The 71,567-nt window shown below is 31.1% G+C and overlaps 7 protein-coding genes across 10 annotated transcripts in view; 2 read left to right on the forward strand and 5 right to left on the reverse strand.

Annotated features, from left to right (window-relative positions):
• Nucleotides 1-10,874: 10,874 nt before the first annotated feature.
• On the forward strand, nt 10,875-26,194 carry LOC124833885 (myosin-11-like). 2 transcript variants are annotated; one of them, XM_047308449.2, is made up of 38 exons: nt 10,875-11,201; nt 11,700-11,828; nt 13,344-13,487; nt 13,576-13,721; nt 13,801-13,957; nt 14,095-14,153; nt 14,498-14,657; nt 14,732-14,881; nt 14,983-15,119; nt 15,213-15,359; nt 15,461-15,562; nt 15,874-15,931; nt 16,017-16,118; nt 16,586-16,623; nt 16,807-16,933; nt 17,018-17,188; nt 17,350-17,481; nt 17,617-17,726; nt 17,842-17,902; nt 18,086-18,263; nt 18,426-18,631; nt 18,712-18,831; nt 19,437-19,535; nt 19,625-19,846; nt 21,497-21,636; nt 21,969-22,080; nt 22,163-22,207; nt 22,298-22,552; nt 22,642-22,797; nt 22,877-23,077; nt 23,187-23,330; nt 24,123-24,193; nt 24,290-24,389; nt 24,486-24,542; nt 24,627-24,683; nt 24,759-24,839; nt 24,965-25,047; nt 25,680-26,194. In XM_047308449.2, exons 1-38 carry the CDS (start codon nt 11,199-11,201, stop codon nt 25,813-25,815), a joined length of 4,596 nt encoding a protein of 1,531 aa, XP_047164405.1. In that variant the 5' UTR covers nt 10,875-11,198; the 3' UTR covers nt 25,816-26,194. The 2 variants fall into 2 exon arrangements, with proteins under 2 accessions (XP_047164405.1, XP_087972516.1); XM_088116390.1 differs by lacking the exon at nt 10,875-11,201 and having other exon boundaries at nt 11,673-11,828.
• Nucleotides 26,195-27,869: 1,675 nt separating this feature from the next.
• On the reverse strand, nt 27,870-30,146 carry LOC124833882 (F-box associated ubiquitination effector family protein). The gene is made up of 2 exons (XM_047308444.2): nt 30,013-30,146; nt 27,870-29,476 (listed from the first exon to the last, which is right to left on the reverse strand). The coding sequence occupies exon 2, from the start codon at nt 29,453-29,455 to the stop codon at nt 28,247-28,249; it is 1,209 nt and encodes a 402-aa protein (XP_047164400.1). The 5' UTR covers nt 29,456-29,476; nt 30,013-30,146; the 3' UTR covers nt 27,870-28,246.
• Nucleotides 30,147-31,498: 1,352 nt separating this feature from the next.
• PGSIP6 (plant glycogenin-like starch initiation protein 6) lies at nt 31,499-36,314 on the reverse strand. The gene is made up of 10 exons (XM_047308443.2): nt 35,794-36,314; nt 35,541-35,661; nt 34,956-35,141; nt 34,644-34,807; nt 33,702-33,809; nt 33,428-33,565; nt 33,201-33,335; nt 32,617-32,887; nt 32,379-32,502; nt 31,499-31,882 (listed from the first exon to the last, which is right to left on the reverse strand). Exons 1-10 carry the CDS (start codon nt 36,043-36,045, stop codon nt 31,741-31,743), a joined length of 1,641 nt encoding a protein of 546 aa, XP_047164399.1. The 5' UTR covers nt 36,046-36,314; the 3' UTR covers nt 31,499-31,740.
• Nucleotides 36,315-37,221: 907 nt separating this feature from the next.
• LOC124833875 (Profilin family protein) lies at nt 37,222-40,082 on the reverse strand. Of its 3 annotated transcripts, XM_088115363.1 has the most exons (7): nt 40,012-40,054; nt 39,818-39,883; nt 39,600-39,669; nt 38,433-38,592; nt 38,114-38,223; nt 37,677-37,791; nt 37,222-37,589 (listed from the first exon to the last, which is right to left on the reverse strand). In XM_088115363.1, the coding sequence occupies exons 4-7, from the start codon at nt 38,525-38,527 to the stop codon at nt 37,505-37,507; spliced, it is 405 nt and encodes a 134-aa protein (XP_087971489.1). In that variant the 5' UTR covers nt 38,528-38,592; nt 39,600-39,669; nt 39,818-39,883; nt 40,012-40,054; the 3' UTR covers nt 37,222-37,504. The 3 variants fall into 3 exon arrangements, with proteins under 3 accessions (XP_087971489.1, XP_047164391.1, XP_087971490.1); XM_047308435.2 differs by lacking the exon at nt 38,433-38,592 and having other exon boundaries at nt 39,810-39,883; nt 40,012-40,082; XM_088115364.1 differs by lacking the exons at nt 38,433-38,592; nt 40,012-40,054 and having other exon boundaries at nt 39,767-39,824.
• Nucleotides 40,083-41,750: 1,668 nt separating this feature from the next.
• Nucleotides 41,751-44,702, reverse strand: LOC124833888 (hypothetical protein At1g04090-like). The gene is made up of 2 exons (XM_047308451.2): nt 44,343-44,702; nt 41,751-43,437 (listed from the first exon to the last, which is right to left on the reverse strand). The coding sequence occupies exons 1-2, from the start codon at nt 44,455-44,457 to the stop codon at nt 41,861-41,863; spliced, it is 1,692 nt and encodes a 563-aa protein (XP_047164407.2). The 5' UTR covers nt 44,458-44,702; the 3' UTR covers nt 41,751-41,860.
• A 2,529-nt stretch (nt 44,703-47,231) lies between these two features.
• On the reverse strand, nt 47,232-48,964 carry LOC124833877 (uncharacterized). The gene has a single exon (XM_047308437.2). The coding sequence runs from the start codon at nt 48,592-48,594 to the stop codon at nt 47,347-47,349; it is 1,248 nt and encodes a 415-aa protein (XP_047164393.1). The 5' UTR covers nt 48,595-48,964; the 3' UTR covers nt 47,232-47,346.
• Nucleotides 48,965-63,335: 14,371 nt separating this feature from the next.
• Nucleotides 63,336-71,567, forward strand: part of SUVR4 (SET-domain containing protein lysine methyltransferase family protein) — a 20,014-nt gene continuing 11,782 nt past the window's right edge. Inside the window, exons 1-6 of the mRNA XM_088114856.1 lie at nt 63,336-63,533; nt 63,900-64,242; nt 69,512-70,392; nt 70,562-70,827; nt 71,238-71,304; nt 71,403-71,453. Of these exons, the coding sequence (XP_087970982.1) occupies nt 63,351-63,533; nt 63,900-64,242; nt 69,512-70,392; nt 70,562-70,827; nt 71,238-71,304; nt 71,403-71,453 (1,791 nt within the window). The 5' untranslated portion in view covers nt 63,336-63,350. The remainder of the gene's footprint in view (nt 63,534-63,899; nt 64,243-69,511; nt 70,393-70,561; nt 70,828-71,237; nt 71,305-71,402; nt 71,454-71,567) is intronic.

The raw sequence follows: 71,567 nt of genomic DNA on the forward strand, positions 1-71,567 counted from the left end.
CTCAGCAACTCGATATCATTACAAAACCTAATTGTAAGAAACTTGCTTTCACCTACGACAACACCCAGGACAACTTGACAAGTCTACATAACATTAAGAAAAATAAATATAAGGAACTCAATCTCGCCCGCAATAACACTCAGGCCATTATGACAACCTGACATCATTAATGTTAATTTAAGTAAGTGATAAATTATTCAAATGAAACCCAACACTTTGACATTAGTTCGACAACCTATGTGACAGCTCGATATAACTTTCCTTTAGCCCGACAATCCTTTGATAGTCTGTCAACCCACCAACATGTGAACCTTCTAGCTTAGCAATTCGACAAACCGAGTTGTAATATTCAATTTACCTTTTAAGTGCATAGACCAATTTGACCTAGTCTGTTAAATAGATCAGGTTAATCGTTTTATCACCTCTACTAATACTGTATAATATTATATTATTTTTACAATAAAATCTTTTACTTTATTTTGCATACATACAGCAATAACTCATTGTTTGTGTTTGAAAAAAAATGTCTAATTCAACAATAGCTTCATGTATTCATTAAAATATATTCCTGTATTCATTAAGATATATCTGTGTATCTAATTAATTGACATATTTAGTGTAAGTATTTTAGATATATAATTATTTCACATCTTTTATTGATATTCATTTATTTAAAATTTGAATAAATAATTTTGTAAGTTTAAATGTTATTTATTTTTAATATTTTAGATTTGAAAGTATTGGTTTAATAAGGATAGAGATTTCATGAACATCAATATGATATTCACCTTTTCTTTACTATTTTCATGCATATGTCTCTTAAATTTAGTTACTTTTATAGTCTAATAATTATATTGAATCACTTAACTACTTTAATGGACCATTTTAAAAGTGATTTTGAAACTCATTATCAATGAAAGTTTCCCACCTCCGTTATTTGGGTAACTAAAAAGAATAAATATTATATATATTAAAAGAGATATGATAATTTGAGAATGTTGAATAACATATCAAGAAAAATAAATTTGGATTTGGATTGAGTTTTTTATAATATTTCTCAATTATGTTGAACCTCTAAAATACAAGATATATTAAAGTATTTTAAAACAATTAAATAGTGTTTATCAATACATTTTGAAAACTCGATTATATATATTTATATTATCTATATTTATACTACTATATAAAGAAAATTATTTTTTTAATGTTCAATTTTTGTTTTTAATTTTTTCTTTTAAGTTCACTTTTTTTTTATAATTTCAACTTTCAAGTGTTAAATTTTTTTAATTCAACCATTTTTTAATTTGAATATTTCTTTAAAATTTAACATTTTTTGTAAATTAGATAAATAAAAATTATCTACAAAATAAATAAAAAACATATATAATCAAAATGTAAAAAATACTTATATTTATTTTTATAATTAAAATTTTATTATTTTTTATTATTATAAGACTGTTCGAAATATCCGGGTAGATTTTTCTTTTGTAATTTTAGTACATTAATTTTGAGATCTAAATAAAATAAGCACAGTTGTCTTTCAATATTATTATAATCAATAATATTAGGTTTTCAATTCAACTGTTTGGGTCGTAAGAAATTGTTTGAACGGGAGACTTCAAAGTAACTAATTAATTAATAGTTGCTTTTGTTTTATCTTTTAAGCAATCTTGCATTAGAATTGGATATTGAATTCCACACTTTAATTAATTAAGATTAACAAGAAAGAAAACAACATAAATTGAGTGACCAGCCACTACTATAACAAAATCTAATATTATTTTTTAAATATTACCGTCAAATGTTCACATTATTAGAATTGAATAAGTTTTATTGTAATGCAAAATAACTAATATTTATCATTAAATAAATATTTATGTTAATATTTGATTAACATTGATTCTAATAAAGTTTGGTTATCCAATTCAAATGTGATGTAAGAAAGATTTTTTAAGAAAAAAATATAAAATTATTTTTAAATTTTTAATAAATAAATATGTGTTAATGTTAATTTTAACGCGACATAAAATATTAATTTTTTAATATCGGTTAAATGTTATGAATATTTGCACATTTGCAAAAATGATTAAAAACAACATATTATTTTTAATTCAAATATTTAAATTTCAATGTTATAAATTTTATCATTTTCTTTCTCTTTCTCTTCATTATCTTTCTCTACCTTCTTCTCTTTCTCTTCTTCTTTTATTATTTTTTTTACTTATTTATTTTTAATATACAAAAAAATCTCATCAAAGAAAAAAAAATCATTACTTAATCTAATAAAAATATCCGTTAATAATAAAAATAATAAATTAGTGATAAAATTTTTCGACAAAATTGTCTATCAAATACATTATTAATGTTTGTTAATAACACAAATTTTAATTTACTAATAAATTTAATTGACAAAATTTAATATTTGTTATTAACAAAAATATTTATCAGTAATTTAAAATTCCAAAATTAATTAATAAATTTTGAAATTTTCAAAAGATTTGTTTTCATCAATAAAAAAATCCATAAAAAAATACAAAATCAAATCATGTAGCACTCATTCAAATGAAAGAAGTTTTAAATTGCACTTGATTTTTTACCTGTCCATTCTACAAGTGCAATATAGATTGTTCTATTCAGATTACACACATTGTAATTATTTTAAGGAAACATAGTAATCAATAAAGAATCTGATATGGATAATAATAATTGGGGGACAAGGGTGATTTCCTCCACCTTAATCTATCTCCAAAGTGAGAAAATTTCGGCTGACATTTTCTGAAGTATTGATGTTATTTTTTTTATAGACCTGTTTAACATGATTAGGTTTTATTTTTCTTAGGACTATGTTCGACATAGTATGAATTGATTATAAATTTCGCCAGTCATCAACCGACACTAAGTTACTTCTTTTAGAAAATTAAACGATCCGGTATCTAGTAGGTCTTTATTTGGGTAATGTTTACTAGATCTTGAGATCATGCATGCATGAATAACGTAACAGATAATCAGTCAAAGAACGTTTTTAGAATGTTTGTACTAATCAAAACAAGCTCTTAATCAATGTCTTAAAAGTTGAAAAACTTGGTTACCAATTACTTTAATAATACATTTTGTTCAATTTAATAAATTCATTAAAATCATCACTAAAGATATTAAAAAGTATGCAATATTATTAAACACAAACACCCTCAATTGTACATTAAATATTCTACAATCTGAGTGTCCTTCAACATACCAAAAGGTTAATAATACTTTGTTTATAAGAAGATAAACGATCTTATCCACACGCATTATCATTAGGAGGCTTATAATAAGAACACTGTCAAAACCATATTTGTCAAAATGGCAAAAAAACAAGAAAAAAAACTATTAAATCACAGCCTGGAAGGTTCTAAATTTTTTCTATGAAAAAAGTTTAACAACATACTTTATTTATAGTTTTATTTGCAATTAATATATATCTGTCCTAATTCACACATCTTAGTTACTTTCGTGAAAGGCAACTATAGAGTTAAATAAAAACATCTATTTTGTAATAGGTTATAAGATTAAGAACTGAATTATAACATTCAAACCGAATCTTATGAAATTTTTTTGTTAACGTATGTTGATATGATCATAAAAAAATAATAAAGTAGAGATTTTATAAGACTTTTGTATCAATGTAAAGATTACGACAAAGTCTTAAAATCTATATTAAAATTATAGGTTTAATTATTTTTGGTTGAAATTTAAGTTAATATATGTTTAACTTTTTATTTTAATTACGTCTGAACTTTTACATAAATACTCAATCAGATTTTTTTTAATTATTAATTATGTTAACCACATCACATGTATCAATATGTGCTTTTTTAATTTTGTTTTTCAAAAAATTTCCATCAACATATCATATATTAATATTAAGTATCATTCTCTTGATTTCAATTTAAATATTATATTTGTTTTTTTGATTTTTTTTTCAAAATAAAATAATATTATGTCTCTTCTAAATTGAAACTAAGTTTATTATTTATATAAATATATTCTTATTAAAAATAAATTTTTAACATATTACATTATTATATATTATTAATTCATATTTTTTTAACTCATCTATTTTATAAGATTAAAACTAATTAAGTATAAATGTTTTTTTAAAAAAGAAATAAGTATTTAAAATATATTATTAATTCATTTTTTTTTATAAAAATAAATTAATTTATAACATTTATGCAATTAATAAATTTGGCCATCTTTTAATTGGAACAAGACTTATTATTGATATAAATGCTATACTAATATTTGTATAAAATTTGTTATAAAAACATAATTAACAAAATACGGGTTAATAATATACATTAAAAAGATTTTTAATAAAAAAATATCAATATGAAATTTACATAAATAATATATTTGGTTTTAATTTAGAGAGAAAATGTAAGAATCTGGAAAATATAGGGTTGTTAGACCTTATGATTGAGGCAGTCAGGCCCAAAGGGCTAAGGGCACAATGACCTTAGAAAGGGTTCTTCATTTTCCAACTCTGAGCTTATTATCCAGTTTCTCTTTCTCTCTCTAAACTTCTTCTTCTTCCTTCTCTGACTTCTCTCTACCCTTACACTCATTTGAACCATTGGATTTTCAACTAGGTGGTGTTCTTTCACTCACGGAGTTGAGGCTTCCTATCCATCCGATTAGTTTTCAATTTGGACAGGGTAAGTCAGTTTCCCCATTTTCTTGAACTTAGGGCATGCAACTTTACTAGTTGCATGCAGCTGGATAGTGTTTCCTTTTTTATTCTCTGTCTGTTCTAGCTCTAAGAGTTGTTTCCATCACCATTTAGGTGTTTGTAGGGCACTGTTTGGGTTCTCGCTGTGAAGGGTACAGTTAGGGCAATTTAGTGGACTGTACTGCTCAACCTCAAGGTAAGGGGAGCTAGTTATAATATTTAAATTGTTTTGGTTGAATCTGTTTTATAAATGGGGTACATGTTGACTGTTGAACTAATGTGTTGTTGGATTGTATTTTATATTTTAAGCATACTGGATGTTATGAACTAAGATATGTGGTTGATGTGGCTGTAGTGGTTTGTTTGGGAATCGTTTTGGATGAATGAAAAAGGCTGTAAAGCGAACATGTAGGAATGGGATGGGGCGAGATTTCGATTTAGTGTCAATTTGGTGAATAGTTTAACAGTTAGGCAGGAGTTTAGGTTAGTTCAAGGGAAGTGAGGTGTTGAAACTGAGCATTTGGGGTCTAGAGCACAATAGGACATTCTGGGGAACTTAAATGGGTTAAATGTAACTAGTTAAGCACATAATGAAGGTCTAAAACATGTCAAAAACAGTGGAATGGATCTTAGGCCATTAGGTTGTTGATGTAGAGGTTCTAGAGAGTAAAGTAAGTTTTGATGGCTTAAAAATCATTAGGGAAGTGTTAGGAATCACATAAACAGGTCCAATTTGGATATAATCACGATTTAGAAGTCTTAGAAGTTGGCCAAGAGGCCTGGAAATGGTAAGGGCTAGGGTGAGTGTGTGATTCTACAGAATTCACGTTCTGCAGATGATGCAGAGTCGCTATGCGAGCTGTCTCGCACAGCGAGACCTTGTAGAGGGTGTTCACTGTCTGGGTAATTTGCTGTGCGAGCTGGTTCGTTGTGTGAATTACCCGAGGGTGTTGCTCTCTGTTTGTGGACTTGCCTAGCGAGTCCTGTCGCTATGCGATTGGTGGTGGTCTGGGACCACTGCCCATTTAATTCGAATGGCGAGTGGGGCACATAACGAGAGTTTAGGGAGGGTTGGTCTCTGTCCGAACTTTTGCATAGCGACCTGGGTGCGCTATGCGAGAGACCCAAAGTCTGATGCTTATTCAGACTTAATTCGCAAGGCGACCTGGGTGGGTGCGCTATGCGAATAGCGCCAGTCTCGCCATGCGAGGGTGGTGCGTTGTGCGACAAGTGTTGAGTCTGGTTCTTTAATTACATCTCCTGTTGTGTTTGATTGATGTGTTTTGTGGTTGATTGGTGAAGTATTTCCTTGCATCGACAGTACTGCATTGTGATGTTCAAACAGGTATGTGAATGGTAGCAAAAAGTGTATGGTTATAAGTGGTGGTAAGGTGTTACAAGTTGTAAACCAAGTTCCATGTGTGTAGGATCTCCTGGTGAGATTCTTAGTGTTTAGAATAAGAGTAGGAGCTTAGTCTTGGGAGTCATCCTTAAACTCCAATGGTCTTTCTTCACATGTAGAGAGGATTGAACCATGTGGTGAGGAGTAGCAGGAGGTCTTAGTCTTGGGGACTTCTAGTATGCCTCAAGGCCTAGAACAGGCTAACCTCGTGAGTGTGGTAGGGTGGGGGAGCCCAAGTTTCATAAGCCACCATGAGTGCAAGACCCGCCATAGCTCGACTATCATTCTAAAGTCCGGACGAGTCAAGTCTAGAACGTAACATGTTAGGATGTGTGTTTATCTTGTTTGATCAAATTTAACTCTTGCATGCATATCTTGTTGTATTGTATGTTTCTTTTATATAATTAGCTTACCCTTGCATGTTTGTGTTGTTTGCGTATGTTTTTTCTTGCGATGATTATCCACTTGAATGAGAGCAGATGTCGAGGAGGAACCCTTGGAGGAGGAGAATGATGAATCCTAATATCATTAGGATATTTGCACTTTGGATTTTGAACTTTGAAAACTATTATCTGTAGAACTTATGTTATTTTGAAAGACTTTAGTGTCTCAAGTTAGCTTCATAGTATTTTAAGGATGACTGTAATTCTCTATACTTCGTTACACATTTTCAACTGCTTTTTATTATTATAATTGAGTGGCGTCTTTATTATATATGCATGCCATATATTATGGGATGTCACAAAAACAATATCATTATATTTAAGAAAATGGAAACTAACTTTTATATATATATATATATATATATATATATATATATATATATATATATATATATATATATATATATATGATAAATTGAAATGAATTAGCACAGACATAACATTGTCTTATAATTAAATCAAAATTATTAAAACCATGATCCGACTATACTAGATACCATCAAAGAAAATGATCAATTAAGAGGAGTTCACCTTTAAATTCATGTTCCTGTACATGAATCTTTTTCAACGAAGTCATCAATCAGTGACTTGTCAATCTAAAAAAAAACAAAACGGGTCGAGTTAAATATCTGAACCGGACCAACCCAGAGAACTTCGGTTCTCTAACTTGTCAACCCACCAAACCATAAGTGGGACGGGCAGTCCGCTAGTTCGTAAATGCATGAATTTTTTTGTTCACTCCCATTTCTCAATTGTATTGTTTATATCCAAATGAAAATGAAATAGAGTTTGAAATGAAATGGAAATCAGAGTATTGAAATCAATTGCCAGAATTGAAATTGAAATGAATTGGGAGACATTTAACAAATGACACGGATTAAAGGAGTGGAATGTAGTTCTTCTATAGTTTTGTAAATTCTAAAAATATATGGAAAATAATATACACAAAGCAGGAACCATAACAATGGAAAATAATATGCACTGATGACAGAATGATAAAATGTTTTTGCAACAAAAATATACTCAATATTCAATTTAATTAAACAACGCAAGCATATCTAAACGAAATTAAAATCGGGACTTCCCAATCAAAATGTAAGAACAGATCCAAATTTTATAAATCCCACATCTTTAAATAGATATAAATGCTTCTCATTCAAAGAAATAGAATATGTTTCTCAATCATCGTGTCATTAAAAGGCAACAACAAATTATTCACCATGTTTTTCTAATATTTAAAGAGACAAATTATTTATCATGACATAGTACAAAAATTCTCATAATTATAATCAGAATTTATTGCCAAAAAATAATTTTATTAGCAATTTTAAATTATTTACAAAAATTTTCTACGAAATTTTATTTATTAATAAAACAGTTGATAAAATATATCAATAATATATATTTTATTTATCAATTTCTTAAAATAATTAAAATTTTAAAATTTATTGATAAAATCTATTGATAAAATCTATCGATAATTTAAAATATATATTATTAAATTTTTTATTTATCGATAAATTTATTAATAAAAAATGACAAATTTTTCGATTAAATCTATCACTCTTTAATTATAGAGATGCACATTTCTTCTCCAAACAGATGATATGCCAACCACCATCATAGCATTCCTCTTCATTCTTTTTTTCTTAAGCCCTAAATAAAAAAACCTCTTAAACTTTTGTTGTGTCTCACAGGATCACTGTTCATCCTCGTTGTCGGAAAATCACCCCAGTTTGCAATTCTCTTATCTTTCCTCCACCAACATCCGAAATCGTCATGTCTGCCACCAATCAATCCCATTGACTTTGTCGAGTAACCACGAACCACTGTCGTGGCTGTGGCATGGCTATCATGTGATGAAATAGAGTCTCATCATAAATCATAAATAGGTCATTGTGATATAGAATCGTCGATCACCATCGTCGTTGACTTCTATAGTCATTAATTGGTTCAACATTGATTATTTATCGTCGGTAATACTTATTTATTTTCTATTTTTTGCAACAAAACAATAACATATAATCAACCTGTCAATGAAAATAAAAATTAGAAACAAATCATAAACATAATGAGGAAAATAAGCATCACCCTCTGTGATGGATAGCCACAATTGCAATACGTGCTATCAACGTTCTTAAATCCCAAAAAGAAAAAGAGACATGATTAGTTATTCAATAAACTTTAGAAAAAAAAAGAATAATTACATTTATTGAGAGATTGTTTCGCTTTGGAAACAAAGTGTTTGCGCGTGTTTGATGATAGTTTTTCAGCGACAAAGAACCTTAATTAGCCAACACTTTAAATGAATGCATGTAAAAAAGGTTTAAGAGGGTTGATGGTTAAGAGTAGATAAAAAAGGTATTGCGAATTGAATTTTTTTTTTGAAAAGAAGTTGATGTCAACTCATTGGACTGCAACTCTTTTCAAACTTGGTTCTCCAAATCATTATAATTTGTTTTCAAAGAGCTACATGAACAAACCCTCACACAAAAATAATGAAAACAAAAAACACACAACATGACCTTCAATAACAAAAATTAAACAGAAAAAATTATATTAGAGGAAACTGAGAACATAAAAAAACTAGAAAACAATCATAAAAAAACAATACAAATATAAAAAGAAAATCAAAAATGATTTCAGACATAGACAAAAAAAAGAGAATGAAAGAAACAAAATCTCCATTGATAAAACGAAGAGAGTGAGAGATGAACAGATCGAGAAAATGAGAGCAACAAATCAACAATAAAAATAATATACGAAAAATGATTGTCTTTATGAAAGAATGATAATGAGGTAGATATAAAGAGGAAGAGAGCGAGTAGACATACTAGAGTTTAGTCAAAGGTTAAAACAAAGAGAGTGAGAAGGGCTACTAGGGTTTGACATAAAAGAAAAAAAGAAGGTCTGAGAGGACAATGAACATTTTAAATTTGAATTTGAAAATGGACAAGTTGCAATGTTAGGCTTCCAAGTTAACCATTTTTGTTTACTTAAAGGAGTGATTTTTTTTTTTTACTTTGGAATTTGTTCATGAGAGCTTGTCATATGTCTTTTACTTACTATTTGTGTTCACTTTGGAACTGTTCATAGATAAATATATATCCATCAAATTTAAATATGTAGGGTATGTTCGTTTGCGTTCATTTACTATTTAAGTAGATTATTTAATAGGTTTATGATGATTAACCGTGTTTGTTTCTAGCGATTTGCGAGTGTAAATTAATGGAATCATGTCATCCTTCCATCTTGTGTGATTTGAATAAATTTGAGGATGATTGTGGTTGTTTTACAATAATGTCCCTTTACATAAAGATGAACAGGTACAATTTATAGGTTTTGAGAGGTGGGAACCTTTGTTTCGTAGCTTTGTGTATGTGTTGGCAGAGATAAGAGATAATGTGATATTTGACTTCAAAATGATGGACATCCATAATGGTGAAGACAATGGAAAGTTGGTTGTGAAAAATATTTCATGAACGATTGTGTAACAATAGAGTGTGGTTTTGAGACATTCTATGAAGATATGTATATATGTAGGTTATTCATTATATAACTTGATATGGTTTACAATATTTAATAGTCTTTGAGAGCAGTAGAGATTATGAATATTAAAATTTCTCAAAAAAAAAGACTAAAAACAAATAATAATTTTATTATATAATAATAATAATATATTATATGTATAGTAAAATTATAATAATATATATTATATATAATAATTTTAGTAATATTTAATAATAATATATATTACATATATAATAATAGTAATAGTATATTAATTTTTATCTTAAGAGAAAAATAATGATTTTATATTTTAATATATTAATTTTTTTATTTATCATATTAATCAAATTACTCACAATTTTCTCACGAATTTTACCTTAAATTCCTTAACTTTTATTTACAAATCTTTAAGAAAAAAATAACAAAAATTTTACCTCAAAATTTATTCACTCACCCTCTTTAAATCCATCTTAAAAAATAACACACTCTCAAACTTTTTCATTTTTATAAACCACCTCGACATTTAACGACTTATAAAATCGTTGCAAATAATTTTTATATCATATTGGAGTTAAAATATCTGTAATAAACATTAATTATTTCTTATTTTATAACACTAAATTTTTTTAAATATTAAAATCTAATAAAAATAAGAGTTTTACAAATAAAATTAGAAAATTAAATGATTTAGATTAAATAAAAACATGTGAAAATGAAGAAAAATTATCAGAAAATGAAGACTTTTTCCAATATTAATTGAAATTAAGGAAATTTGTTTGGTAATATCTTTACATTATAGGAATGGAAAGTATGGAGAAGAGAAGAGAAGAGAAGGGACCGAGTGCGCTAAAAGTGGGAGAGAGGGGAGTCGAATGCGCGAAAGCAGAGGGAAGAAGAAGAAAGTGGCGAAGTTACAGGAGGAGGTGTTGAACAATGGCGCGTCCTTTCCAAGAACCATTCGATCCTCATTCCACTTCTCACTTCGACTTCCACCTGCACCACCTTCACCTCACGCACCCTTCCATCTTCGCCTTCCTTCTCCTCACGCCTCAACCACGCCATCGCCATTCCCTTCTATACTTCTCTTTATGCTTCCTAAGCTCTCCAACACTCTCCGCTTTGCACCTCAATAATGGTACGTAACACTCCTTCATCTTAACCTACCTGCATTTCTATTTTCTGCACCATTCGATTACGCTCAATCCTTTCTCAATTTATAACTATCGCACAATTAATTCCTCGAAATTTTGTATCACTATAATAACTGTTTGCTATTTGCTCTTTATCATTCAATTGCTTGTTAGCTCGTTATGCTGATGCTGTTTGTGCGCAAAACAAAATGCTATGTTTCATTTGGATGCTTGTGTTGTAACACCGGTAGTTCGATTTGTGTTACATTTCCTATCCAACACGTATTCATATCCGATATTATACATTGTAACACTGTGAGGCTTGCATCGATTCGACGTCTTTGTGTATTCGAGGGACGGATAATGCGTTAACATTGCCTCGGACTGTTTAAAAGTTTACGTCTAATAACTTTATTGGATTTTTTTTACTCTATCATGGATTGCATGTGTTCTGTGCTGGTTTTTGAATTGATTAGATGTTGTTTTCTTATCTCCATTTGCAGGGGAATCCAGTGAATATTACTGTGGGTTCTCATGTCTGGGTTGAAGATCCAGATGTATCTTGGATTGATGGACAGGTATCAAATATCAAGGGAAAGGATGCTGAAATTCATACAACCAATGGAAAGAAGGTTTGTGCTTATTTTGCATTCTTGAATAAGTTCCATACGGTACTAAATAGCCAAACAGTTCACTTCGTTTTTTCTATCACCCGTAAGTTGTTATAAAAGAGCGAATAGCAGTGATGAGAATGGTTAACTTCTCTGTTGTGCTCAGTCTATGTTTATTGTACTGTCAGTCTGTAGTTGAATCTGTACTATAATTGCTTGCAGAAACAAAAAAGAAAGTGAAAGCACTGAACCTTAAGGAAGAGATCCAACAATAAATATTCTTTATTTGTTCTTGACATTCCCAGTTTTGGATTTTTTTTGTCAGCAAGCAAACTCCATGTTTTATACTTGGTACAAGGAGTATCAATCCTTTTACACGAGGGAAAAAGAAAGTAATCCATAAAATTTACAAGAGCTTGCAACAACCTGTAATAACATAGACCCTAGAAAGACAAAATATGCCTTTAGATTCTTCCTTACTGCCCAATGCCATCTCTTGTTTTAACAAAACCTCGAGCAACATAAGCATATATAAATCTAACCACAATACTTTATATAGGGATGACAAATGAACATGTCCTGAGGTATTGTCCGAACTCGTCCCAACTTTGATGGAAAATCTTTGCATTGACTTGGTACATATATGGGTATGAGTAGTACTCAATTTTTTAAATTAGATATGGGAACGGGGATAAGCATGTACATGGATATCTGTCTCATCCCTCTCCCCATACCAATACCAGTTCTAGTCCTCACCCATTCTTGTTTTAAAATACCAAAACGTATTTAATTTATTAGCTAAAATGAAAAACTTATATTAACTTATTTTTTGTCTTTGGTTTCATAACTTATTTGTAAGGCATACATTTAATCATTTTTTTTATTATTTGACATTTATTCAATTGTGGTTTAACATTTTTATTTGATACTTATATAATTATAATTTCTTTATCGATATTTGACATTGGAGAAAATAAAATGTGTAACCTTTTAACATTAAATACTTGATAAAATGATGTTTCTTTGTTGTTATTTTTATTTTTTCTAAAAAATTTATTTGATTAATATTTGGAACAATAAATAAACGGGTATGAGCGCGGGAACAAGTATACTCGTTTCTCGATTGGATGAGACAAATTTCATAACCATTAAGTATGAGGATGATGATGAATTTTTCTTCAAAGATGTAGTGTGGATAGTGAAACCCACATCCACCCAGTCTTGTTCCCATCCCTTATATCCTTTGAAGACATGATCCAGGATCTGTGGAATGTTGTTAATGTTTAACTTCCTGGAAATATTGTAAAAGCTGTTGCGCTTGTAAGCTAAATTATGGCCATGTCTCGTGTTTTCTTATCTTTTTTTCTACTTTGTTTGGGTTATCACCATTGGGGATTTGTTCTTAAGTTAGACAAATAATTGTTATTATACTCGTCGATTATTTTTTCTATTGCCTGTTTTTGATTGGTAAAAGGTGCAAAATATTGTGGTAAGGCAATGAATCATTGCCCATGTTTTAATTTTTATTTTTTCTAGGTGGTGACAAAGTTATCAAAAATATATCCCAAAGATATGGAAGCTCCTGCAGGTGGAGTGGATGATATGACTAAGCTTTCATATTTGCATGAGCCCGGAGTCCTGCGGAACTTAAAAACTAGATATGAATTGAATGAAATATATGTATGTCTCTCTTCCCTTTAATATGATAAAATCCAGCACTGTTTATTTGTCTAACAAGTTGTTACATATTTTACTAATGCCGTTGCAGACTTATACTGGTAATATACTGATTGCAATAAATCCATTCCAAAGGCTACCTCATATTTATGATTCCCACATGATGCAACAATACAAGGGAGCACCATTTGGAGAGTTAAGTCCTCATGTATTTGCCATTGCTGATGTTGCATATAGGTAATCTAAACTCTCCTATTTATCCATTTTCGGATTCTTTCTCTGACTAAATTTAGACTAATGATTTCATTAATACTAGGGCAATGATTCACGAAGGAAAAAGCAATTCAATTTTGGTCAGTGGGGAAAGTGGAGCTGGTAAAACTGAAACTACAAAAATGCTTATGAGATATCTTGCCTTCTTAGGTGGTAGGGCTGCCACTGAAGGTCGAACTGTTGAGCAACAAGTTCTTGAAGTATGATTGAACAAATTACCCTTTTTTTAAGTCTAACAAGTGTTCATTCTTTTATTTCAAACTATGATATTCACCCTTTCTTTTTTGTCTTAAACTTGACTCATCTAAGACTTCTGTGTTAACTAATCTGAGTGCAGTCAAATCCAGTTCTGGAAGCATTTGGCAATGCTAAAACTGTCAGGAATAACAATTCCAGGCAAGTCTTACGGCTGGGAAGTAAATAAGCCCTTGATTTACTTCTACGAGAAACCCTGATGTATAGATTATTTTTGTTGTGTTTGTGACATGTGGGCAATAACGGATTGTTTGTGTTTCACTCTCCTCCATAACCTGATCTGATATGGTTTCCATTTTGTCTCATTGCAATCCCCCAGTTCTATATTGTACTGCCAGAATATAATATAATAACAACAATTAACTTAATTTCTGTTTATCAATTTTTCTTTCCAAATTGAAGCATTGACTTCTACATGATGTGTATTTAAGTTCAATTTCTTATTGATAAATTAGTTTCAAATTCTCCATTTCTTAATTTTGCAGTCGTTTTGGTAAATTTGTTGAGATCCAATTTGACAAGAGTGGTAGAATCTCGGGAGCAGCCATTCGAACATACCTTCTGGAGAGATCTCGGGTCTGCCAGATTAATGATCCTGAACGCAACTACCACTGCTTTTATTTTCTTTGTGCTGCACCCCAGGAGGTTACTTGCTGCATAATCTACTTTTTGAGGGATTTTTTTTAATTATGTTAACTCATTGCAATGTTTGCTAACAGGAAATTGATAAATACAAATTAGGAAGTCCTACAACATTTCATTACCTTAACCAGTCAAAATGCTATGACCTGGCTGATATAAGTGATTCTCGTGAGTATCTTGCTACCAGGAGAGCTATGGATATTGTTGGAATAAGCCAAAAAGAACAGGTATTTCTTTTGCATGAACATGAAATTAGCTTCTTTTTGCCTAGAAAACAGAAAATTTATCCTCGCGGTTCTTACCTCTCTACTTGCCGTTTTTCTGTAAGGAAGCAATTTTCAGAGTTGTTGCTGCGATTCTTCATATAGGGAATATTGATTTTACAAAAGGCAAGGAAGTTGATTCATCAGTTCCAAAAGATGATAAAGCCAATTTCCATTTAAAAACTACTGCTGAGCTTCTTATGTATGAATGCCTCTGTATTGTTACTCCCCATACCCATATGATTTTGAACTGCCTTTAAGATGATTGTCATCATTGGATTTCCTACTTTATTAGGTGCGATGCTGGTTCCTTGGAAGATGCATTATGCAAGCGTGTCATGATCACCCCTGAGGAAGTTATAAAACGAAGCCTTGATCCAGAAAGTGCAGCAGTCAGCAGAGATGGCTTGGCAAAAACAATTTATTCTAGGCTCTTTGACTGGTAAGATGCTGAAAGTGGGAAATGAACGCACAAAATACAGAAAGGTAAAGGATCTAGAATTCTGGTTTTGATCTTGGGTTCATTTATGTGGTGGTTAACAGGTTGGTGAACAAGATTAATAATTCAATTGGACAGGACTCCAGTTCTAAATCTTTGATTGGGGTGCTTGATATCTATGGTTTTGAAAGCTTTAAATCTAACAGGTAATATGTAATTCAGAAGAAACATGCCCATCTATACAAGTACTTCACATCGTTGAAAAGAGAAATGCTAGCAACACTATTATTTATTAAGATTTATTGGAATTCACAATTTTTGGTGAGTTCTACTTTTCGTTAAAGGAGTCTCTCTCCACATTTTGAAGTGGGACCATCTAAGATTGTGATTTACCCAATAATAAGGACAGTGTTCGAAAGAGTGTTGCTAATGTTCCTCTTACTGAAAATATTAAAGCAACTACCTCTGCTTGTTTTCAATCCTTTGCAACTTATTTTCAGCTTATCATGCTCTGCAGTTTTGAGCAGTTCTGCATTAATTTCACAAATGAGAAGCTGCAGCAACATTTCAATCAGGCAACATCTCAGACCATGATAAGCACTTATGTTTTCTTATGACCATCTTTTCCCTGCTTAAAATACTTTTTATTATGAATTCCAGCACGTGTTTAAGATGGAGCAAGAAGAATACACGAAGGAGCGGATCAATTGGAGCTACATTGAATTTGTTGACAACCAAGATGTCTTGGACCTTATTGAAAAGGTCCCATTGTATTTCCTTTTTTTCTCTCACTCTATGATTTTTTAGTTAGAAAGTAGTCAACTTCTATGTTTCAAAACTTAATGAAATAGAAAACTCTTGCTACTATGCTTTTCATTCACTTATTGTCTTATTAAATTCCATTCCACAACCTATTCTATGGGACAATGCATTTCCTTTAAATAATGAAATTCTGCTAACTAAAGATTTACATCACTGGAAACATTTGTAAAGGAGGAGAAGCAAGAGAAGGGATGGGAGTGAGGGTGAACGTGAACACAAGAGCCCTATTGTGTATCACATACAATCTCTTTAATTTACAATTAACTGCTGTTACTGATTGGTCTTTCACTTGGTTGTAATTTGGGTTATTTTGCAATCTGTCTAAATTCAATCCCTTTTTCAGGTTATCATTCCAGTTGTCTTTTTCTTTTTGTACTAATCTCTTACATTGTTTTTCATTTTTACAGAAACCTGGAGGAATAATTGCACTCCTTGATGAGGCTTGGTAAAATATTGTTTCCTCCCTTGAATTTCTTCATTAAAGGATGGAGATTTATACCTTGCTAGTTAAATTTTATCCCTTTCCTTGTGGTGACATGAACCACCTTTTACCGTATTGTTTTACAACGTTTTTGATACAAAGATATTGATAACTCCTTCATTCTAACTTCCCTCTCTTTTCTTGCAGTATGTTTCCAAAGTCCACACATGAAACATTTTCAAACAAACTTTATCAGACATTTAAGAATCACAAACGCTTTGTTAAGCCAAAACTGTCTCGAACAAATTTCATTATTTCTCATTATGCTGGCGAGGTATTATTTGATCTCAGCGCCAACTTCAGCAAAAAAAAAATGAGAAATTGTTGTATATTCATTTCTACTGTCATAAATTTGCAGGTGCACTACCAGTCTGATCAGTTTTTAGACAAAAACAAAGATTACGTGGTTGCTGAGCATCAAGATTTATTGAGTGCTTCCAATTGTCCATTTGTAGCAGGCCTTTTTCCTCCACTTCCAGAGGAGACATCCAAATCCTCTAAATTTTCTTCAATTGGTTCTCGATTTAAGGTGTCATTCTTTTCTTGGTCTTCATTGTTAGATGTATGGATTTAGTCTACAAAAATAAAAAAGCATCATGCATCAACATGCACCCATGTCAGGGCTTACAAATTGAACTGTAATATTTTAATCATGAAGCTAACCATGCTTTCTTATCCTGAATGGTGCAGCTGCAACTACAGCAATTAATGGAAACACTAAGCTCTACACAGCCTCATTACGTTAGATGTGTGAAACCAAACAACCTCCTCAAGCCTGCAATTTTTGAGAATTCCAATGTCATGCAGCAACTTCGCTGTGGTGTGAGTATGGTTTGAAAATATAACTTGATATTCCTCCTTTACTTCAATCTGTGTGATGGCTAGTACAAAAGTATGGTCCTGGTATAGTCACATTTTCAACCTTTCTTCGGTGCTCTCTAATGCTTGCCCATACAGGGTGTTTTAGAGGCAATCAGAATCAGTTGTGCTGGCTACCCTACGCGCCGAGCTTTCTTTGAATTTATAAACCGATTTTCCCTTCTTGCTCCAGAGATCACAGAAATACAGTAAGAACTCTTCTTCTGTAACCATTGTACAAAAGGAGAAGGAATTTTGGTCTTTACAACCAACATTTTGGTTCCAAATTGAGTGCTAAACTGCTGTTTTTTCACCTATGGGCAGTCATGATGAGAAGACTGTTTGCCTGAAGATTCTGGAAAAAGCAGGGCTTAAAGGATATCAGGTACTTCAAAATGTTACACCTTATTATTTCACTCTTGTCATTAATATATAATACCTCTTTTTGGCTATAATTAAATAATGCCAACAATGGTATTGTGCATTTTCATAACATTTATATATGTATGTCATGCTCCAGTCGCATTCAATGGCACAAAGTTCATTTGATTGGCTGTCAATTGTGTAGATTGGACAAACAAAGGTTTTCCTAAGAGCTGGTCAGATGGCTGAACTAGATGCACGGAGAGCTCAAATGCTTGGTAATGCAGCAAAAACTATTCAACGGCGTATACGAACCCATCAAGCTCGTAAACATTATCTTGCACTACGCAAGAACACTACAATTATGCAGGCTCTTTGGAGAGGTGAAATATTATAAAAGGCACAACCTAAATCATTTTTTTAGGATAGGTCAATAATATGGACTTCCCTAAATAGAATGGTGTGCCTCAGTTATCTGGGACATCTTACTGCTTAATCGGTCTCTGTTCTCTATAGGTTTTTCACATTCATAATATGTTTTGCAGGAAGACTTGCATTCAAATTTTATAACAAATTGAGAAGGGATGCAGCTGCAGTGAAAATTCAGAAGAATATACGTAGATATGGAGCTATGAAATCCTATACTAAACTCAAAGCATCAGTGCTTACTGTGCAAACGGCTTTAAGGGCAATTGCTTCCCTCAAGGAGTTCAGATTTAGGAAACAGGCTAAGGCTTCCATCATTATTCAGGTCATAGCTGACTGCTATATGATTAGGAACATTGAGAAGGGTTGTCAGTATTAAATATTTAAACTCTTGAAAAATTGCAGGCTCAGTGGCAGTGCCACAAAGCTGCTTCATATTATAAGAAGCTCAAGAAAGGTTCAATTATCACCCAATGCCGATGGAGGGGTCTCATGGCCAGGAGAGAACTTAGGAAACTGAAAATGGTAATTTTCTTTATTTTCCATTGCCTTTTTAACCATCCTGTCTTAATCATGAGAAACAGGACAATGAAAATGCGAATGCATCCAACCTATATAACTGAAGTCACTTAAGGAAAAATATAATATCTGATGTTTTGTGTTACAAAAGCAAGTTTCACAATAACAGAAAGGTTTGTAGTTTTATATTCATATATTTGTTTATCGTCATTATTATCATGATAAAGGGAAAACAAGATAAAAATTGTCCTCTATACAAAATACAAATTGGATTTTACCTTCATTTCTTATTATAGGAGCCAAAAATTTCATTTTCATTCTATTTTCTATTTTAACTTCTTTTATTAATCATATCTTTAATATGAAATATGTGGTAGATATAAAATAAATCTTCTACTGAACGGAGGAAAAAGTACCCCATCACGTGACATGTACAGTCCTTTTTCTTTTTGGTAGTTTTGTGAATGGTAGAATGAAACCAATTAAGCTGCTCCTATATGACTCATTTTTTAATGTTAAAGTAGCACAAAGCCACAAACCTCACTTTATTATTCCTAATTCTTTGATATCTCTCTTTCTACTCTCAGTTAACATTCCTGTCCATTTGCTAGGCTGCAAGAGAAACTGGTGCACTTAAAGAGGCAAAGGACAAGCTTGAAAAAAGAGTGGAGGAACTCACTTGGCGTCTTCAACTAGAGAAAAGTTTAAGGGTGAGATATACGCTTTGCAGATACATAAATTTTGGAAGATCAATTTCAGCATAAGACAGCCCTAAAGAAAACTATTTGGAATCCTGTAGAGCAACCTAGAAGAATCCAAAGCACAAGAGATAGCAAAACTGCAGAATTTACTGCAGGAGATGCAGAACAAATTTGATGAAACCAATGCATTACTTATAAAGGAGCGTGAGGCTGCAAAGAAAGCTATCGATGAAGCACCCCCTGTTGTTAAAGAAACGCAGGTTATTGTTGAAGACACTCAGAAGATTGAATCACTAACAGTGGAAATTGATAGTCTAAAGGTAAGAAAAATTGATTTTACAACACTTAATCTCTGTTAGGTGACCTTATTTTCAACCATGTTTGTATTTCTGCATAAAATGCTTCTTAATAATAATTAAATATTGTTTAGACAATATATGCTTCAACACACAACTTGTATCATTCATGTAGTGGTTCATCAATTCTTTTGCCTCTTACTACTTTTCATTGGTTGATTAGCACAAATTTCAACAAAGTATAAGGAATGTGCATACTTTAGCTACGACCAGAAAAAAATTTCAATGGTTTGATTATTCAGTGGGAAGATGCACTAAAACTAACTGTACAAAATATCTAGGGTCTTATTAAAAAGAGAAACAACATTAAAATGATGAACTGCACATAAGATGCTCTTATTTCCTAGAATACCCCTATTTCCAAGTGACATTATATAGACCTACTAGTACACAGCTAAATTATGCATCTCATTAAAGACCTTTGCAGTGCACTTCAGAGTTCAGTGTATTCATTCATATGCGAATGAAAGTAGTTTTACTAGATCTTCAGTATAAAGGGGAGAAACAATATTTATTCCCATTTGTTGCTATGAGAAACAAAAGGTAAGTTGGTATCATTGTGCATTCTTTTCAAATAAGTACTTGACATTGACGAAATAGATTCATAATTGATGAACGTGAGATGGTTAATGTAAAAAGCTAATTATCTTAAAGTTTATAATATGTGAGAAAAGGATTAACTGAGATGTGTGTTTAGACCACTCATGATTCTTTCTTTATAATCAACAATTCAACAATTGAGGGGCAAATAAAGAGTCTAGTTCCGGATTTCAATCGATACAATATTTTTGTATATCTTTGTAACACATTCCTTCAAGACCCTTTGAACTTCAAATGTAGACAATGAAGGCCAACTTCACTAATTGATCATGGAAGGTTTTATACTGTATTGAAGCCCAACCATCCTAAAAGCTTTGGTTGTTAGAGTCATGTAAATATCTTAATTGACATATTACTATACCAAGGAATATAAGTTTTGGAAGTGTGGGTTTTAGGCCTAACTTGGCTTTGATACTGATAGGTATCAAAAAATACAGAAAAGTAACGAAAGGGAATCCCTTGTATTATTTCTTCATCTAAAAAACAAAGTAACAATGAAAACGTCGGTCCTATTACCAAATCTCAGCCCAAAATCTGTTTTCTCCCACCCAAAAGCAGCCTCCCCAAAAGATCACGTAATACTACCCTTATACTCCCTATTCTCTCTCCAAAACGTAAACGATTCCCTACATTCCCTCCCCCTGCCACGTAGGCAATTCTGTTATCAGGAAAATCAGTGTGCGTGTGCCTGTGGTCCCCATGAAATGGGTTTCCACTTCTTTCTCTCATAAACATTTTGAATCGTCCTAATATGTCCTTCCAATTCTTTGTATACCATCTCAAATACTGTGAGTTTTAAACCTAATTCAATATTACAAAACTAATTTGTAATATAAGGTTTGTATTCACTTATATATTATAATTTAGTAATATCATTTGTTGGTATGCAATCTCCAATAATAAGAAGGTTTAAATGTTTATGCCTAAGGAGCATACTTTCTTTTTAAGTTTATAGCATTGTAATTAAGTTCTGTTATAATGGTTTTCTCATCTAAATTGGATTTATCTTCTCAGAGCTCCCTTGAGTCAGAGAAACAGAAAGCTGATGACTTTGAAATGAAATATAAAGAGTCCCAAGCTTATTGTGAAGAAAAGAGTAAATTATTAGAAGACACAGAGAAGAAGGTTCGTCAGCTACAAGAATCCATGACCAGGTAATATAAATAAGAAAAAGTAAACTTAATGTCACTGTTTTCCCACGCTAATCAACAAGGAAACCTTTGGATTAGAGTGTACCCAATTCTTTTTGGAGTTTCTTTTTCACGAGAAGTATGATAATATTATTGGTAAAGTGATCGAACATTGTTCTTTCTGTCTTTCTCTCTCTTCCTATTTGAGTAAAATTACTTATTATTAATGTTATACTATTCTGGATAAATCTATAACAAATTTTTTAAAATCTTATCTTGAAAAGTAATATATGGATGGTATGTATCTACACTTAGTTTGGTGAGATGAATGACCAAAATCTCATTTCTTTGATTAGGCTAGAAGAGAAAGTTGCTAATTCAGAATCAGAGAATCAAGTTCTACGTCAACAAGCTGTGTCAATGGCACCCAATAAGTTCCTCTCAGGACGTTCTAGATCCGTTATACAGGTACTCTTTGTAATGAATCTCAAACTTAATAAAAGTATAAATGTAAAGATTGGATATGACATTTTCTTGTCTCTGTTTATAGCGACCAGATGGTGGACATATTGCAACGGAAGCAAAGTCAACTTTGGTAACTAAATTTTTTTTAAATCTGTTACTTGTCTAGGATATGTATATGAGTATTTGACTTGTTTTCTTTCTCACTTCATAAACTAATCAGGATATGCATAGCACATCAATGAACCATAGGGAACATTCTGAAGTGGATGATAAACCACAGAAGTCACTTAATGAGAAACAACAGGAGAATCAAGAGTTACTCATTAGAAGCATTCAACAAAACCTAGGATTTTCTGGGAATAGACCAGTTGCTGCTTGTATCATATACAAATGCCTCTTGCATTGGAGATCATTTGAAGTGGACCGTACTAGCGTTTTTGATCGTCTAATCCAAACAGTTGGTCACGCAGTTGAGGTGTAAAATGCTAAACTGGTGTAATAGTTCTCTCATTATTTCCTCCCTTATCATGTTTATTGTCACTAATAAGTTTAATTTGACCTCAGACGCAAGATAATAATGATGTCTTGGCTTATTGGTTATCCAATGCCTCTACACTGGTCTTGTTACTACAGCGCACACTAAAGGCAAGTGGTGCAGCTGGAATGGCTCCTCAACGTCGTCGATCTTCATCAGGGAGTCTGTTCGGGAGGGTGACACATGTAAATTCAACTACTTAATTAAACGGAATTCAAAACTTTCCATCTTTAGACAATTAAAGTTTTGTTACTTTTGTTTCAGAGTTTCCGTGGAACTCCAGCAGGAGTCACCCTTCCCCTAATCAATGGTAGCATGAGCGGTGTAGATACGTTAAAAGTTGAAGCCAAGTACCCTGCTCTCCTTTTCAAACAGCAGCTTACAGCTTATGTGGAAAAGATATATGGAATGATTCGAGATAACTTGAAGAAAGAAATTTCTCCCTTGCTTGGATTATGCATCCAGGTATAACAATTTCTTCATTGATACAAAGTAAATTTATAAAGCTTTTCCTTTCTACATTGCCTTTCAAATTCACTGATTCAATGTGTACCATTTGGACATGATGAGATAGGCACCCAGAACATCCAGAGCGAGCTTGGTGAAAGGATCATCACGTTCAGTTGCAAACACTGAAGCCCAGAAAGCTTTGATTGCTCACTGGCAGGGGATAGTTAAGAGCCTTGGGAAATTCTTGAGTACTTTGAAAGCAAATCATGTTAGTCCAACCTCGTTTGACTTTATTCTCTTATCTTCTTTTTTAACTGGTGCTTTCTCACAACAAATTTTGCTAGCAATGGCAGTTCTGGCTCTGCCTGGCTCTGCGCATAGATAAATGAACGTCATACTAAATACATTATTATAATTTATAATGAAATCATAGGCTTTATGATGAAATAGACAATCTCCCTTTTGTCTGCTAAATTAGTCATTTTTTTTTCTCATTTCCAATAGGCTTAACAATGTCTATTTAATGTAAAATGAGTAAGGTTTGATTTTGAACTCTATATAATAGTCTTCAATCTTTTTTTTTTAAATTTAAAATTACTAGTCTTTATTCCTAATATTGATATTAAGATAAATAACATTTATTTAGAGAGTTTGCAAAACTTTTCAAAGCTTCACATGTCAACATTTTATCATATGCCAAGGGTCACTTAGATGATCACTTGACTATTCAATAAACACATAACACTAGGGAAAAAAAACATTTGTTTTTTTAATTTTAGAGTGACAAAAAATAAAGAAATTATTTTATAAAGAACAAAGTAAATAAATTTATTTTACGTGGACTGAAAACATATTTATGTCTTTGAAATGTTATATAAAATGGAGCTAGTATATATCGGAAGTGTTCTACATGATTTTGTGATACTGGATGAGGTAAATTTATTTTATCTTTTTCCATCGTTTTTTCTTTGGTGAGCTATTATTATTCAGGTATTATTTAGTGTTGTTGGAGTAAAATAAGTTCGTTCGGCTTTATCCAATCTCTGCTTTGTTTTGGCAGGTTCCCCCATATTTGGTTCGTAAGGTGTTCACTCAAATTTTTTCTTTCATCAACGTCCAACTTTTTAACAGGTTAGCCTTGTCGACTTCCGTTGTATTGGGGTTCTTTTTGGTTCTGGAAATCTAAGTCTCCTTTTTATAATGTCGCATCTTCATTTTTTTTTGTAGTCTTCTTCTAAGACGGGAGTGCTGCTCATTTAGTAACGGAGAATATGTGAAATCTGGTTTGGGTGAATTGGAGGATTGGTGCTCTGGTGCTACAGATGAGGTGCATTACTTTACAGTGCTGTTATGCTTTGCGATTCTTTCTTTTAATAAGGTATAAATACTAACCTCACCCCTCCCTTCTCTGTCGGGGATGCAGTACTGTGGTTCGGCATGGGATGAGCTCAGACATATAAGACAGGCTATTGGATTTTTGGTATCTATCTTGCCTGTATCCATCTGCATGGTCTTGTTCTAATGGTCAGATAGTAAATTTTAAAAACTGGTGTTCCCAATTTAGGTCATACATCAGAAACCAAGGAAAACTCTGCATGAAATAAGTCATGACCTCTGCCCAGTAAGTTAAAGCATCTTTCACTTTCTACTTTAAAATTCACTTTCCCGAATACCTAATATTCTTCACTATTCACAGGTCCTCAGCATACAGCAGCTGTATCGGATTAGCACCATGTACTGGGATGACAAATATGGCACACATAGCGTATCCCCTGATGTATGTCTTTATACTATTACTCAAACTAGATTTAAAATCGTCTATGCCAGAAAGCCATGATAACTTCATATCGAAGACGTACATAAAAACTATGATGAGCTTTGTGTATCTTTGTTTTCTTCTAGGTTATATCCAATATGAGAGAGTTGATGACTGAAGATTCTAATAACGCAGTCAGTAATTCTTTCCTGTTGGATGATGATTCAAGGTAAGCCGGGCATTGTTCAACCATGAAATAAAAGCTGTTCAGATTTTCGTCTTGTTTTTTAAACTCTTACTAATGTTTTATTTGGCTCACATTTAATGTTCCATGAATGACCAATAATTCTCATAATTAGTTTAAATTAAAGCTATAACTAAGTGCAAAAAAAATAAGACAACTAATGTGATTGATCTTGTGGCGCCTCCAAGGGCTTAGCTTGGCAAGAGCATTGCAGTGTGCTCCCTTCAATTCAACTCAGATATCAATTGCTAGGCTGTTTTTAGTTATGATATTCGAAACTAATGAATTAAAACCCTGTACAAAAAGTTCGGGTTACCGTTACATACAGGTGGGGCGAGTTGAGTTTTATATCTCGTCCCTTTTCTCAAGAATATAAAACTCACCCGTAGAGACTAAACTACAATTACCATGCTCCTGCATTTAACTACCAACTTATTTTTATGCCTGCACATTGACTGGAGAGGAACCACAGGTGTATTTAATTTTTACTGAATAAAATTTTGATTTTAGTGAATATAGTAGAATAAGACCAAAACTCTATCTATATTAAAGGCTTCTAGTTATTATATTAAAAATTTGACATTGACATTTACCGTGTGTAAGCATATGCTTTGCAGCATTCCGTTTTCTGTTGATGATTTGGCGAAGTCGAAGGAACTGATCGAGATGTCTGATTTAGATCCCCCACAACTATTACGTGAAAACACTGGCTTTAGTTTTCTGTTGCCACGCCCAGACGGACAGATTTCGTAGCAGAATTCACCGAATGCCACTCACCATTGTCCAGACATGAAACCATTTTTAGTTAGATTTTATTACGGGGAAACTGATTTTTTTTTCTGCTTTGACTTCCACAAAGAATATTGTATTCATTAGAAATTTATCTCTTTCTTTGAAAAGGGGATGACATAGTAGACCTATCTTTTGGGTGGGAGTCAAAAGCATACAAGTCCTTTCCCTAAAAATTTCCCCGTCCTTTTTATCCGCATTTGTCACTCGTTGGTACCTTCTTTTTCGTAGGATGATAAGATTTTGTACGTAGAAAGATAGGAATTTCACCAATACTTCTCTTAACAAAAGACATTGTTTATGGACTTTATGGCTTTACTTAAGTTTTCGTTTTATTTTATTACTTTCGAGTTCTATTTTAGCCTGTTACTGTCAAACAAAATGAATTTTGATATATATTCTTTTAGGTTCTACACCCAATCAAAATTTTCACCCATCCCATCAAGAAGCTTTCCGGAAATATTTTCCGTAATAGAAAAGGAAGATTGCTTTCCGGAATTATTTATTGTGTTCCGGATAATAGTTTTCGGAAGTGACGAGGAGATGGAAGAAATCTGGTGGGGTGTAGGAAGTACTAGTCATTCTTTTAATAATAAGACAAGGAAGGGCCCAGATTACTTCATGATGACATTACATATATCTATAATTTTGTTTCATATAATTTTTTTAATGTTCGCTTAGATTTTGAAAATTTATTAACTATGCTTTTTATGATAAAAAAAACGAGTTTGCCAAACTGAAAATTAACAGTTAAAAAACAATGAGTAATCGATTAATATTTGCAATTTTGTAATAATCTGAAGAGGTAACTCTATTTATCTATCTATCACAACTAACAATGTCTTGTTATTCTTATAAGCAATTAGGCCTCTTCCATTTTAGTCCCTTTATATTTTTTCACTTGTTACTTTGAAAAAAATAAGCATGAATTAAGAAATGTAGTTAATGTTTGAACTTTCTAATATGATGGACATTAACCTTTGTTTCTCCTATATGATAAAATTGTTAAGTTTTAAAATAAGCATAGATGAGGACATGATCAAAAAATAAAATTGAAACTATCATAAAGGATGTTTGTATAAAAAATCGATAAATTGAAAACAAACGGGAGAACATGGTATTATAATACGTACTGCTATTCAGTTCGAGTACTAGTAATATTCCGACACATTTGAGGAATCCCGTTATCTTTAACAACAAATGCAATTTAAAAAATTACATAAAAACAGCGTTTAAAAACCTTATATATCTCCCCATCTAGACTTTTTACTGCTCAATCATATTCTTTCTTAAAATGATAAAAAAATAATATAAATCTTTTATATTAATTTAATATTATCTTTCATTATTTTTCTTTCTCTTTTTTATTTTATATTTACAAAAATTCATTTTCTTATGATTCTTTTCCAGTTACAATTATTTTTTATAACTATTTTTTCCTTACAATGTGTATTAAATAAATATCATATGTCACCATATTATTATTTATAACAAAAACTTTTATATCTTGTAATTTTAAATAATGGTAAAATAACATATTTACATTAATTTAATATATATTATAAATATAAAATAATAATAAAAATTTAAGTTTTTGTATGTTTTTAAAAAATATAAAAAATAAAAGACATGTAAATTTTTGTATGTCTCAAATATCATTTATGTAATTTTATCTTCTTTTTTTCTATTCTTTTCACTGTTCCAACTAAAGATAAAATTACTTATTATTTACTCTTGCATTTTTGTCCATCCAAACAAGCTTTCTATTTTACTTCATTTGTCTACTATAATTTATATCTTATACATTACTTCTCTAATTTCCTCTTAAACAAAGTATTACCTTAAGATACTCAGTCTAAATTTTGTTTTATAAAAAAGTTTTAAAAACTAAAATTAATTAAAAAAAATCCAAAACAACTTGCTTTCATACTTAGCTCCGAGGACCCCAAAAAGGATTAGGGCTTTTACTTGTATTCATAGTAGAAGTTCCAGAAGATCCCGAATATGCACCAGCAGCATTCCTACAAATTTATATTCATTTCTTCCAGGTAAAAGACTAGAAAACATGATCTAAAAGGTAATATTTTTCATTGTTTGACAAAACACCAACCTACCGGCATGTACACCACCGAATCTATAAGAGAAGTTAAGGTCCTACTACGCCTACAATTCACAACGATCAAAGGTGTTAAAAGCTTAAGACCCCTTTACTTCTGTTTTCATTCTCTGTTCCATGTTTAATTTACAAAACTGTCGTCGTTTTCACAGTTTTCTGTAGAAAGCTTTCATAACAGGAAACAAATTGAAATTATAGACAGTTTTGTAAACTCAAAGTAAGAACATAAAAATGATAATGGAAGTAAATAAGCCCCTAAAGTTCCCTTGTTTGATGTCGTCACGAGGCACAAGGTGCGTGTGGCCAAGATGGTAGAAAGTAAGGAACTATTTTGCTAGATTCCCAAGAAATGGAACCTCCTCGACCCTGATAATTAACAACTTCCACCGTTTTAGTCTGTAAATCACATAGCAAAATGTTCCATCCTGATCTTATGAAGACAGAAGTAGAATTATGTGGAAGGAATGACAGTAGCTGGGTTTCTTTAGAATGTGTGCTTAAAGATGGCATCTGCTTCCATAATACCTTAAAACTTAATCTCCACCTCAGGACCCACTTGTACTTCACCCTAGTACAGTTGCAGTAAATGGATGAGTTGTTATCTTCTGGTTCCTTCACAAGCATCCATATCTCCACACCAATGTTATTGCTCTGACCATACAGCAAAACCCCATCCGATGACTCCCCAAGAACAGATTCCTCATGCTCACGTGTTAACACACCTGTTGGTAGTCTAATCAATGCTATATACCTGTCTCCAAGACGAGGATCATAAATGGCAAGTTTTCCCCATATTGCAAACCAGTGTACAACCCCTCCAACCACCATAGCTGCTGTTCTCGGGCGCAATGCAAAAGATGTTGAGCACATCAGAGTGGATTGCTTCCATTTTCCAGTGTTTGATGAGTAAGTCTCAATTGAGACAGTGTTGCGTTCCTTAAGCTTGCACTCACATCTTGCTCGGATCACCTTGTAGCATGTGTCACCATCAAGGCATTCCTCCACAATCAATGCCATGCACAGAACTTTATAGAACTGCTGAGGTTCTGGGAGTTGATACTTTTGCTTGGAGACTGCGTTGTACACAAAATATGTCTTTGGATGGAAACCAGAAAGAATAATGCCTTTTGAACTATCAATGAAATACCCACGACTTTTGAGGATTCCAGAATGTTTCAGATCATCACCCTCTCTACAAGTGGACAAGAACGGAAGGGCAGGCTCCCAACGAGGGCGACGGTACCCATCCCGAGGTCTTCCAAGATATAAAAAGTTGCATACAAAAAACCCCACAAGTCTGAAACTTTGCCCCCATCGTCTTGTGTACCCTTGACGAAAAGAAGAACTGCATATTACTCGCAGCCATATTTTTGATACAACAATTAATTTGGAGATCGTTGATGGCGGTATTCGAAGTAGGATCTCATGCAGTATGTCATCACAGTTAAGTGCAGAGCCATTGACGTTAATTCTTTTTATCCTCTCCATTCTTCTCAAACAACCTATATCCTGCTAAGCACAAACTAACAGCATTTTCAGAAGAGCCAAAGAGTAATACTTACTGATAATGGGATACATTAGTTCATCCATTGATAATATAATGATAAACAAATCAAATAAAATAACACCATGTTCACCAGTGGTCTAGATTTTGCAACAGATGTCAAATTTAAACCCATTTCATTCAGTGCTCAAGAAATCAGACGAAAAACCTGAGGTCAAGTTTATACACGATTTTTAAATGAATTGACATCGTTTTTTGTTTCCTGAATGTGGTTTTCTCAGTTAAAAGTGAAACATATTTATGATATTCAACTCGTTCTTCTACTTTTCTGAGGATGATAAGAAGTTACAAACACGACTTGCAGGAGGCCATTTCCTAATCAACAAGAACTAATGAATCCCACATGCATTTGGTCAAAAAATTTGAACAAAATTATTCCTTCTGTAAATAAATAAAATCTAAAACGGAAACTGAATAGCGCAGGATAATTGCATGAAAAGATTGTCCGAAATTTACAAGAAACGGAAATGGATTCACTCACTCATGAAAATTGGGGTTTCAGAGCAGAGTGATTGCGGTGCATGCTTGCCCTTGTCGATTGGTCTGATCGATGAAGCTAAAACAAACGAAGAACAATTTTTCACACAAGAAACGCTTGTATTGGTTGGGCTTTCACTCTTAATGGGTTGGATTAAATAACACAATAGAATGGACCCAATTCTCGATATTAAAGGCTTTTGCTTCCTGCACATCTATGATTACTCACTGCACTCAAACATTGAAAGTGTCTATGAAACATTTTTCTTGATTCACTCGTTTTCCCGTTATAATTTAACAGAATCCTTACCCAATTGGGTAATAGTATATTCCTTTCCTTATCTATCTTCCAACAAGAAACATCTGTAAAATATGTTTGAAACACAAAGTCATTGGAATCAAGACAATTCATTATTAAATTGTCAGCCTCTATAAAAAAAAACTACATTTAATCACAGATTTGTAATAAATATAATCCTTTTTACTTTTCTTTCTTCTCATCCTTCTTCTTCTTCTTCAGAGTGCTGAAGTATAACATCGTGAGGCTCGTATGGTTGAAAACATCACTGTGGCGCAAGATGAAGAATCTGCTTCTGGGAACTACGTTGTTATGGGAGCCATGGCCAAATATAGCACCACAAGATCAACGAAGGTAGCAAATCAACCTGAGTAGATTAATGTCCATGTGCACTTAGGCAAGTCTGATGCTTGGCTTTTCATATATGTTGTAAAATAAGGATCGATGAACGTTTTCTTTTATTATATCTTTCGATTCCACCATGATTTAACATGTATAAGTATTCATATACATGTGCTAGAATGTTTTCTTTTCTTCCTGTTACATCTATTTTAACTTGTACGAAGTTCTTGTGTTCAATATCTTTTTTTCTCTTATTTGATGTAAAATAAAACCACCAAAGTTAACTTCTGCATTGTTTCTTATTAAGTATTTAAGTGTGAGTCTAAGTTTCATTAATAAGAAGGTGAAACATTATATAAGAATGAAAACAAACCCATTGTATTAAAAATTTTGTTTGAATTGAGAATAGTGTCAATACATATATGATTGGACTTAAGTTTCATTTGTATCTCTCTCCAAAGAACATCTCCTCTACAGAGACTAGTAAAGCCAAACTATGTTTAATTCATGATATAGACTTGTGGGTGAGAGAGCATGGTTATTTGGTGTTAATTACGTGTCGACATAGTTTTAATTACTATATAGGTTGTTAACAAAAGAAAATTCAGTTCCATATATCTATTGAGTGAAAATAACTTTAAGGTAGAGATAAATTTTAATTAAATAACTGTTTTGATACACATCTATTAACCTCTTAATAATAGGGAAAACATGCACATTTTATGAGACAAAAGTCACTGGTAAAACCTTGTTTAACAGGCACATTGTACCTTACAAATATATTAGTATATAATTATTGGTTAGAGATTACACCCACGTTAACTCAATGAATAAGTTTCAGTAAATGGAATTTAACCACGTAAAAGTGTGCTGAGATTCTATTACGTGTGATTTCAACAGAACAAGGTCATCATCTCAAAAATAACAATAATATTACAACAAAACCTCGAAAAAATACAACTACAATGCTAGAAGATAGACAAAAATTCCCTACATACATTTTTCACAAAAACAAGGTTACATATGTAATCTGAAAAAGGGAATAGATTATCGACCATAGTTTACATCAGTCACCACTTCCTACTGTCACAGTCAACATGGGAAACACGAGTTGCTGTTTCGAGTAATGTCACGTTCATCAAAGCCTTTAAGAAATGATTGGATAGCAAGATGTTCAGAAGCATATGTCATGAAAGAAGCCAAGATTATGCCACCAACAACCATCAAACCTAACCTGTTGAAAATAAATATGTAAACGTAAATTCAAGAAAATATTTCATAATAACTCAGATCTTTTAATTCCAAAACTACTTCTACATCCACTTCAAAATTAGAGAAGACACTTTAGAATGTTTCGTTGATTTTCCACGATGGTGCTACCAATGTAATATGTGATGATGCAAAGAAAAAGATCAAAACAAGATTCTAACAAGAATTAGAGAATGACAGGGAGAAAGAAGAAGCAGACACAACAAATTGGGAGTTATTTTATGGTCTCAGGGATGAAAGAAAAATGAAGAGAGAACATATAAAATAAGATAACAAGGTGTTTCCCTTTTGCCTGGTTGAAGAGAAAAGTTTACTTTTTGAAACAAAAAATTCAAAATTTTCTCATTTTCTCTTCAGTTCAAAATGGACTAGAGTCAATGATAACAAAGACATGCCACTGGGACAGCTGAGTTTTAGGAAAAAGAAAAAACGTTTTAGAAGTGTTTTGGAAAAGAAGTTACCTTGCAAACAAGGCAGTTATTCCAAAAAGACAAGGCAATGATGGAGCTGCAATGGCCAACAAAGCCATCCCTAAACCGTAGTACCATGTAGCAACGTCACAAGATGACACCTGTCGCTGATGACCTGTAATAAAGAGAGCATATATGTTCATAAAAATATTATAGCAGAAAAAAGTATCTCAGTATCAGAATTAAATGAGAAACAGAACCACAAAAGATGCTTCACTCTTGAACATACGCTTTTCAGAATCATGATCTGACAAGGAGGATGCTACTCGTGATCCCACCATTTTTCCCCACTGATAAATCAAACGGAGATAACCTCCAAATAGTATAAAGAAAATTGTGTACGTCCACTCATACATCAAAAGCAATCCAGTCCATGGCATCACTTGCCGAGGAACAATCAAGAGGGATAATCCCAGAGACACCACTGCAACCATAAAACAAACACAGACAGAAACACCACCCAAATAAGCAGGAACCTTGTTCTGAGCGCCATTCAAGAGCTGCAAGACACCATAGAAACAAATCTTAGTATGTTCAAAACATATATAAATCTAAGCATTAAGTTCAACTTAGAGGATACGCATCCTCTCATTCAAAGCCATAACATGATCAGGTCATTTGATGATATGGATAGTCAGTCACATAGACATAGTTTCCTGTGCAGGAAAGAATGTTGGAGTTGGTACCAAGGATTTGGGAGGAAGCCCCACAGAAAGGGCATAGTGTTTGTCATTCATCAAATGATTTCATCATGTGAGGTCCTTGAATGGCAAGATGCAAATCCCCACCCAGAAGACAGAAGAGAAAACCAACCTGATGGATTGAATTAGTCGCTGATGTCGAAATACTAGTATAAGCAAGTGGCCCGTTTGATCTAATCTTATAATAAAGGTGTCTAACTTGATCACATACTGAGCTTCTAAAAAATGAACTGAAGTGCCCGGGATTCTGCAGAAAATACAATTTTATGAGACTTACATAAAGCTGAGAGAGTTTAATGCTAAGAGATTGGACAAGAATATCAATCCATTGTAGCCTACCTTCATAAATGAACGATAGCATAAGAAAAGTAAGGCACATAGAGGTAGCAAAAAGAGAAATTTCACAAGAAATCTGTCTTTAGGATTTTGCCCCCCTCCAGTTCCAGGAAGTGATTCCTCAAGCTGTTCTCTTACATCCTAAACCATACCACCAAGATTAGAACAAACAAGTCAGTAATTTTCATATAACAAATGTGGTCTTTATAAATATGACAATGAGAAAATCTTTTATAACACATCAGAACGAAAAATGATAATTGACTTGCAAAATTACCTGCCACACATCAACAGGTTTCAAAAGCCAAGATGTCCACCAGTCCCAAGGCTTAAGGGGGCCCAGTGTATAGTGAATCACACGGAGTTCATTTTCGTCTACCATCCACTGGATTGATCAGCATGAAAGTTGGAATGTTAGGTAATAGGATTGAAAGATGAAAAGCTCTTCACTAGACGAAGCTATGGGGCAGGGTCATTGAACATACTCCTAAAATAGGACTTAATGAAGCAGAAATCTTAACAAGAAACTACTGATTTCTAAATGAAATCATTTTCACACGCCTATCACTAGTTATAAAAATAAGTGAGAAGAACATTTCAGAATTGATTGCAAGCAAAAGTTTCTACAGACCACACATGCCTAACAAGCAAGCTTCAAACACTAGACAATAAGAAAATGCTATGATGACAAACCAATCAACACATAGAGTCCTCGATCCATTAATAAGCTCAGATTAACATATGCTGATTGTTACATTGGTTTTCCATTGGGAAAGAGCCCAACGTATGTTTGCCTACAAGCAACTAGTTATTACTTCATTGATTGCTTGCATGAGAATTTGTGCTAGTGGAAAACCAAAAAACTGTAAAACTGCTACATAGACAACAGTGAATTTTTTATTCTATAGAAGCACTAAATAAATCCTTGGTCAACATTAATAGAGGTCACTTGAATGCTATAATTTATTCCAATGATCACAAAAACTATCCGCTGAAAAGACAGCACACATGAAACAAATCACATCTGGACAGGCATGAAAGTGTAGTACTCTATCAGACAGGATAATCATTGATTTGTGCAACCAAACCTAGTATATCTCCCATTTCAATTGAACTCAAATGAGCAGATCCGGCATAATTAAGTTAAAATGGGGAATATATCTCTCATGCCTCACTGGCTTTAATTACTCATTACCCCTTTCTAACTATATTCTAGTACCTTATTAGCAAGCATGTAAAGACCGACATCAGCATTGTACAGCGTGGATAGTCGCTCCATTTCAGGAACTGGTCTGGTATTCAACACCTCAGGACTCAAATTCGGCTCAAAAACATGTGCATTGGGAAATCCAGAGAAATATGAATTGAGAAAACCCTGATCGCCTATCAAAAGGAGAAAAAACAGTTGAAAACCATTGTTAAAAAACTACCCAGTTTAAATTATATGTAGCAATATAGCAATTAAAACGAAAAGGAAAACTTCAAAAGAACAAAGTAATTGAATATAAAACTTCCCAGAAATTGATTTTACCTCCAGTGTAAGATGCAGTAGTTTTTATTTTGCTTATCATGTCATTAAAAACAGTTTGAGATGGCTCCACCACCATGACTCCCGAGTTCAACCTCTCAGAATGCTTTAAATTTGCACAGAATTTCACACACTTGAAAAGATCGTCAATATTTTTAACCACAATAGTGTCCGCGTCAAGGTAAACAACTGCACATTAACATTCAGAACATTCAGCATATAAACACCAATAACCAACACATTGTACCCCTTATGAGAGAGAGAGAGAGAGAGAGAGAGAGAGAGAGAGCTTAAAACCAAAACCCTGTCTCTTTAAGTTTCAATTGATTCAAAAGCAACTAGCAACCAACTGAAAATAAAAGAAGCCTTTAACTAAGTGCAAGAGCATATCATATGCTCTCATTTCAAAAGCAAGAATTTAATTAGAACAGCAACTTTAAAAATCATACTTCATTGATTGATAGTGTGAAGTCTATATTCAGGGAGTGCATGAAAATTAAACTCGCAACATATATGATAATTATAAGTCCTCCTTATTTTTACACTAAGATGATATACACACATAAAAGGCCCAAAGAAAAATGTTACCTTTCTTGTAGTCAGTCATGTTAAATATTTTTAGCTTTGTATAGACACCCCAAAATCTCTTCGGACGCACTCGATTAGGATTCGCCAGTAAACTAATCAACTCCACTATCCACCCGTCAGCCTTCAAGAAATTCAAACACAAATCCACCAAATCAACAGTTAAAATCACAAAAGTAAGGTGTCAGCAGAAAGATAAAGTTGAAAATTTCAAATCTTGTGGAAGACCCATTAAGAAGATGATGCTGATGATTACCCGGAGAAGGCTTTTGGCATAATCAGAGACACCATCGGAGACCAACACGACCATATCCTTGCTGGATCCAGTGTTACGTATTGATTTTCCCAGAACTCGAACACCCAACAAGAATTCGTCTCCGTACAAAAGAGTGACGTAAGCTTCATCCGTTCTCTTGGTCTTGGATCCCACACACCCTTGAAATTGAACACAATATAAAAGTATGCAAATGATCGAACATAACCACCATGTAACAGTGTTTGGTTTCATTATAACTCGAATCCGATTCGCCAACACCTTCTCTCTCTCTTTTTTTCTGAGGGGCTCTGACTTGAATTTATCGTCGCGGGTTACACAATATTTGAAAGTTGAATTGAATTTTCCAGCTTTGCTTTTCTCCGTCGTCTCTGACCAGAACTCTGGCTGTCTTCTCTGGCTGCGTGCTAGCGACTTCTAATCTGCTGCTGTGAGTTCCACGGCATAACGCTGCCTCCCAGTCTAACATTTTCGAGGAAACCAAGAATAAATCGCAATAATTCTCAAAAGCCTTTTTTTTTTATTCTTTAAGCCTTCCTTTGTTCTAATATATATGAGGCACGAGAAAAAAAATTGGAAACTAAACTAAAGAGAAAATAAAAAGATTTAAAATGTTTGTTTTTCAAAATTAATTCCTTTTATTTTCTTTAGAACTAAAAGAAAATATAGCCAAGAAAACTATAAAAGGAAATAGATTATTATATGTATTTATTCATTTACATTTTTTTAGAAGTCTATTTCAGTTAAGCAGTGTCAACTCTTATAAATTCTCTAACCTACGTTTGATTCCTACCTGTGAAAAATAGTAGTAAAAATTCACTTTACAGACAAGAAATTTCCAGCTCTAGTCTTCCAGAGTGGAATATGCAGCAAAACCTTCATAAGTTTTCGAAAGCTTGATTCCAATAGTGAAATATCTCTGGATAAATAACAGTACAATTGCTACTTCTAGTGCCTTTTTGAGTTGTGATTAAGTAATTTGCTTATCCAATGAGGTTTTTTTTTCAGTTAGAAGTTTCTTAATTATCAATTAGAAGTGATTTGTTTATTTTCAATGTGGGTGAGCTTACTAATTTGATTTTAGCGATTGGGCCAATCCATTAACCTATCATAATAGTCTCTGACTAAATGACTGTATAAAAAAATTATTTAGTTTGTAACTTAATTAAATAAGCAATGGAATACGATGGGTAAGCTTAAATGTGTATTTAGACAGATCTCAAAAATAATTATTTATATTTACAAATCATTATTGTCAGAATTAATTATAAAAATAAGAATTCTATTTGAATACAGTATGTGAAAAATGGTTTTCTGGTATTTAATTTTGATTCGTTTGACATGTGAACAAAATTACTTTTTAAGCAATCATTTTTGAGATCAACTATAGCAATCATTGAAAAACCAGCATGAAATCAACTATAGCAATCATTTGATATTTAAAATAATTTTGTTCAAGCCTATATAAAACATGAATATTCGTTGTTCTTAATTTAATATTAATGGTTGAGATGAACCAATAATACACAACAAGGGTTAAGACCTCTCTCGTACACTGTCATCTATGTGGTTGTGTAATGGCAATGGCTTCATCACCAAGATACATGGGTGCAATCATCTGAGAAAAAATTGGAGTGAAAACAGAAAAGATTAGCCTTGTGGTTAGTGGATGCTACAGATCTGCAGGACCAGTTTAAAGATTTTTTCGTCCTAATTGCCAAGTTAACTGATCAGCAGCTGCCATAGCACGAGATGCTGGACCGATGGAACCTTCATACCTGTGAAACTGAATGATGAGAATACGCAGACAGAATAGTGCATTGATGGTCGATGATAAACATACTGAATTTGAATTATATGCTTACAGAGCAACCAAGATGTATGCTGCTGTTTGTATAACAATAACACCTTCACCAGCGGGCTTTGACGTGTTTATACACCTTGCACTAAACCAGTTCTCATGAATTGTTGTGACCAAGTCTGTCATTCAAATTTCCGTAAGTATCAGAAGATAAACTAAAATGCACCACTGTAGCAGATAAAGTTGCACAGTTCATAACTATACATGTACGAGTAGAACACAGTTTATTATCTCTCAACAGTAAACAGTCTAAAACAAGTATCAAGACCATCATGCTCCAAGAATTGTACCATAGCCCAAATCTCTAAAAGTCTTAAACTCATATTACTCAGTTTCAGAAATTTCATATGTCCTTACGGTAGAGGGCATAAAAGAAGTTGAAAAACAGAAAGCCGCAACTAATTATATAGGCAAACTAAATACAGCTGAGTTTGAGCTTACACTGATTGGATCCAATAACGAAGAGCTCTGTATGGAGCTTATTTTGTTTGATGAAGTCCATAAAGTTACTCAATTCAATGGGATTAGCTTTTATTCCTTCTTGTGCAGCACTGCCAGCACCAAATAGCTCAATTGAGAAATCCAATATTTTTGGAAATAAAAAAGAAAATCCCAGCTAAAGAAGTGCCACACAAAGCAAGCATGAAGTTTAGGAGGCAATGTGCACAAATTTTTCAGAAACAAATACTTAAATCTCCTCAACCACATACAGTATTAAAAATTAAAAAGAGATTTTCAAACAAAACACAAAACAACTTACAATGTCACAACTACTTTTGCTTGTGGATTAAAAAATATAATGTAACAGTAGCAGCTTTGCTGAATCGATACAGTGATATTAACCGGGCAGGACATTGCATTTGATCCTAAGGAATGAACCTGCTATAAACTACTGAAGAAGAAGGAGCAACAAGAAGAATCTGCACGGCTTACAAAGCACTGATTCATTACAACATGGCTTATGTTTAAAATATTTGACACTAGGACATCCATATATAAATATAATCAAATGAAACTAAATACAAACATGAAAAAAGATGTAATTGCTAATCAAGATTTAAAATGAAGCACTTTGCTCTCAATGAATAATCCCAAAAACGAGAAAATTAATTATCTATCAGCAAAGGTATATCACCTTCTCAAAAAAAAAACTTTCTAAGTTTTACACTTTCCTTATGATAATGAGTCGTGCTGAGAACAATGAAAAGGGCAATCATTTTATTTTATATTATATTCTGAGAGAGCTTTTTAAATGTTTAAAAATTGATTACTTTTACAATGTTGATCTCTTTGACGAGAATAGTCATATGGAGATATCAGCTCAAGTGTCTGAGCCAACAAAAAAAAAATAGAACTAGTGCTTAATGTCCGATACATCGTCATACAGGTGTAAAGGAGGAGTCGATTTTGAAAACGTGTTTGATACTCTTGACACCTTAAGTACAAGGAGTATCCGTGCTTCATGAGGCTAATTTGGGGTACTTGATGAAGCATTCATTCAAGTACGTTTCAAGCAACAACAGTGGCCCTTGTTTTATTGTTCGAAGTAGTTCAGGTTCTTGGAGCAATAACAATGGCAAAATCTTACTCGCTAGGTTAACCCTTATCAGAGAACAACCAGAATATACAGTTTTTCATCCAAAATAGCTAAATAAACACTGGTACCAATGAAAATTTTTATGATCAACATAAAATGGTATTATCGTGGAATTCCAGGGTAAGATGGTTGATTCATAACTCGTACAAGTTCAATATGAATAAAAACTCATACAAACTGCAAGATAAGAGCTTCAATTATTTATACCATAGACTGTAGGCAACCGATTTGCATTGCTTATTCATTCCATGTGCTTTTCCATCATCATATAGAAAAATCACACCAGATATAAAAAAAAACATAACAAGAATCAAACACAATCCTTCTTACATGGTAGATAACAATCGAGATGGTCCAGTGGGGTCATGGTTGATTAGCAAAGCAGCTTTTAACGGATGACCTAGAAGGAGTAGGATGTTTAGAACATGAGATAAATATCACCAAATTACAGTATTTACAAAATTAAATTTCCAAAGGGTGATATAACAAAAGAATACATATGTGCATATGAATGTGGCTTGAAAGCAAAATCTAGCTAACCAGAATACCCAACGTTGGTAGAAGCCCACTTATCCCATGTTTTATGCACGAACGCCCAATCCATTGAGTCGCATCTGATAAAGAAAGTGAAAAAGGTAAACAAAAAATTCAGGAATTAGATTATACTAACTTTCTTTGCAGTTTAACTCGAACAAAACAGGATAATTAGTCAGAAATAGTAGAATAGACATTGAATGAAAACCTAGATAGAAGAATGGATGAAGGAAGTAGAAACAGAGAGAAAGACTGAGTCTTGGATTCTGCCTTGTTCAATAAATAGTAGTTATATGTTAGGTTACAATCACTATTGTAAATTTTCCTATTATTTTATTAAAAAAATGAAAAAATTATTAAAACTGTTGTTTTGGAAAATATTTAATTAAGTTTTAAGTAAACTTGTACATTTTTATTTAAGTTTTATTTTTATTTTTTTAATTAATTTGATTATTTTTTTAGTTTAACTTTTTAACTGGTTATCTTGGTTTCTATTTTTTTTTCATTTTATTTATTTGTTTTTCTTTATTAAACAAATCAATAAAAAGTTGTTAAACATAGATTAATTAAAATTAATATAAATATTCATTTTACATTCACACATATCAATAACAGTAAATATTTTTTCACCTTCTCTGTTTAATTGCACAAAATACACCTGGTAGGCTATTAAAAAAAATATGTTTGCTGGAACATTTTTTTTGTCTTTTATGTTTGTGTCAATATCTTCGTTAACAGATATTTAAAAGATGGATAATGATACTTTAACAACATTTTTTTTGACAACATTTTAACATCATTTACGTGTCATTCTGTCATTGTTCCAAAATTATTCCACAGTCAATAATAATAATCATAAACACTAATATAAACCAATCACAGAATGATACGTAAATAATGTTAAAATGTTGTTAAAGTATGATTATCTTTAGAAGATATATGAAAGTTAAAATGTTACTTCCCTTATTTAAAACACATAATTTCATTCATTTAATTTAGTGCCACTAGAAAAAACTAAGACTCTAGAGTACATTTTTAATAATTAAATTTTATTAATAATAAAATTTTACTTCCTGTAGTTTTTTTTAATTATTGAATCCTAAAGTTTAATTTGTTATCATTAGACATGTTAACATTCAGTATACATATGGATAAATGTATGCATAGAAAGGCACAAAATAATGTTTTTTTTTCAGAAAAGTTAAAACTTAACTTATAATTTAACTTGTATAAATATTTTCATATAAGTTTTAAAACTATGTATAAATGCTGGTGAAAAGGTTTCTTGACAAGTAACTTATGTATAATTCACAAATTCATTTTACTTTGTGTAGGAATTACTCTGTGTATCGTACTGTCCTCCTACATGATCATTCTTGCCATTCTCCCATGACTGTTTTCCCATTATCGTCATTTCATGCCGTTCTTTCATGGCCTTCTTCCTAGACCAACCTTTCAGGTTATTCGTCGTCTTCCTAGGTCGTTCTCTCATGGTCATCCACCTAGGTTGTGTAAAGTAATAATGATTCATTAAACTGTTAATGTATATTAAGGTTAGACCGTCATTAGGTCAACTAAGAGTAAATGCTCATCACAACTATAATAAATAAAGGTCTGAGATATGACTTTAGGATCACGATAAGGAGAGCGAACAAAGTTGGACGATGGAGGACCACCGTTTGATCATCAAAACAAGTTGGAGTACTTTGAGTAAGGAACTTCAACCCTATACCCTAAACACCAAGATTGTATTTCATCACCGAACTATATAATTGATCATGGAGTGTTAATGTTGTTTTCATGTGTTTTCATATATTTCTCTCCTCTCTATTTTTTAACCTATTATTTTTCACCTTTTCTTTTGCTAAAATCAAATGAACATTTATGTATTTATTTAGATTCCAACCCCCTTTTACACCAAAAAAATCACTGGTATGGTTGAAGGAGTAAAAACAAAATTAAAGCATATGATTAAAAGAAAAAGGCAAGGGTGGTAGAATATATGATACAGCAGAGAAGGAGAAGAGAGAAAAACTGATGAAGAAGAAGAGAGTGAACTAGTAGCACTTTTCATCTCCTTCCCAGTTAGCCTTCCCCTTTGGACCAATTGGCCCCTCTTCACCATAAAGCTCAGTAGGAAACAATTCAAACAAATTCACCACAGATAATCTAACATACACAGGAAGCAGATCTATCAACTTGTCTATTTCAGAACGTGATTCATACACAATAGCAGGACCCCATTCTCTCATATACTGCAACCAACTTGGTTCTGCAATAGCTCCCTCACCAAGATACTCAGCAGCAACAACCTTGTATCTGCTGCTGGAATCCAATGTAAGTTTACTTCTACCTGCTTCATTCCTTGCTCCTATTCCAAGTTTGGATGCTCCCTGAAGGTAGCTCCCTGGATGAGGAAAACTTGCATGCCCATGCCTTGATGAATAAACAACTGCTTTATTTCCTTCAATAAACTCCAAGTTGAATGCATCCACCCATTCTCCTCCACTGTGCTGTGAAAAAAATACACACCATAGTTCTCCTGTGAAGTTGCTCACACGAAGGGTGAAATGCTCCCAGTCACCAACGTGTTCACCAATCTTGTTCATCTCAATGTTCACCAACCCCACTTGAAGTATTCCAGGTCCGTTGAAGGGGCAAAATACCCACATAGCAATATCAGTAAATGTTCCTCCCAAAGCTGGTTTTAAATGAACATAAAGTTCTGCACTCTCTATATCTCCCTTCTTTACATTATTTCTAGCATCACTCTCACTAGGCAAATCTATCCAAAAAGCACCATCGTTTGTTCCCCCACTTGGTAAGTTTGATCCCTCCTTATCTATTGCTTTACCCTTCTCACTGCCTCTTGAATACACAAGTGCTCCGTTTTTGAAAAACCATTGCACTGATGATGGCAGGTATATCTCATCAGGGTGGAAGTACACAGTGGGGCCGTAGTGGTTAATGAGTGCATGAACTTGGTCTATGTTTGGCATGGCATGTAAAGTGGAGTCAAGATTCTTCAAGCAAGCAATATCTTTCACTTGTTTATTGTCAGAATACGTGCTGCAGAAGAATGTCCCTACTGGTACACCTCTACTCCACATCCCTCTTTCACATGGCCTTGTGTTCCAAACCTTGAATGAAATTTTCGAAAACTTTGAGTTCATGGATAGTAATAGATCACAGGTCTCACAAGTTTCTGTCAGATCGGCTCGCACGCATCTAACTTTTTCAACTTCAGGTTCATCTGGTTTGTTAGTAACCATTATGCCCATTGCTTTGTATCCCAATGGAGGATTTGGCAACCAAAAATAACCACTTCCATCATGTGGTGAATCAGCACTCCATATCAAAGAGTAGTTGATTGGTTTTTTAAGAGCTGGAGATTCTGCTTCGGGTTCTGAAGATGTTTCACGAGCCACAAGAACATATCCTCTCAATGGCTGATCATTGGACTGGCAATAGTGACCAAGGCAGAAAAAATCATCTGGAATCTCCAAAGGTTTGTAAAATGCAAAACCCTGAGATTTGCCATGTGAGCTTTTGCTGCTCCAAACCCTCTCAAACTTCCTTATTTTCAAAACTTCTAGGCTTCCAAGGCTTATCCTTCCTCCAGCAAAACCAGAACCTGATACCATAGCATTCACAAACATTTGATGACACAACAATAGAAAATCAAGTAGGAGCTAACATAATTTAAGAATTATTGATGTCAAGAATTCAACTTTTTTCAAGATCTCTAGCCCACATAAAAGACAAACAAACATCTGCAGAAAAATAGAAAATAAGAGTGTGTTTCCAACAACTACTGAAAATTAAATTATTTCAATAATTCATTATCATAAGATAAAATTTATTGAAATCATTATATACCCTTAAAACAACAAACAAAATCATCGATTGTCATCATCTGGGCGACTAGTCCGATCAAATCAGTATCGGTGTATCGCCCTTAGTTTCATTAGTCAGTATCACATTAAAAACACTCTGTCCACACTCCCTTTAGTGTTAAGGCAATAATTAATGATAAGGCAACTAATCATGTTTAACCCCATAGGAAGTTTGGTACAGTTAATTATTATTTCATCATCAAAGATATGTTGTCTCTTAAAAACCTTTGACAAAATAGAGTGACACATAAATAGTTTCGAATCTCTTCCTTAATCTGAGCTAAAAAGCTGTTAATATTGCAACATCAGGAGCTCTAGCTCATGAAAACATCCAGACAATTACTACACCAAGAAGGATTATTCATGACTATCAATTTGGAACAACACAAGAATAGATGAAAGATTAAAGGAAAAAAGAACATGGTCTAGTTCCTCGTGTAGCATATATCACCATCCTAAAAAAGTAAATTAATTGTGTGATTGATTTAAGGTTTGAAAACGTAAATATCCAAGCTTCAGCTTCAATATTGTATATGCCAAAAGAAACGCAGCTGTTATAATCCAACAGATAGCATTTATTGGATATAGACCGATTCTGAGAAAAAGCAAGAACAGCCATTAAAGATACACAAAAAGCACACACCTTGTGGCCACTGTGGAAGAGGTGCTGGCAGAGAGAAGGGCTCTGGCTCAGAAGGGTAGGATTCAGGAACACTGTTCCACCAAAAACAGTCACAGCTAAACATCTCTGACACCATCACCAGCAAAGAAAGTGACAGAGATGGTTTATTCTTTAGAGTCCTCTCTCCACAACCAAAAGCTGGAAGAGAGAGGAGAATGATTTTTAATTTGTTGTTGATGGAAAACAAGAAAATGATTGAACTATTCTGCCCTCCTTTGTATCTTCGTTGACCAGTGACAACAAAAGAGGAAAAACATGCCGTTTAATTTTCTTTCACTCTTCTGTCTTAACATAAACTTTCCACCCACCCATATAAAAAAAATCAACTTTGTTGCATTTCACTTCTCAAAATATTCTTCTCTCAATTGGGCACAGTTTTATAAAAAAGAAAGAATATTAAATTTAGGAATTAGAGTACATATTTACTAACTTTATTTCTTAATCCAGTTATTTACGTGTAGTGAAAAATTCCTATGACCTTGGACCAGAACGAAGTGGATAATAATGGACGCGACAAGAAAAAGGGAAATGAAGTGGATGAAGGAAAAACAAAACAACAAACAGAAAAATGCGATTTGTGGGTTACAGTTGTGAAGTGATTGAGGATGTCAGCGTCAATTTGGATACGTGTCCCTGTCCCATCGTTGCGCCTCATAAAAAGCATATAATCGTAAACGACACGCTTTTCACCATTAATGTATTTCAATTACTTTGATCAAAGTTATGTTCTATTGCCTGCAATTTCAACGGACCATCTTTGAAAGGAAGGAAGAGTAATGAAATAAGCATCCTTAGCACAAAAGTTAAGGTTATTGTCTTATTCAACTAACATGAAGGAGCTCATTTGATCTTGTGTACCAGTCGAATAGGACATTTAATTAAGTTTAAAGAAAATGCCATAATTAAGTATGCTTATTGTGTGAGTATTATTATATTAGAGTGCGTATTTTTATAATAGTAACTATTTACTTTATGATATCATTTGTGATTATTAATTTTGTATGATTAAATAAAAATATTAGTAATAAAAATGTGTATAAATATTTTTGGCAAATTTGAGTTTATTTTCTATTTTTTGTTTTTCTATTATCTGTGATGGATTAATCCAATATAATTTATAAGAAATACAAATATTGTTATAATTATATTTTATATCCAGCTGGAGTTTTCAATATAAAGTAGGTAAAATTTTATACCCATTGAGAAGTTTGTGCCATCTAATTTCATTATTTTCATAATATGCTGATTTTTTTTAAAGAAAAATTGTTTATTTCGTGAGAATGTATGTCCTGGTTAAATTCTATTTTTTAGCCTTTTACTATTAATTATGTTTTCAGTTCAATAATTATTAATGTTCTTCCTTCAATTTCTATTATTTTTTTTATGAATCTTAATTCCTTTCAATCTTTTAGTTTATATTTCTTTATCTTAGTACCACTCTATATTAATACACCAAAGTATTAAAATAATCATTTGTGCATTTGTCTTTATTTGTCTTTATTTCTAAAAGATACGTAATTTCTAAAAGATACGTAAATTAAGTAAACTCAAAGATTGTGCATATATTTCATGAGTTATGACTATATATTATGGTCGAACAACCTATCTTCTACCTTACGTGATAAGGTGAATTTTATATTTTTTCAAGTTTTGGTCACTCACCAAAACTCTAAATATGAATCTCCTTCTATTTTCACAACTAGACATTTTTATCTATGAGTAGGATTCTAGAAGAATTAAAATAATTTATTTATAAAATCAACGTTAAATATACCCTAACTCAAAATCAATATAGCATTTTCTTCTTAAAAATATTTACACTGTCCTTATCCATATAATCAAACATATATTACATTTCATTTTAAATTTATCTATCATTCACAGCAATATATATATATATATATATATATATATATATATATATATATATATATATATATATATATATAAAATAAAACATGAAAACATAAATCAAGCACAAATAGAGGGTATATATTTATAATTTGTACAACAACGTTAACACAAGATTTGTTGTTACACAAGAAATTACAAAAATTCTCAGAAGTGGAATGCGCATGAAACTGACAGTTGCATCTTTTATAATAAAAGCCAATCGTGAATTAATTATAATATTTTGTAGTTTAAAATACACACTAAACCTACAAAAGTATATTGTAAATGCCCCTAACTATGACAATATAAAAAATATTAAAAATCCAAAATTATAGTTTCACAAAATTGGAAATTTAAAGGAACTTAATCTATTTTAAAATAAGTGTTTTAGGATAAGAAAAGACTATTACCTTATTTCAATTATCCTATCCTTTGTTCAAAATGTAATTAAACTCAAGAGTAAACGTTTGATTCTTTTACTACAGGTAACTCACCCATTATGATCCTTATCTTATTTTTAGTCATAAATCTAAGAGTATTTTCTGTTATACACGTTGATATATAAATTTAAAAAATGAGTATATAATCATTTTATTCCATTATTAAATAATATTTTAGATAAAATTTTGAGCTCAACAAACAACTCAAACACTAACAAAAAAAATTAACATAATAAAATTAAAAGATAATTAAATATTTTTATTCTAAAAAAAATATAAGTTGAAATTTAGCTTTTAAAAAATTGTATGTAATTTGGAAAAATAAACTTTTAAACACAATTTATATCATACCGTATAATTTTGGAATGAAGTGTTTAATTTGATTGTATTTTATTCTATGATGTACACATTCTCTTATTTTTATTATATTTTATTCTTATGAAAAATATAACATTGATTACTAATAATGAAAAAAATAAGAAGATTTAGATAAATAATTAAAGATGATGATAAAGAATTAAGAAAATACATGTAGGAAAACAAAAGGGTTTTGGTTTTGGGTGGTTGAATAGAAGAGTTTGTGTCCGAGTGTTCTATGGCATGCATAAAGTGGAGCTGCTTTCCTCAATTCCTCAAATAAACGATTCATCGTAGGTCAGTTCCGACGACTCCGCAGTCAGACGACTCTTTTCATCTCCGTTATTCCTCTGCCGGTTCCCCTTCGCGCAAGTAATCGTTATCTCACACCCAAACACCGTTCCAAAGCACGAGAACGGCTCGCGGCGCCTCGCCCCACGCCTAGGCGTCTGTACCACGCGCTGCGGCGTCTGTACCACGCGCTGTGGCGTATGTCCCACGCGCTGAGGCGTCTTTCTCACGTGCTGCGGCGTCTTCCCCACGCGCAGCGGAGTCTTCCCCACGCGTTGCGGCGTCCTCCCCTCGCGTTTCGGCGTCCTCCCCTCGCGCTGCGGCGTCTGCCGCAGCTTCATCCGCTCCTCACCGTAATCCTCAAATGCCGGAGAAAGCTCCGCCCTCCACTTCTCCATCTTCTTCACCACAGCCTCATTCCCGCTATTCACCGACCACCCGTCAACCATAGAACTTTCGGCCGTACGCGGCGGCGGCATGGGGTACCACCCCTTCGCGATCGCCGCAGCTACCACCGATGGCGAGGGCCCCACGTCCGAAATGAGCGAGTCTTCGTTGGAGACGCCGCCTTTCCGCACACCCATTTCCGAATCCTGCTCATCGTAGCCGTAACGTTTCGCAGTCCCGCGGTAGGTGTAGTCATTGATGGTGGAATCGTTTTTCTCGTTCTGACAACGTTGCAGCGTCAAAACACTAGCAGTTTCCAAAGGCGAGTGCTTTTCACGGTCCTCCTCGGTAATTACTTTTTTGTTTTTCCTAGTTTCCATTAGTTCATCGTCTCCGGAGGAGCTGAGTTCGGAATAGAGTGGCATGTTCCGCATGGTGTTGTCGAGGAGGGTGATACCGATGTTGAGGTTTCCCCGGGGGCGACCGGAGGGGCGGAGAATCTGGAGCGCGACAAAGCGGGGCTTTGGTTTCCGGCTTTTGGGGAGGAGGTTGGAGACGTGAACGGCGACGGTGCCGATGAGGACGGGGCTTAGCCATGTCTGAGCGTAGATTTCCATCATGATGACTGCGTTGTCGGAATTGAGGAGGTGGTCGTCAACGCGGAACACGAACTTCTCGTCCCACGTGGGGTTGGTGTTACCCTCATGGTCAACTTGGGTGGTAAGTCTGCGGTCTGGGTGGACCCAGCCCACAGCGTAAGCCCGAACGGGTTTGGAGACCTGGGGTAGATCTTGGGCCGAAATCACATTGATTTCTATGAGCTGGTATGGTCCAATCTGGGCCATGATTTTTGGAAGCTTCGACGGAACGGGACGGAGAAGATGGTGCTGCTACGGTGATCACACAACCACTCAGTCACTCTTTGCGTCGATGCAAAACTCTCTCTCATCGCTTGTTCTTATATAGTTTTGCCTCGTGAGCGCGTGGCTGCCATTCCAGACACATGCGAAGGTTACTTTTGTTTGTCAGACTTACTGGATCATATCACAATACAGGTGTGTCTTCTTTCATGCGCTGGGAAAAGAAAACCGAAAAAACAAAATTTTAATAATCATTAATTTTAAGATTAGGTTGCCTTGGAAGCTTCATCAAAATGCATCATTTTTACAATTTTTAGCCAAAGCTTCTCTTATTAAATTATTTTGTAATCAAAATTTAGCTAGTTTTAATTATTTTTATTTAAGAAAATATTCAACTATTTTAATAATTCATAATTTATATATTATAACATTATATTTAACGTAACATTTCATAATTTCACACTTGATAATTCATAATTGATATATATATATATATATATATATATATATATATATATATATATATATATATATATATATATATATATATATATATATATATATATATATATATATATATATATATATATATATATATATATATATATATATATATATATATATATAAAACTTAGATTTCAACTACAAACTCATAAATATAACTCAAATTCTTCTAATTTATTTTTCTATCTCTTTCTTCATTGATAGTGGATGAGACGACATTCCTTCATCTGCTATCGACGAATTATACGATCATCGCACATAAACAAACACAAACAAGTAGGGTGAGCTAACATGCAACAAATCATTTATAAAACATGCATAATTACTTTGATACACTCAACAAACATCATATAATAATTATGTCAGACACCCTCATACCATCCTACCACAATCACACCATAGATACTCATCCTATCATACCACAATTCCTAATAGACACTCGTCCCACAATACTCAATAAACATCCCACAATACTCAATAGACACTCGTTCCACAATACCCAATAGACACTCATCCGGATGATACGTTGATGAGCGGTCACGGGAGGTTATGCACTTGCGATGACTTCTACTTCTTCTTACAAATACACTTCCAAAATACTCCATATCATCCACAAGGTTAGTCCTCAACACTATGTCCAAAATCGGCACATAGACCAGAACCTCATGCCCCTCTCACCACATAATTCATCCTTCTCTACTTGGGACTGGATGATTATTAGAGTATCAGGATGACCTCCAACAACAGGACCCTCAACATCAACATATACACAAATACCATATCATTACAAAATCTCTCCACGAGACTCATACCATGCTCATATTCCTCAACTCATATTATACCATTACAAAATCTCCTCATAATACTCATATCATGTTCAGATACATAAATTCAAATCCAATATAATAAATACAATCATCACAAAAATCACACAAAATGAATATATCACAAAATAAATTAACAATACTAAAATATCACCATAAATGGTCACCGGAGAAGAATCAAATGTTTGACGAATCAAACTCACCATAAACGTTAATACATATGACTAATTACAACTTACTATATTTGACCAGGGTTGCTCTATGATCAGGGATGTACCAACTCCGATTTAAGATTCCTCTATCCTACCATCACAATTATAATTCATAATTCCATATCTACCACAATAACATGAATTCATCAAAAATTTTCATTCCAACAATATATATTGCACAATAATTTAACAATACATAATTTGTTCAACAAGATTTAAGTTAAAAACTTGTCGAATAGACCTCCAGGAAAGAAAGGTGCGTCATAATGAACAACTTAAGTACCAAGTCTTTCCTCAACTAGTTTTAATAAATTTCTTATTTACAAATTCAAAACAACAACATATAATATTAACACAGAAATTCAATATAGATAGATATATAACAAGCACCTATGTTTTTCATTAGAATTTCAAGACATGAATAGTAATAAAACAATACTAAATCATAATATAAAAGCTTTGAAAGATCAGTTCCCCTACCTCTATTTCAGACTTAATTTGTTTTCCCGAAAACCCTCTAGAACTTCTACTCTTCTTGCAACTAAAAATTTGTTCCTAACTCTTTCTTCTCTATTTCTCAAGATTTTTCACTTGATTCTTCCTCTCTTTGCCCAGAATAAGCTTCCCTCTCATGGTTATTTATAGTCCACAAATTTTACTATTCAACGATTTTTTAATATTATTTATTATTTTAATATTATTTATTATATTAATATTTTAATCACCACGTGAGATATTGGATTCCTCAATAATGCTTTAAAATCTGAGTGTTTTATCCACTATCATTATTTTTAATTTTTTTTTAACAAAAAGATAGAATAGAATTTGAACCCTTCTTGAAATCACCACAATTTTCTACCAATTAAGCTACCAAAATTTCTTATTTAACTTTCCAGATTTTATTTTTTACATAAACTTATTATATTTTTCATTCAAAAAAATCTAGTAATAAAATTGTTACTAAATATTTTTTATGGATTTTGCTATTTCATTTTCAATTATTGTTTCAAAAGTTCGTGTTCCAAGTTTTCGTACAAAGTCTCCTGAACAGCAGTGATTGGTGTAAAGGTTTTTTTATTTGTGATTAAATATATATGTTAATGTTTGCGAAAACTAATCCTTGTAATATATTACTGGACTTTAGTATAATAATAAAAATTAAAAAGTTATTATTATCATTATAATTATAAAAAAAATATAAATAATTTGTATATTTTATATATAAATTGTTTTTATTTATTTGTAGATAAAATTTTACTATAAATAAATAATAAAAAATATTAAATTTAAAAAGACGTTTAAAAGGTAAAATTCATGAAATAATTATTTTAAGTTTAAAAAAGTAGTTATTTAAAAAGTAAAATAAAAATAAATGTATGAATCAAAAGAGACAAGTAGTAAAAATACATGTATTAGTGCTAAAAAGCTTTTTTATTGCAAAAAATTCAAAAAAACTTGGTTCGCATAATGTAGCATAGTGCTAAATAAAGTATCAATCCTAGGATTACGATAAAATCAAGTTTAAGAAGTTAAGAAAAATTCTTTTATTATTTACTATTTATTATTAAATAAGGTGGGGACATTTAATCAAAAGAAATGAAATTTTAAAAGAAAAAAAATCTAAAATCTATTTAAAAGAAGAAAGAAATATAAAGTGAAATAAAATAAAAGAAAAGAAAAATCTAAAATACCTAAAACAAAAACTAAATCTGGTATTCTAATTAGTATGATCTAATGATGTATAGAGACACTAAACATGTATGATACACTCTAAAAACACAAGTGTTAATCAGATTAATCAAATAGTTAAAGATTATAATAAAATCTACAGTGATATTGGTACAAATCTCAAAAACTGAATAAAAAAGGAGTATAACAATCATCTAACTTTTACACATTGCTCATGGAATGAAAATATTATATGACTACTCTCAATTAGATCAATAGGAACTATTAGAAACTAACTAAACAAAACTAACACACTAACTAAACAAAACTAATCTGTACAAATTACAATCAAAGTAAAATCAATTTTGATAACCTAAACTAATTCAATCAAAAGCATCTAATGCAACTCTAAACTATATCTCAAGCATCAATATAAAAAACTAGAACTTTTATTTATTATTTTAGCTTTTGCTCATTGCACCCCTTTTACTAATTATTTTAGCCTTTTCTGCATCCACTGCTTAATTCATTCACCCCTATAATTTCATTTCTTGATTTACCTACTTTTTAATTAAACTCTTTTTCTTTCACACATACATTTTGAATATATATACATATATACATATATATATATATATATATATATATATATTATTTATATTTATATTACTATGTTGAATATTCAAGTAATTAAAATCACACCAATTATAATTAATGTAATAATTATTTTATGAATTAAAAAATAGAAAAAATTACTACTTAATAATTTATTAATATAATTGCAGTTTATTGATAATTTTAATTGCATTTATTTTTTATAAAATAAATCTGTAGTATGTTTAATTTTATTTGTAATAAAAAATACAGTATAAATTTATCACATAAACTTTAAAATAATTATTTTTGGTTTTTTATATTGTCAACACCCAATAATGAAAAAATAAAATAAAATAAAAAGTTATAAAAAGTTAAAACAATAATGATTAATGGTGGTGAAAAAAAAAAGAAAAAATTTAAATAAAATAAATTTCTTTAAAAGAATATACAATTTAATTTTAAAACTTTAATTTCTTTAAAAAGAATATATAATTTTCAAATTTTAATTTAGCTAAAAGAATTTTATGCATATCTTGATATTCCCGTTGCTTTTCATACCCCTCACGTAACAGGTCACTAGAAAATATTTTTGAAATGTGACTTTTTAGATAAAGATATGATTTTAATACGATAATAATTTAAATCAATATTATACTAATAATTATAAGTAATATTCCTGATGATAGTTAGAAATAATATATTGATTAGTGTTGTTAGAATGGTTAAAACCCCGTGAGCTAACCTGATCCATCACGGGTTCGGTTCGGGTTGGTTTGAAAAAATGAATTTTTTTTATGAGTCAATTTTCAACCCGACTTACCAACTCACTTAATTTAATTTAATTATTTATTATTTTTTGTTTTAATATTATTAGTTAACATTTTTTGATTGTATTGTAGATGAGAATAAAGAAAAAAGGTGTTTCAATAAAGCAAAATATTATAAATTTATCCATTGAAGACTCTAATGTTATAAATGAATAAGTCACAAAAAAACTATCAATATTACGTCTTTTTGTTTGCTTTTAGATTACATTTGAGTTGTATGTTAATTTTTTTATTTTGATTTCTCTTTAGAGTTTAACATCATTTTAGAGTGAATTTATTTAAATTTGAATTACAAAAAAAATGTATGTTTTAAATTTAAAAAAAAACTTATAATTCATTGAGGTAGTGGGCCAACCCGTTTAACCTACTGACCCATTGTGGGTTGGGTTGGACTCAAATTTTTTCAGTTCGCTAATAAATGAGTCGGGTTGGGTTTACTCACTAAATGACCAATCCGTGATGGTCAAACCGGTGATCCATTTTGACACTTGATATTATATAGATGAATAAGTTCTCACATAAAGGGACCTTTACCAACAATAATTATTAAGAAAGAAATCATTAAAGTACTAATGTGTGAATAAAATGTAATTGCATTTATATTTTAGTTTAGGCCATTTGCATACATAGTTGCATTAACTGAATGATTTCATCATGCATTGTCTTTGTTTCGAATCGTACATTTGGGTTTAGTGTTTTTCTTGTAGATAGGTGTTTCTAAGGGTTAAAATTACAACTTTAGAAAAATTGATGTCCAAGATGCAAAGTTGAAACCAGAGAGTTCCACAACTTAGCTGTGAACATTTCCATAACATGTGGAATTGTCTCCAAAATAGAGAAATGAAGGCAAGTTAGTTAGAGGGAGTAACCACTCTCCTAAAAAAGGGGAATTAGTGGAAAAGTGGATGAAGATTTTGGATGTGATTTTTGTGGAGAAATGGCACATCAAAAAAGGAGGTACACTTCTTCTTCTTCCTTTAGTTTTTCTTGAGAGTTTTATGTTATGCAGAACTAATTTTTCTTTTTACTAGAGGATTGATGTAATACTTTGGATTATAATTTCTGAACCCTTTTAATTGATACTTTATTAATTTTACTTATCTCATTGTTCTATTTATGTTCTGATGTTTATTCTATGAGCGATTTCACAATTGGTAAATTGGGAATTGTTTGCGATTATAAATAGAACAAATTAGATGTTGTTACAATTGGGAAATTCGGCATAGCTAATTAGTTTGCAATTGAGATAACAATTGTTCTTCATGATTTTATTGAATTTTGTAATTGACCTAAGAGATTGGGAGTTAGAATTCAATATATAAGTTTGTCTATTTAAGGAATTAGGGGGAAACAAGCTATTAATAAACTCAAGTGAATAATTACAATTCAAACATCAATTGGAAAAGGGCAAAATTTGTATGAAAACGTATGAAATCAATTCTCTAACTTTGTTTATATTATTTGAATCCCTATCACTTCTTTATGTTCATCATTTCACTTAATATTTTTGTTGCTCAAAATTATGTGAATTAACAATCTAGTACTTAACTCATTCAATCCCAAAGGACGATATTTTGTTAATACAATAATGATTGGTACACTTGCCAAACGTTCATCAAGTACCGAAAGTTTGGGTAGTTCTAATGCTGGGAATGTATGTCACTTCCACTTTTTTTTTTTCTTTTGATTTGGGTATTATATTATATTGTATGCGTTTTTCTTGTATATTTAACTTTGAAATTTTCTTCCATAGACATTATTTTACTACTCACAAATAATAAAAAAAAGGTTTTTCTAGTTTCTTTTGATATTGGTTAGATCCTGCATCACACACGTGATATCTATTTTTAAATTTCATTTAAAAAAAAATCTAAAATATTTTTTTTCTTATTTAAAAAAATAATAAATCATAAAATAAAAGACAAAGATGCTTTCACATTTATAAATATATGAACACTCGTTTGATCATTCGCATTGTCTTAATGCTTAATAATTTTTAAAAAAAATAATTTAATATAACTTTCAAGATATAAGGACTCATGTGATCGTCTTCATCGTTTTAATACTTAATTACTTTTCTTTTCTAAATAATTTAATATCGTTTCAAAAGTATAAGTATTATGACTATAAGCGTGGACGGAGTACTTGTTGCTTTTCTTTTTCCCCATTCCTAAAATACCAAAAAAAATTCAAAATCTTCAAAATCAAAATATATCAAACAAACTTTTTTTCAAAGAACCATGGACCCTGAATGAGAATAAGCAAATCCATAAAACAAAAATATATTTTTTCTATGCGCATCTGTAATCTAGAATTCAGTTTTTATAGACCATGTTTTATTTTATACTTTTCCATAATTTTTTTAAAATAAATTGTGAGGACATCTCTCTAAACCTTATTTTTCAAACTTTTTTTTCAATTCACTCCCCGTGATCCTGTTGCGACATATATTATTTTTATTTTAGTTCTAAACATTAGAGAACTAGAAATAATTTTTCCAATGTTTCTTTAGCCTTTGAAATATAATGTTTAAGAAATTAAAATCATATATTTAAAATATATATATATATATATATATATATATATACTTTATTGTCATATTATTATTTTTATTTATTATCTATACGATCATACAAAAAGAGATTGTGGCCACATTTTTTTTTCCGATTTTATCTTTTTAAGTGATATTCTTTTTTAATTTTAACCATTTTTAAAATTTAACCACTTTTTCTAAATTAAATAAATAGAAATCATCTACAAAATAATATATAAGCTAATTATTTATATTTAATGTTATAATTTTATTTTTTTGTTATTATAAAAAATAATAGACATGTAGAGATCTCTTTTTTCGTGTTCATATTATTTTTCAATTCTACTCTTTTTAAGTAATATTTTTATTTTTTAAATTTAACCGATTGTTTCAATTTGAAATCTTGAATATAACTATTTTATCGCTGTATTTAAATTTAAAAAATTAAAAATAAATTCGTAAACCTAGTTTAACATAAATGTAAATATTTTGATGGGGACACGGAACCGTTACAATCCCTATTTATACTCTGAAATGGAAAAAGTTTCGCAAATAAACAATCCGTCCAAATAGACCCTTCACCATCCTTTGCCTCTCTCTTTGTATCGGCTTCATGCCCTTTCATTTTCATTTCCATATCGCAGCATTGTACCATCGCAACGGCACTGTCTCAGTCGTTCCTCAAAGACTAATTCTCAGGTTCTTATTCTCTTCAATGCTCGTTTATCAGGTAAGTCACTGCTTAAACCATTCTTTGTTTTCAGAGTAATGTATTTGCCTTTATTTTCATGTGTGGTGGTGTTATGGTTTGAAAGGAGAAAGAGCTTAAAACTGTAACGGAAAGAAATTGCATTCTTGATCAATCATCTTTTTAGTATGCCATCGTTATTGTTTCTCTTTTTATTATATAATTAGGTTTCAATTTCAAGATACTTAGATTATCGGTAGAAATGGTAAAAATAAACAGCTATTATTGATTCTATATGTTGAGTTTAGTTTTACTGTGTTGCTGGTATAATTTATTATATTGCTGATCAGATTTTGAACCATTCTTGGATTGTGAAAACATTTTATTCACATTCTTTCTTTATTGCAAAAGAATCGCATTGAGATCCTTTTCTTATTTGAGTTTTATTTGAAAACTTTATTAGTCTTAAGAAAATCTTTTGGTTATAATTTTAATTGCCACATAAACATAATTCACTTAGTTCAACTCATAATATTTTTCAAGAAAGAATCAATTATAGAAAAATCATATCTCCATAGAAATATATATTGTTTAATATTACATATATGTTTAATTCCTTTGTAAAAAGGAGGGAGGAAAAAAATGTAAAGAAAATATATTTGTATAAAGGAAAACAGAAAGTGGTTGGTTTTCAGGTGTATTTATATTTGTTTTTTAATTTTATTCCTTAATAAGTAACCATTTTCTTATACTAAATAGGTATTTTATCAATTTTATCCTGATTTTTTTAAAATATCAGGTCTTCGAGTTAACATGTATTGCTTAATATTCTATGTTCCTTTTATTTGTAAAAATGGGGGAGGTGAAAGAAGAGTTTAGATAAAAGAATTTATACCTCTGTAAAAAAGGACAAGAAAATAGTTAATTTGTATCGTCGATTACATATTTTTTCAAATTTTATCCTTTAATAAGTAACTATTTTCTTAAATTATAAATATTTTATTAATTTTACTTTTAAATGATTTTTTTTAAATATCAGGTCTTCATGTTGACATATTGTTTAATATTATAGTTTCTATTATTTATTAAAGAATAAAAGGAGGAAAGGGAAAGAAGGGTATAGAAAAAGGAAACTAATTCATTCAGAAAAGGACAAAACTAATAATAGACTTTTATTTGTATCTACATTTTTTTAAAACTAAAATAAGTATTTTTATCAATTTTACTCTTTATGTAATCTTTTTTAAATATGTTTTTTTTCCTATTTAATTACTTTTAATTTATTTTAAACTAAAATAATTATTTATAATAAAAATTATGGATTAAATATATGTTTTGATACTTTAACTTTTAATGAAGTTTAAAATTAGTTTTTTTTAATAAACCAATTTAGTTATTTAATTTTAAAAATATTTGTATTTAGTCTTTTTAATTAAATTTTGTTAAATCTATTTGACGTTTCAATAACATCGAAAACAGGTTTAACACATTTTTTTTTTTAATATTAATTGAGAAAAATCTTTAAAATCTCAAATAAACTTAACAAAATTTGGTTAAAAAAGTTAAATTAATGCAATTGTAAAGATGAGGACTAAATTAGTCCTAAGTTTTGAAGATTATGGGTTAAATATATGTTTTGAGCCCTTAACTTTTAATGAAGATTGGAATTAGTTATTTTTCAAAATTTTAGACCAACTTAGTCCTTCAACTTTAGAAATGTGTGAATTTAGTTTTTTTAATTAAATTTTGTTAAGTTTAATTGATATTTCAAAAACATTTTGTGAAAACATTTCATGAAAACATGTGAATAGTTTACACAGGTTAACTTATTTTTTCTTCAATGTTAGTTGAGAAACACATTTAAAACCAATAAAAGACTAAATTAGTCTAAAGATTCAAAGATTACTAATTAAATATATGTTTTGATCCCTTAACTTTTAATCAAGATTGAAATTAGTTATTTTCTAAAACTTTAGATCAATTTAGTCTTTTTAATTTTTGTTAAGTTTATTTGACGGTTTAAAAGTAGTTCATGACAAAATTTGAGTTGTTTGCATAGTTTAACCTATCTTTTCTTCTATGTTAGTTTAGAAACACATTTAAAACTTCAAATAAATTTAGCATAATGTAGTTAAAAAATTAAATTAATGTAATAAAAAATAAATTAGTCCAAAATTTTGAATATATATTAATTTCAATATTAAAGTTCAGAGATAAAAAACATATTTAATCTAAAAATTATTTATAAAATAAATAAAAATAATTTATAACAAAATTTATAAAAAGTATTTTTGTTTATTTTTCTGATTATAGTTTTATTATTATTTTTAGATGAACACACATGCTAGTATTTGTATTTTCACTAGTTTCAGTTTTTTTAAAGTAAAATTAATATCTATAATAAAAAGTTGTCTGCCAAGTAAATAAAAATTATTCATAATAAAATTATTAAAATTATTTATATTAATATTTATGTTTATAATTTATTTTCTTATAATGATAAATATACATGTAGTATATATATTCACTAGTTTTTTAAACTAAAATAAATATTTAGAATTTGTCAACAATAAAATTATAAAAATTATTTATAACTACCTTAAACATTATTATTATAATTTTTAATAATAATTTTATCATGTTTTATTATGATAAAAAATAATAAACACATACCTACCTGCATAATTTCACATTAAAAAATAATGAATAATGTGATTTTGAATTTTTTTATAAAAAAGTCTTACATTTAATTTTATTCTTCATTCGTTTATCTTTAATCAACTTTTTTTTTTTAATTTCCACCCTCCTAATTATTTTTTCTAAATCAGCCACAACCTAAAATTTTATATGCAGCATAAACTTTAACAATGGAGCATATTTTCCTTTTATTAGCTACCATTATACAATAATTAATAATAATAATAATAATTAATAAATGGATCAGGTTGTAATCAAGAAAATATAATTGTTTTGTTTGCAAGAAAGTAAATAAGGAAAAATAAATACTAAATTTAACATTATTATTTCTCACCTATTTATATTCATCTCTTTATTTTTCATTATATTTTTTTATTAAACTTTTCAACCAATTTTTTCATTAACTACTATCATCTACATAGTTGGCCTTGTTTCATTAAAATCCTTGTTTTTAGATTAAGAATCCATTCTGCAGCAACCATGTATTTAGACAACATATACTCTGTAATATCTTTGCATTAACCTTGTTCTGTAGAGTATACACAAATCATGTTTATTTATAGGTTTAGATGGAGAGAAAAAAAGAAAAGGTGGAATCTAATATTATTTTTCCTAAATTTTTATTTAAACTGATATGTGTTAACTATACTTCTATTTCAAATTTTTATCTCGTTAGGCTTCTATATTTTTGAAATGGATTAATATAATAATTTTCTTCCATCGACGTTAATATATTATAAACTATGTTTTCAATTATAATGAAAAATTAATTAATATATTTGAAGTATTAATATTATTATTGTTGTTATTAAAATTAACACTAAGTTAACATAAGAAATAATAATAAAAGACAATAGACGAGCATAAATGTTTCGGAATATAAAACATTAGATTTTATTTTGTTTTTTCACAATCATCCCTAATATATGGTTTAGTTAAGATACTTATTTCAATTTTGGATATTATAATGTCCTATAAACTTAACCTTTCATGGCAATATCTTAAATATTTTCATTAATGTCTCCCTTTCAATATAATTTTTTTTAAACTATCTTTGTTAGTAACTAATTCACGAAAGTTATAATGAAACTATTTAAAAATGAAAGAGGTGTTCTTAGTTCTTCTCCGTCCGGCTATGAAATGGAAGTGATCTCCCAAATTCAATTTTTACCTTAAAGGACAACTTTGTCCTTTTGTGTGATTTATTTTACATTTTAAATATAATTTTAATATTAGATTAAATATGTATGTGATTTTTAAATATGAATGTGAAATTATTATTTTTTTAAATTTTATTATATTTTGATTTAAAATTTTAAAAAGTAAATTAATATATAAAGTCTTAGAAAATGATAGTGGTTTAAAAATAACGAGACTTTTAATATTAAAATGTTTTTGTATAAATAATTTTGTTAATAATGAGTTTTATTATTTTAAAATACACAATCTATCTGAAAATTACTTTCTAGAGTTTACTTTTTCCTGTGAGTTTTCATCTCTTCTTTATCTATTTAAGATTAGAGACTGTTTGCGGAATCAGAGCGATTATATCTTCAAGTCTAACGGATATCTTTTCTAAAAAAGTAAGTTAGTTTTTGTTCTTTTTCTTTGGTCGGTCTTGTTTCTTTTGCACTTGATCCTTAGTGCTTTTTCACGTGTCTGAGTCTTTGAGTCTTTTATACGACACTCATTACTTTCCAGGAAGAGTCTGAGTTTAAGTTGAATTAATGGATTTGTTTCTTTTGATTATTAATTTGAGTTATCATTTTTCTATGTGTTTCATCTTTCAATCACGTTAAAAGTAATGATTTTGACATGTTTCTAGGTTTGATTGAGAATGTACTTTGATTGAATTTAAGAACTTTCACATGATTAGAGTCTTGCTACTAATTGAGAATGTGCTTTGATTGGTGGTAAGAATTTCAACTATAAGTGATTGAGAGTTTACTTTGATTAATTAACTTTTAATTTGGTTTAAGAGATTTAAGAACAAACATGATTAAACATAATAAGATTCGATTGAGAATGTACTTTGGTTGAATATATTGTAAATAATCTAGAAAGGTATTGCTTTTGATTGAGAATTTACTTTGATTAATTCTAAGATCCTCCTCAAGTTAATTAGAAATGTACTTTAATTAATTTGAAACCTGAACAATAATCGATTGAGCAATAATATGTGGATAACTGATGATGGATCTATCTTGGAAAAATAATGTTATTAGCCTATTTTATTATTATTGTTTCTAAGTTTCTCATTTGTTATTCTATTTAACTCACAACATTCTTCAACATTAAATTCATTAAGATATATTTTCATTCTTATTTTTAAGCATTGCATAGTATTTACTAACCTTTCAGAGCCTTCATAAGAATCAAATATTGAAAAGCAATCTCGTATTCGTTGGGAAATGACTCATGGTTACTTTAACCCCAAATTCAACTACAACGTATCAAATTGGAATGATTTTAATGGTGTATCTTGATCATGTTTTTGTTGTTTGTAGGTGCTATTAGTATTATTTGACATGTGGTAGCTGAATGAGAGTTTTATAGAATCGTTAGTCTTCAAAGAGGTAAGGAAAGCTAGTATTTGTTTTAATTTGTGTCAAGAAGTATGAAATTATGTTTGGTAGATTGTGATAATGATGTTTGGTTGAATATGTTATCATTTTAGATAATTATTTAGTAAAAAATGTGTTTGATGAATGAAATTGGATTATTGATGAATGTTGTTGTGAATGATTATGAATTGGTATTTGCTTGAATTTTGAATGTTGCAGTTTTGGAGTCCTAAGAGGTACAAATCTATTTTAGAATCGAAAGTAGTGAAATAAGAGTAAAAGTGTTGTTTGGTGTTTTCCTAGATGCCATTTAATATTTTAAAATTTTGGTTTAAAGCATTTGAACTCTGATATATGAGTTGTGAGTTGTATGTTGATTGGTTGAACCTTAATTCTTGACCAAATCACCAAATTGGTATTTATTTTAGATTTTAGATTTGTTTTTGGATCAATTCTAGTGTCTAGGATGCCATTTTGATCATTTGGATGAGTATTGGGGGTAACCAAGTTAGAAAAATCATGTTGTTGTAAAAAAAAAACTAACATGAATAATCGATTACCAGATCTGATAATTAATTATTTTAGTCATATTTGCTTATTTGATGCATAACTCTATGGAATAATCGATTATTAGATCTAATAATAGATTATTGTAGTAGGTATTTTGAGATAATTGATTATCAGACTTGATAATCAATTATTTCAGTAGGTATTGCTGTTTTTACTTAAAACTCTCGGGATTAATCGATTATCTCATAAGAAAATGAATATTTATGATTTATGGTGGATGAATATGATGGTATGCATGATGCTTCATGAAATGAAATATTGAATATTAATATGTATGGTTTCATAACTCTCGTGGAGAGATTCCATGTTGGTGACATATAGTCTATGTATTATTTTAGGAGCTTAGTCTTGGAATTATCTTAACACTCTAATGATCATTTATTCTCAAGTGGATACGGGTGTCATGTGGTGAGAATAATAGGAGGTCCTAGTTTGGGATCGATACCATTAACAAATAGCGTTTTAACAAACTAAATTTTTATTATAGGTTGTACAACTTGTCATAGCTTGACAATAACACATGTATCTGGATTTTGAGTCTAGATATCTTACTTGTTTAAGTGTTTTGTTTAGTTTGAGTCGAAAATATAATGTTATTTTGTGAATGTTATGTTAGCTTATTTTATATTAACTTATCCTTTTGTTTTCATTTTCCTGTGTGTTTGTTTTAGATTTTAATTTTCTAAGTTCTAAATTTTTAATGTTAGAAATCTCTAGTTTTTCTTGAGTTATCATATTTGTAACAGTTATTTTAATAATTTTATACTAGTAAAGTAAGATATATATAATATATATATATATATATATATATATATATATATATATATATATATATATATATAATTGTTAGATTTACATGTAAGGTTGGAGATAGTTTTCTCCAGAAATCTTTTCGTTGTTTACTGTAGATATCTATTGCAATATAATTGACCTCTGACATTGTTTTTTATTCTCTGAACCTGTACAGGAAGAAGATTAATATTTGGTCATATAAAATTCAAGCTGATAGGTAGCTTCGGTAGTGTTTTGATTTGGGTGGCTTATTTGTTGGAGCCTTATGGCTCCTAATGCTGGAGCTGAGAGGGCCTTTAGCTTTATGATGGCCTTGGGAATTTCTAAGGAGGAGGTGAAGCCAGTGTTGATAAAGCTGTTAAGAGTTTATGAAGGAAATTGGGAACTAATTGAAGATGACAATTATCGGACACTTGTAGATGCGTACTTTGATTTTGAGAAAGAGAAGGTTTCCTCTAACTTCATTTCTTTTTTTCTTTTTAAATACACATTTTAGTTTTTATTTTTAATTGTGGAAATTTATGTTAAGCATTAGTATTGAATATTTATGTCAGCGTAATATTAGTTGTTATCTAACACGTACATTGGTGTGATTTAACTATAACTTTATATTTGGCGATTACAAAAAGTAGATTTGAAATACGTGAATTATTATATCATCAATCAATAGGAAAGTAAGATATTTCGTTGTTAAATATCTTACTGAAAATCCACTTAAGAGCCTAAAATAACAAAATTCAAAAAATACAGGCATTGCTTTTTTTTTTTCTTGTATAATTTAAAAGTTAATGCCTTTGTCGTCTTCTTCGAAAAGGTTGTTGAAGGTGAGAGAAAACCTAATGCCAGTGGTCATGGCCAAAAATCAACAGGGAAACCGTTCTTGGTAGATGGTGATGACCGTGCTTTATCAAAGATCTTTGAACAGAAAAACGTTAAGCCATCTCAAACATTCACGGAAGACGATAGGCCCCAAACCAGTTCACAAGCATTACATTCAACCATGAGTGAGGCCAAAAAGATCTCTAATTTACCTCGTGGATCAGCTAAGGACAGACCTGAGAAAGCATCATCTGCACGGCACCGTGGCCAGATCGAGATGAACCCTGTGAAGAGAAGGGCTAAAAAACCCAAATTACTTACTTCGACGAATCATAATGGTAATCCTGCCTACTTTATCTTGCAATAATTTCTTCTTTTTAGATTATAATATACTAGCATCGATTTATTTTTGGGATTACAGCTTAGCGAAGTGTGGGTACCCATGGTTGATGTTTGGATGGGTTTATCAGAAAAAAATATGAAAAATATTATCTGTTTTATACGAGAAGCTTAGTTTATAAATAAATTAACTAAAAATTAAAAATAATAAAAGAATACTTTTACAAATGAATTTGTTCTTATCTTTTTTGTGAAAAGTGGAATTTGAAATTGGAAATGAATGTTTCTTGTAGTCGATTTATTTTTTTAAAAGTTTCTTTTTAAGAATTTGATTGACTCCGTTGTTTTATATATTTATATATATATATATATATATATATATATATTTACTAATATTTTCTCTAACAATACAGTTTTAGTCATTTGTAAGATTTTAGTTCACAATATTCATGATTTATTGGAATCAATTTTCTGATGTGAATTTTTGTTAATTTAAGATAATAGAATTTTGTCTTTAACTTAAAATTAACTTAGGTGTTTTTGTTTTTTGAGAATTTGGATACAAGGACTTTACGAGTTAGTGTGATGGTCAATATATTCAATTATACAGAAGTGTGAAAATGGGTTCAAAGTGTATGTTAACTCGGATCACTAATCGGTTGGGATAGAAAAAAATTAATTTTTTCAAATATTGGTTAAATTTAACCAGACTCACTTGATAACAAATAAATACGAGGGAGTTTGACACGAAACTTATCAACATCAGTTATTTACTTTTTAATCATTTTTTATCAATATTTTATAATTAATTATTTCTAATTATTGAGGTGAAGAATTTGATATTTTTAAATACATTATTGTTTACCAATGTTTGAATAATTGGATGCTTAATTTATTTGCTTATCCTACAATATCTACATTTTTTTTACTACTATATTTATACTAATATTTGGTAAAATAAGTGACCTCTTTGATTGTACATTTATAAATAGATGAGTGGAGTCATTCACTTTGATTGTGTTGTAGTACATATATAAAATAAATTGGTAAAGCAAAATTTCCTTAAGTTAGTTCCACCATCTGGTGGTGAGTCAAATATTTGGCTCACTAAAAAGTTAGCTGGGTTATATTGACACTTTTCTTGCTTTACCCATAATGAGTCAACATGTGCGTGTCGAGTTAGATAAAAATTGCAATCAATTGGGTAATATATAAACCATATATCTTTTTGTTGTCCCAGTTTTAGTGTATTTCTTTCTCTGAGGGAAGAGTTGAGTTAGGAGGCAATATGATAAGATAGTGTATCTTCATTTTGCATTTACAATATTACATTTTCATTATAATCATTATCATTTGTTACCATCCTTATTATTATCCTTTTGTTGACAACCATTGTTTTCATTAGGGTTACGGTTGTAGTCACCTTCATTATCATTGTAGCAACTACCACTATACCATAACAAAATTGTAATAGATGTTATACCATAACAACTATTGTTTCTGCCAATACATTCCATGCTTGTTTTTTATTGTTGATGCCAAAACATTTGACACTACTTTTATCATTGGCATTACTATTTTTGGTGATTATTATTATTTTTATTATCATCATCATTATGATTATACCTTTCCTATACTTGAAATGATTAATATGAAAGATAGAAAATTCTTTTTCAATTGTTTAATTTGAAATTGTACATCAACCTCAATATATAGAAAACTCTAACCCTAAATTAATAAGTACAAAAGAGACTTCTAGAATCTTCTAACAACTTCTTGTAATGCATTTATTATTCTACTTGTTAAGAAGTAGATATTAAGCTTTAACTCAATCCCATAAAATTGGTTTGGAAGGTGAGGGTTGTATCCACTTATATATTCTACACTGACCTTATCTCTATTTGATGCAAGACTTCCAACACACCCCTTCACGTCAAGGTATATACATCTCAAGTATGAGACTAAATATTAATGGGTGGTCTAATAGCGGTGCAATAGCAGATGGAACAATATGCCCAACAGATAATACATTTCGTTAGGATAAGCTCTAAATCTTGATTTTGATATCATGTTAAAAGGTGGACTTTAAGTCTAACTCAACCCCACAAAACCTTTTAGAAGTAAGAGATGAAGAGGATCATGAGAACCTAAAATAGAATGAGGTATTTTATTATCTATAATGGAGGGCATGTGATTGATGAGATAACTTGCAGTAAGAGTAACATTACTCCAAAACTATTGAGGAACCTTGCCATGTTAAAAGGGTATAAGTTGTTTCAATAGGATGTTATTTTTGCACTCCACCACTCCATTTTGTTGAGGTGTATAAGTACAAGAAGTTTGATGGAGACTACCATAAGAAACTATAAATTGTTTAAAAGAATGGAAATGATATTCACGACCATTACAAAGTTCGAATAGAAACACCAAATTGAGTTTTAATTTCATCAAAAAAAGATTGAAATATATAAAATAATTCATAGTGATTTTTCATTAAAAACAACCAAGTACACCTGAAATAATCATCAATAAAAGTAACAAAATATTGAAAACTTAAATTAGACTTAACACGACTAGGTCCCATATGACAGAGTGAACTAAGACAAATGGGGATGAAACATATTGTGGGACACTACGAGGAAAGGAACTACTACTATACTTGCCTAATTAACATGACTCACACTCCAAGTTGGATAACTTAGATAAGTTAGGAACAATATGTTGCAAGTTAGTAAGATTGGAATGACCTAACTGAGCATGAAAATGATGAAGATGATAAAGGTTAGAGACTCACATTCGGTGCCAATCACCTATTTGAAACTCTGATCTTGTAAACAAACAAAGTTTTTGGTAAAAGAAATAACACAATCAAGAGTATGAGTTAGACGACTAATGGATAATTAGTTAAAAGGAGATCCAGGGTCAAAAAGAACATTATCAAATAGATAAAATAGGAAATTTTTTTAAAATTCCCAATACACAAGCTAAAACCCTAGATCCATCAACCATTTTGTAAGAGAAGGTAAATTATCCAAAGTGGATAAAGAGAAAAAAAAAAGATATGTTACCAGAAATGTGATATGTGGCTCCTAAGTCGAGAACCCAAGGACCAAGAGAAGAATATTGAGTCAGACCACAAAAGATTTACTTGTGCAAGCTACAGTGGCATTGGAACTAAAAGGTTGTTGATCCTCGTACCATTTGAGAAAATGGACGTTAAGCCTAATTAAACCCTACAAAACCAGCTTGTAAGGTGAGGTTTGCATCTACTTGTATACTCTAAATTGACCTTATCTCAAGTCGATGTGAGACTTCCAACACTACTAATAACAATTCCCCTTAAGCTAGTGATTGGATATCTATTGAAAAAGAGAATGAATTTATTATTTTCATTCATATCAATTACATTCTCCTTATCTCTATTTGTAGCAATTTAATCTTCTAAAAAAAGGGAAATAAGGAAACAATATATTGAAAAATAATCTAGAAGATCCTACAAATATTTTTTCTAATTAGGAAGACTCTATAGATATTTTCTCTAATTAAGAAGATTCTATAAATATTTTCTCTAATTACATCACTCCCCCTTAAGTTGGTAAATGAATATCAATCATTCTCAACTTGCCTACAAGATCTTGAAAGTTACCAGGAGGGAGCCCTTCTGTAAAAATATTTGCTATCTAAAGTTTTGTAGCAACATGAGTTGTAATCACAAGGCCTCTTTCTAGATTATCTTTGATGAAATTTCTGTCAATCTCAATGTGTTTCATCCTGTCATGTTGTAATGAATTATGGGCAATTCTCATGGCGTACTTATTCTCATAGTGTAGTTGCACAAGGTTGTCCACCTTGACTTTAAGGTCATCCAAAATGATTTTCATCCGGAGTCCTTCACACATTCCTTGAGCAAGAGCTCGAAGTTCAGCTTCTTCACTAGAACAAGATACTCTATCTTGCTTTTTGCTCCTCCACGTTATCAGACTATCTCCAACAAACACACAATACGAGAAATATATTTTCTTTTAGTAATGGAACCTACATAGTTAGCATGAATATATATTTTCATAGTCAATGTACTGAAAAATAATCTGGAAATCCTACAAATATTTTCTCTAATTAGGAAGATTCTATAGATATTTTCTCTAATTAAGAAGATTCAATAGATATTTTCTCTAATTACAACATCTATCATTCGCAACTTGCATATGAGATCATGAAATCGTTTAGTGGGAAGAACATTTTGTAAACAAATATGCTAACCGAGGCCCATATGGGATGTAAGAAATAGTGATAAGGTCACTATCTAGTTTCTCTTTAATAAAGGGTCAATCTATCTTTGTGGCTTTGGTCCTATCATGCTGAATTGGATTGTGAACAATGTTAATAGTTGACTTACTATCACAATAAAGTATCATAAGTTCTTCACAGGCCGCTTTAAGATCTTTTAGAATAATTCTTAGCCATAACAATTCACACATCCCTTGTGATATAACTTGGAATTCATCCTTTGCACTAGACCTTGCAATAACATTTTGTTTCTTACTTCGCCAAGTCACCAAATTTCCATCCAAGAACATGCAATATCCTTAGTGGATTTGTTATCTATGATAGAACTTGCATAATTTGCATAAGTATACACTTCTATTTTTAATTTTTCATTCCTCTTGAACAATAATCTCCTTGGACTTGTCTTCAAATATTGAAGGATTTTGTTTATAGCTTGTAAAGGTCTCTTCAAAGTTTGTTCCAATATGTTCAAATTCAGAAGTCTACATCGTTTAAAAGTTGAGATCACTTAATGAAGTGTCTCTTAAGACAAAATCAGCTCAAAGGTCACTAACACCAAAATAGACAATAGACATTATCTCATCTGCAATGGCTCCAACGGTACCAAAATTGAAGATAGGAACAAACATCGTGTTATTTCAATATTACAAATTTCGGCCTTTCAATTTAATTTATCCAAATCCAATCTTATAAGATGAACTTAACGCTTGCCTATCGTTATAATTTTTCTCTATTTTAGTCGGTGCTAAATCTCTAATGTACCACTCTCATGATCAAAACATCATGTGAGAGAATAGAGTTGTGTCTGAAAATGAGTGATATGATAGACTCAAAGAAACCTTGTTAAGATAGATGCTAATAAACTCTTATATGTGAGTTTTTATTTGTTGTTTTCACTTTATAATGTTTTTGTTTTCACTTTATGTTTTTTGTGATAAAATATTGATGTGTAGTTAATTTTTTATTGATTTTCTTCTGCAGGAGATCTTTGTGTTAAACCTCCGTCAAATCAGGATCAGGATTTGCAAAGTAAAAATCCTGTGCCAGACTGCATCAATAATACCCGTGCTTATAATGGAAATATTACAATCGCTAGTTCTTCACATCTTGAAGAAGTTAAATTATCTTTGAATTGTGAGTCAGCCTTGGCAGGACTAAACTTCCGTATTCCTGATTTGGCTATTGTTATGAAGTTCATGGACAAGAAGTACCTTAGCTCAAGCAAAACTGCTGACCCTCAATTTTCTACGGCAAAGTTATTGGATGATCTTTGTAGCATTTTTCTTAAGCTGGGGCTTCGAAAGGGATCAAATTCCAACCTAGCCAATTCAGATACACAATACGCTAGTCTAGAAGAAAGGAAAGCCTTCAATTTTATCAGTGACATAACAAAAGGTTCAGAAAAGGTGAAAATATCGTTAATAGATGAATTTGGCGGTGAAGTCTTGCCAAAATTTAATTACATACCATGCAATATAATATATCAAAGTGCTACTGTAACTATTTCTTTGGCCCGGATTTCGGATGAGGGTTGCTGTTCTGATTGTTCAGGGGACTGTCTTTCTTCATCATTACCATGTGCGTGTGCTCGGGAAACTGGTGGAGAGTTTGCTTACACTCCTCAAGGTTTGTTGAAAGAAGAATTTCTAACTGCTTGCGCGACTATGAAGACTGATCCTAAAGATCATCATTTTGTGTACTGTCAAGAGTGCCCTTTGGAGAAGTCAAAGAATGAGTACATGCCTGAACGATGCAAGGGACATATGGTAAGGAAATTTATAAAGGAATGTTGGAGGAAATGCGGATGTGACATGCTTTGTGGGAATCGGATAGTGCAACGAGGTATTGCATGCAAATTGCAGGTATGAAATTCTATAAATACTCATACAATAACTTATACCAATTGATAAAAATCATGAGAAAGCCTCTAAAGTGACACTTGTTCTTTGCAATTGGCTCATTGCATCATTAGCAGTGCTACAATCGTTGTATTTGATTTTGTTGAATATATTCTCAGCTTTTCTTCTTCAGGTGTTCTTAACTCGAGAAGGTAAAGGATGGGGCCTTAGAACGTTAGAAGATTTGCCAAAAGGAACTTTTGTATGTGAATATATTGGAGAGATATTAACCAATATGGAGTTATACGATAGGATAATGCACGAGAGTGGGAATGACAGACATACATATCCAGTAACTCTTGATGCGGACTGGGGCTCAGAAAAGGGGTTAAAGGATGAGGAGGCACTATGTTTAGATGCAACATATAATGGAAACGTAGGAAGGTTCATCAATCATAGGTAACCATGTAAACTGAAACCTTTCTGAAATTCAACATTTTCCATTAAATACTATAATTTCGTTATAATGCTCTTTTTTTTTATCCTGGTAAGTGATATTCAAACACCAATAGTTATATATACGGTGATTTTGGTACCAACTTCTTTTGCCCACTTCTTGCTTTCGTCTAAAATGTTTATTTAATGATGTTATTAGTTTGACTGTTCTTTGGTTGAAAATTTTGAATTAATATCTTTAACAAAAAAGTTTCTTTTTATTGAAAATTGAATCTCATACCATCCATACAAATGAGTTACTGATCATTTAAAGTGTTTTATTCTCCTCTGTTTCCGATTTTTTCTTTTCTTTTCATTTAGGTTACTGATGAAACTAGACGTCAGAACCATTATTAATGTTTGTGTAATCGCAGATGCTATGATGCAAATCTCATAGACATTCCCGTTGAAATAGAGAGTCCAGATCACCATTATTATCATGTAATGATTGGTTAAGTTTATATTCACATAGTTCTCTTTTACATTTTCTTAATTTTGAGTAACACATTAAAGTTTCTATTTTTTTTCTTTCTGTGCAGCTTGCCTTCTTTACCAATAGAAATGTGAGTGCGTATGAGGAATTGACTTGGGTAAGTTGGTTGGACCGATTATAAACGTGCATTTTTATTCGTGCGGTTTTTTTTTCTTTTTTTGTAAATTCACAATATGAAAGTTAAAAAAATGTAATAAAAATATTTTATCTA

This window comes from Vigna umbellata, chromosome 5 (assembly GCF_029865625.1).
Source record: "Vigna umbellata cultivar VRB3 chromosome 5, Vumbellata_1.0, whole genome shotgun sequence".
NCBI classification, from domain to species: Eukaryota; Viridiplantae; Streptophyta; class Magnoliopsida; order Fabales; family Fabaceae; genus Vigna; species Vigna umbellata.

Coding starts and splice junctions, on each gene's coding strand:
- LOC124833877 (XM_047308437.2), bottom strand. CDS start 48,594: ATGGCCCAGATTGGACCATACCAGCTCATAGAAATCAATGTGATTTCG.
- LOC124833888 (XM_047308451.2), bottom strand. CDS start 44,457: ATGGTGTCAGAGATGTTTAGCTGTGACTGTTTTTGGTGGAACAGTGTT. Junction 43,438..44,342: donor TCTTCCACAGTGGCCACAAG/GTGTGTGCTTTT, acceptor CTATGGTATCAG/GTTCTGGTTTTGCTGGAGGA.
- PGSIP6 (XM_047308443.2), bottom strand. CDS start 36,045: ATGAAACCAAACACTGTTACATGGTGGTTATGTTCGATCATTTGCATA. Junction 33,810..34,643: donor TTTACATGCTTGCTAATAAG/GTACTAGAATAT, acceptor TGATCAATCCAG/TGGATGGTAGACGAAAATGA. Junction 33,336..33,427: donor GCTATCGTTCATTTATGAAG/GTAGGCTACAAT, acceptor TATTTTCTGCAG/AATCCCGGGCACTTCAGTTC.
- LOC124833885 (XM_088116390.1), top strand. CDS start 11,673: ATGTTGTTTTCTTATCTCCATTTGCAGGGGAATCCAGTGAATATTACT. Junction 14,658..14,731: donor TTTGTGCTGCACCCCAGGAG/GTTACTTGCTGC, acceptor GTTTGCTAACAG/GAAATTGATAAATACAAATT. Junction 22,208..22,297: donor CGGAAGCAAAGTCAACTTTG/GTAACTAAATTT, acceptor TAAACTAATCAG/GATATGCATAGCACATCAAT.
- LOC124833882 (XM_047308444.2), bottom strand. CDS start 29,455: ATGGAGAGGATAAAAAGAATTAACGTCAATGGCTCTGCACTTAACTGT.
- LOC124833875 (XM_047308435.2), bottom strand. CDS start 39,873: ATGGATTGGGCGTTCGTGCATAAAACATGGGATAAGTGGGCTTCTACC. Junction 38,224..39,599: donor TCTCGATTGTTATCTACCAT/GTAAGAAGGATT, acceptor TGGTGCTGGCAG/TGCTGCACAAGAAGGAATAA. Junction 37,792..38,113: donor CGTTATTGGATCCAATCAGT/GTAAGCTCAAAC, acceptor TTTGAATGACAG/ACTTGGTCACAACAATTCAT.